Raw genomic sequence first — 72,089 nt, 5'->3', positions numbered from 1 at the left:
GGAACAATTGACAGGAATGGAGGAAAGAAATACAGTAGAAGAAGAATGGGTAGCTTTGAGGGATGAAGTAGTGAAGGCAGCAGAGGATCAAGTAGGTAAAAAGACGAGGGCTAGTAGAAATCCGTGGGTAACAGAAGAACTATTGAATTTAATTGATGAAAGGAGAAAATATAAAAATTCAGTAAATGAAGCAGGCAAAAAGGAATACAAATGTCTCAAAAATGAGATCGACAGGAAGTGCAAAATGGCTAAGCAGGGATGGCTAGAGGACAAATGTAGAGATGTATATCACTAGGCGTAAGGTAGATACTGCCTACAGGAAAATTAAAGAGACCTTTGGAGATAAGAGAACCACTTGTATGTAATAATTCCAATCCCAAAGAAAGCAGGTATTGACAGATGTGAAAATTACCGAACTATCAGTTTAATAAGTCACAGCTGCAAAATACTAACACGAATTCTTTACAGATGAATGGAAAAACTAGTAGAAGCCGACCTCAGGGAAGATCAGTTTGGATTCCGTAGAAATGTTGGAACACATGAGGCAATACTGATCCTACGACTTATCTTAGAAGCTAGATTAAGGAAGGGCATACCTATGTTTCTGGCATTTGTAGACTTAGAGAAAGCTTTTGACAATGTTGACTGGAATACTCTCTTTCAAATTCTGAAGGTGGCAGGGGTAAAATACAGGGAGCAAAAGGCTATTTACAATTTGTACAGAAACCAGATGGCAGTTATAAGAGTCGAAGGACATGAAAGGGAAGCAGTGGTCGGGAAGGGAGTAAGACAGGGTTGTAGTCTCTCCCCGATGTTATTCAATCCATATATTGAGCAAGCAGTGAAGGAAACAAAAGAAAAATTCGGAGTAGGCATTAAAATCCATGGAGAAGAAATAAAAACTTTGAGGTTCGCTGATGACATTGTAATTCTGTCAGAGACAGCAAAGGACTTGGAAGAGCAGTTGAACGGAATGGATAGTGTCTTGAAAGGAGATTATAAGATGAACATCAACAAAAGCAAAACGAGGATAATGGAATGTAGTCAAATTAAATTGGGTGATGCTGAGGGAATTAGATTAGGAAATGAGACACTGAAAGTAGTAAAGGAGTTTTGCTATTTGGGGAGCGAAATAACTGATGATGGTCGAAGTAGAGAGGATATAAAATGTAGACTGGCAATGGCAAGGAAAGAATTTCTGAAGAAGAGAAGTTTGTTAACATCGAGTAAAGATTTAAGTGTCAGGAAGTCATTTCTGAAAGTATTTGTATGGAGTGTAGCCATGTATACAAGTGAAACATGGACTATAAATAGTTTGGACAAGAAGAGAATAGAAGTTTTTGAAATGTGGTGCTACAGAAGAATGCTGAAGATTAGATGGGTAGATCACATAACTAATGAGAAAGTATTGAATAGGATTGGGGAGAAGAGAAGTTTGTGGCACAACTTGACCAGAAGAAAGGATCGGTTGGTAGGACATGTTCTGAGGCGTCAAGGGATCACCAATTTAGTATTTGAGGGCAGCGTGGAGGGTAAAAATCGTAGAGGGAGACCAAGAGATGAATACACTAAGCAGATTCAGAAGGATGTAGGTTGCAGTAGGTACTGGGAGATGAAGAAGCTTGCACAGGATAGAGTAGCATGGAGAGCTGCATCAAACCAGTCTCAGGACTGAAGACCACAACAACAACATCTTTCTGTACCTTCATGTTGGGATGTCATGAGTTCAGATGGTCCAAAGGTTTTTACCAAACCTGGGGCCAGATGACAAACATGTCATCCACATAACTGAAGAAACTCAATGGCTGGTTGATAGCAGTTGCAAGGGCCTCATTCTCAAACTTCTCCATAAAGAGAGTGGCCATTACCAGAGGCAAGCAACTACCCATTGCCACTCCTCCAGTCTCCTTATAGAATTGGCCTCCACATGGAAAGCTTTGCTGGATCATTTCAGCATCTTTTAAATAAGGATGAAAAGATCCAGCAAACCTATCACTGATCAAAAAGTTTGTCCTGGAGTGGTAACCTGGTGAACAGACACCATGTACTAACTGACCCTGATGTCTGCATCTGAGGTACACAAGTTTTTTGAGAAGTGTCATGTGTCTGGGTTGCAGATGTGGTGCATGCACTTTGCCACATGTGGTGCTAACGTCCCCACAAGGTAAGTGGCTGTTGGGTAGGTGGCTGCACCAATGTTGCTCATGATGGGACACATTGGTACACTTTCTATGTGGGACATTGGTAACCCATATATTCTGGGTGATGCTGGTTGGTTTTTCTGTGCACCCTATTGGTGAAGTTACATTCTAGTGGATTATAAGCAGGGTCCTCTAGAAGTAGTTTGTTGGGAAGATGGGCGGACTATTGACAGAATACCCAGTCTCAATGAGATAATGAAACACCAGGAAAGTTGGAGAGATTACATGTGACAATTTGGTTGAGAGTCGGCAAAGCCTTCAGATCTCTATGTGGAAAAATAATATCCTAAATTAATGTTTAGTGTGGTGTCACCGCTAGACACCACACTTGCTAGGTGGTAGATTTAAATCGGCCGCGGTCCATTAGTACATGTCGGACCCGCGTGTCGCCACTGTCAGTGATCGCAGACCAAGCGCCACCACACGGCAGGTCTCGAGAGACTTACTAGCACTCGCCCCAGTTGTACGGACGACGTAGCTAGCGATGCACACTGACGAAGCCTCGCTCATTTGCAGAGCAGATAGTTAGAATAGCCTTCAGCTAAGTCAATGGCTACGACCTAGCAAGGCGCCAGTAGCCTTGCATAGCTTGTATCTAAAGAGTCTCACTTGTCTCATCAAGAGCGATGTACCACAAGGATGGATTAAAGTTAAGTATTCCAGAAGCTACGTACTTTTCTTTATAGCATTCATTACGTATCATGTTTCAGACCTCACTCCATCCTTCGTGATGTTATAGCGTGCATTGCGGTCCCCTCAAACCATACTGTGTCGGCACTTCTGTCGACACATCATTTAGTGTAGCCTGAGATACAAATTTTTGTCAATGCAGTAACCTACATACAGGTGTTGTTTCTTATTTTCCTGAAAATTCTGTTGATGTGGTTAAAGTCTAACTTAATAGAACAAAATACCAGCTGATCTTATTTACAAACCATACAAAATTACACATGAACGTTTTGATTAGGTACCAACAACTGACTTAAACTTCATCATGTTCACTTTCCATCATTCATCATGCCAACAGTTAGCCACAGTAGTATGCAGCTGTGATTCACCACACCACACACGTTCCAAAGGATAATACTTTTCAACACTACTTAGAAATGAAATTAGCAGTTCTACAAACTAATTGTGCTAGAGTGACTGAGCACTGTGAGCTGGAAGTGAGTCCATATGTTAGTGTTGCTGTCTTGTAGTTGGAAATCTATATTCAGTGGGCAGATCACAATATTTCATTTGACTCACAACTGATATTTATAAACTCTGCAATATATTAGTCGTGCCATATACACAGATCACAAACATTCTTTTTTTAATAGCTTGTGAATCTGAATGTTTTGCTTCTTCTGAGATCTTGGTTGGACAAATGAAATTCCTTAGTCCTTAAAATTAATACAATGTGAGTATGCCTATTTACTTTGCATCCAGCCATGAATTTTCTCAATTCCTTTGACAAGGGTAGTGTTGAGCATTCTTCTGCTTTTTGCTGGCTGTATTCAGCTTCCAGTTTGTGTGACAGGAGGAGGTCTGTTGATGTGTGTGACTTCATTACTTATCTAAAATTCTCAGTATTCTGAACTGCAGCTGTACTTGGACTGAGAAGTTTGTTTTGTAGGGTGATGCTCCAGCAGACCACCTACATCATTGCTAAGCATCTTCTTGTGCTGAATAACACAATATACCCATTTTACTGGCACGGGTGACCATGAATTCAAACAGTTGAAAGAAGTTTGAGTAAGGGCACCATCAGAAATAATGAGCTGTTAATGCAGGTATAGAAATTTTTTGTGTATGACTGACAATTCATCTTCTGAGTCACATCCTCTGTCATTCCCTTGTACTTCTTGTGGTAGTCGCAGACCAGTTCTCAGCAAAATCACCGTGAAGTTGTTCAACTTCTGCATGGCCTTTCACTTCTGTAATATGTTGTTGTAGTTTCTTCAGATGTTGGTGTTAATGCATTCACTGTCCTTTTGCCAAGTTTGTCAATGAAGGTATCAATAGTGAAAGTTTTATGAAGACTTTATTCTCCTTCAGTGTTCAAATGTTCAAATGGCTCTGAGCACTGTGGGACTCAACTGCGGAGGTCATTAGTCCCCTAGAACTTAGAACTAGTTAAACCTAACTAACCTAAGGACATCACAAACATCCATGCCCGAGGCAGGATTCGAACCTGCGACCGTAGCGGTCTTGCGGTTCCAGACTGCAGCGCCCTTAACCGCACGGCCACTCAGTGTTCCATATGCAACTTCAGAAGACTCATTTATGTGTTATATTTGTCTCACGGACTGTGAATAAGATTAGTCACCTGTTCCTAGGGCATTTATCACATTCCTTAAATGAACTAGATTCACTCCACATGACATCGTACTAATTACTTGATAATCCAACAAAGGCACCGTATGTCTCGGCTTAAAGGAACTTGTTGTTCTTAAAAGTTACCATGCATAATTTACGCAATATATATAATTGACTAAAGGTGTCCTTTAGCTTTCCCTTTGCATTTCTTTCTTGGGCTAAGGTGTTATGTAGGGGGTCCATGTTCACACAATTTGAAGTCACAGTGCAGCTATGTAATTTTAAAGTGTCACAGATGTTACAAGAAATTAGTTTGAGGAATGAGACAAGTTCACACATTAATGTAGAACCAGGAGCTAACAAAAAATGGAGAAGGGCGGAGGAATGATAAAAATGCAAATAATGAAGAATGGAGCTGGACAGGGAGAGGAAAAGGATAAGAAATGCCAATAGATAACATACCCCATTGTCCACATTATATGGTACTGCCTGGACCTTAACAGCAGAATCACAATTCAACTCCATGCTCTTGCACCCTGAATTGTGGAGTGGTCTTCCCAAAATGAGTGTAATTAAAAGCACATCTGACCTACAAAATCCCATGTCTGTCCTTATGCCAGAACTTTAATTCCTCAACTTTACACATAGTTTCATATTCTTTTGAAAGATTCAGCTTAAAGCTTGTTTTAGGCATCTACTTACAAACTGGTCTTGTCCTGACTCTTGCATCTTCTATCCAACTAGAGATAGGCCTTCTCTATGGTTAAAAAGCTTTTATAAATTGACTTTTCTGTAACTAGTACTCTTTATGTATCTACAAAACAACTGTTAACTCATATGAATGGCCTCAGCGAAACTTTTGTGGCATGACAACTAAGCCACCAAGCTGCAGAGCATGTTATTCAGCACAATGTGGGAAACTGCACACCTACTTCACTGCTCCTGCCACATGTGTCTCCATCCCTAACACTAGCTTTCATGAATTATTCACATGTTCCTCTAATATACCCTTTGGTTGAACAAACCTCTGGGTTAGAATCTTTGCTAGTTCCTGCCCTCCAACAGCCACAGACTCTTGTCATTCCCTTGCTTATGTTTATCACCACCACTTGTCGTCCAACAGCTTGGGCTAGCTTTAGACATTTAAAATCCATATCAATCCCCCATGACAGCAGAAATAAAATGAATTCAAAGTGTGGGGCTGTAACATGTCTGTACGGTCTGTATGAAAGTGTTCATAGATGATCAGGAAACTGAAATTGGGCTCATTGGAATAAAATGTGGTAAGAGATTACACCAAGCACAGAAACGTATAGATGGCCAGTCTTCATTCACTCCATAAGTGAAAATGGAATAAGACAGAAAATAACTAGTATCGTATTCATGCATTGGCTTCTTCCCCATCTTGCATCCCTCTGGGGTTTCTCAACTCCTTTTTTGTTTAAGTGCGTGGTGACCATGGGCCCCCAGTTATTGCAGCACTTACTTCCTCTCCTGTAAGCAACCTCGCATCCTCCTGGTTTTACTCCTTTTCTTGTATTGGTAGCCTTTGATAATGATTCAGCTATTCCCTAGTTGTGCTTTCCTTTCTCGGAATATTCATTCATTTACTTTATGTTTGGTCCTTTCCTGGGTTTGACCTTCATTTTCCGAACTGTAGTGTGGACTTCATGGGGAAGAACATTTTAAATAGAGGTTTATGCATGCAAATCTTAAAGATCACCTGTGCACAATACCTAAATAGACTCTTTTATGCACTTCAAAGCCAACGTAGTAGTCAATCTGACATAATGGGGTCATCGTGTACCCTTTCAGTCGAGCCCCCTGAAAACACTAGGTCTCCTCTCAGGGGACACTGTCTTACTATAGGCACTTATAGCACCAGGTGGGTAGATGAGTTTGCATGCCTCAATAACACTGACAGCTTTGGTGGTAGTAAAGCTACTGGCAGTCTCACCCAAGCTGGACAGGCCTTAGTGAAGGGGCCTGATGACATGTATCCCACAACTTAGGGAAGGGTGGACTGTGTTTTTGCCAGGAAGCCCCAAAAGCAGTGGTTGGATACGATTATGTCGACAATAGGTTTACCAAGCTGGGGTCTGGCCAGCACCGCCAGGCCTATTCTGTTGTAAACTCAGAGCATACTTCAAAAACTATCGTTAAGCGTGGCAGTGGAACATTGTGTATTTCGGAGAATGGGGGCCTTAGCTTCACTGCCTGGAATGTGAGGAAGGTACACACCTGTATAACAAACACCTCAACCTCAATGTGTGCTATGTGCTGATAAGGTGAAAGGCTGTTAAGATAAAAAACCTAGTGGGCAACCTCTGTGGTTCTGTCCTTGACAACCTAATTCTCCTGGAAATTCCTCCTTATGCCAAAACCACTTGGTGTGTTTTTTGACATTGAAAAAGTATATGACACCACTTGGAGCTACAATACCCTTCACCAATTTTATGAATGAGAATTACATGGACATCTGCCATCTCTTATCCAATCATTTCTTGAGGATCAATGCTTTCAATATTTTTGGTGATGACTTGGGCGATTGCGGGTTCCCTCAAGGCAGTGTACTCAGTGTCACATTGTTTGAACTGCTATTAGTGGCATCTCCTCTGCAGTCAGGACCCCTATTAAATGCTCTTTGTTTGTGGATGATTTAGGAGTCTTCTACTCTTCCCCCCAGGTCTCACAATGACAATAAGGCAACTACAGCTGACCATGAGGAGGCTGGAAGCTTAGGCCTATAACACTGGCTTTAGTTTCTCACCAGTGAAGACCAAGTGTGTCAGTTTTAACTGTACTCATTGAAGTTTAACCAACCACAATGGGGAACAATATTTTAAATTTTAAAGATACCGTGCATTTTTTGAGCCTACTGTTGGACTCCAAATTAACCTGTCTGCCACACCTGAAAGACTTGTGGACAAATTTCTGTCTTCCAGCAGTTTTACAGGGCAGTTGTAAGATCATGGTTAGGTTACGGCAGTGTGATTTATGGATCACCCTGTATTTCGTATCTTATGATATACGCTGTCCACCATGAGGGTATTCAGATATCGACTGGAGGATTTCAGAGCCTGGTGAACCACTACTCTGGAGTCAATGGCTCCTCCTCCTCAGCAGGCCCTGAAAAACTTGAGTGTTGCCTCAGCCTTTGGCATTTAGTGTGGTAGTTCACTTCAACTTTGAGTGGTTGTTCAGGAATAGGCCTCAGGTGATGCAGTTATTTGCTACTGACTGTCTCAAGATTCTGGCTATATATTACCTCTGAAAACAGCCTGAGATGGAACAAACTGCTGCCTTGGTGTCTTCAGAAAACTAAAGTGATTTTAAGCTTGACTGAGAACAAGAAAACTTTTACTCCAGACAACGTTTTTATAATTCTATTTTCTTCAATTTTCAGTACTTACCACATTTCTGCCCGCAACTCGTGGTCTTGCGGTAGCGTTCTCGCTTACTGCGCACAGGGTCCCAGGTTCGATTCCCGGCGGAGCAAGGAATTTTTCCTGCCTCGAGATGACTGGGTGATGTTGTGAGGAAGGCAATGGAAAACCACCTCCACTAGGATCTTGCCTAGTACAGCAGTGCGCGGGTCTCCCGCATCGTCCCCCTACGCTCCTCAGAGTATGGGACCTCATCATCATCATCATCATCATCATCATCATCACCACATTTCTATCACTGCTCATACAGCCCTCTGTATTTCAGTTGCTGTTCCTGATAGGGTTTACAATGTGCACTTTCTGGAACAGTTTACAAATTATGATGTGGAGTTGTGGGGACAGCTTTCATAATCCCTTCCCCTGTAAGAATGACATGTTGACTTTTCATTAGGGTGCTGGTGACCAAGCTGTTGAGTGCTCTACATCCAAACTCATAATAGTAATCATCAATAACACAGGCATCACATTGCCGACGCCTTAGCGGCGTGCTCCCCACACGTACCAAAGACTAAATGACTCTCACTGGAGCACAAGGGCTCTTGGCAATGGCCATCATACCCGGTCGCTTTTGCTGTGGCTAGGTAGCACCCATGGGGAGAGCCCTTGATTAGAGTTGATGGACGTTTTTCAACATGAAACACACATGATTCGGCCCTCTCGTAAGACAGGTCTAGACATTTCAATGTGAACTCATAATCCTACTATTTTCACTACCCTGGCCACCCCACAGAGAGAGGGACAAGCCAGATGTCTGGGAACAAAATAATTTATTCAATATTGGTACTTAATTGAATTGATGGGGAGGATACTTTTACTGTGACAATAACCATTACTTTTTATGGAAGATACTGAAGATAGATTTGGAGAAATTGACTTTGGGAAAAATGCTCAATGTATTGCTACTGATTACATCATCCTCTGCTCCACAAACTATAAATCTTCAGGCCATGATTGTCAAGGTGTCATACCAGTGACCCTTGTCCCACACAAAACTTTGAATATGGTCCAAGGAATCAACTTCCACAGGGATTGTACATTCCCGATAAGGAACTATGGATTAATTTTGAATGGCAAGGCACACATTTGTCTGACACATCCAAAAAGGTCCCAAGGATAATTGAACAGGCACAGGCACATTTATCTTAGCCTTAGGAAGAAGTGTGCTCCCGGAAAAATTTAGAGTTATGGTGTACATGTGTGTCTTGAATCCATACATCCCATCACCAATGAGGTGCTTCTGATGCTTAAGTTTGCCATCTTACTGCATAGCGGACCAAAAATGTGGCATAACACCAAACTCAATGTTCACCAGTTTGCTCAGTCTTCAAGAAAGAAAAGACAATACAGAAGTATAAACGTATAAGCACATAATGTTTATTTACAGTATATATGATGACTAATTTACACAAAACTCAGTCGTCATTCCACTACCTCAGTTTCTTCCAGACTAGTTCTCCCCCCGCACTTGTCTCTTGTGGATCTTGTTGCATAATTTTCAGGAATCACTTCCCACACCCGACCAGAGAAGCAACTTCCTTCCCCAACACCTACTGGTGATAGGGCTCTCTCTTAGCACCGTCTCCCCGGAATCCCACAGATCATAGGCCTGATGCTAGCCAGCAGTTGAAGGACCCAAGCTGCCCACTCTTCACTTGTTCCATGCACATCACGGATAGGCCCATGGAAGCAGACTATGAGGAATCAACTGTTGCTTTACTGTGGATTGCATTGAAATTAAAAGATATTTTGCTATGTTCTTAATAAGTGTGTGTGAAGGAGAGAAAAAAAAGAATTCAACAGAATTGGTCAAAGAGTGCTGTTCTAGAAACTCTCATATTTAGAAAGGCAGACAAATTGAGCAAAATAAGACCTGGTTCTTAATTTTTCTGTGAACTGGGTAGCTCTTCCAGAACACATTGTCAAATATTATATTTAATATATGTAGTTCCATGTTATTTACTGGTACCTGATGTAAGGTTGCTTCTTTTATGCCAGTAGTCATTATGTAGGTCTATATATTTGGACTATTTCTTTGCAAATCCGGGGCTGTAGTAGTTAATCTTTGTCAGCGATATCATCCTCAGTAACTGATCACCTGTATTTTGTTGTAAAATGTCACACTACTGTCACTGTCTGTAGCAGAAGTTTTTAAAACATTTTGTGGGGATATGTCCGTAATATTTAAGAACATTTCAGTGTGTGGATGTGACCAAGAATAACTTGTAACTGAGTGTGGTACAAAGAGATAATAAGAATCAGTCACGAGCCTGGCCTGTGCTGTGTGTGGTCGGATATATCACAAGTTGCGGTTGTTGTACCATGGGGCAGTACAGTGAAGTTTACGTTTTGCCTGGCTGAAGTACCATGAGCCGAGCCTGTGCAGCTTACATTTCACCTGACCAACGTACTGTGGGCAAGACCCATGAAATTTACATTTTCCCCACCTGACATACCACAGGTCAGGCTTGTGACAATCACATGTGGTCTGGATGCCAGACACGAGTCTCACATGTGGTTGTAGGTTAAGGGGTTAAATTGTATTTGGCTCAGTGGTGTCTCCCCTTCGCAGTGGTGAAACAATACCAGTGTTCCATTCCTTAAACTGTGCAAAACCCCAGCATCCATTGACAATTACTGGGTGACTGGCCTCACCAAACTGCTTGAAAGGACAATTGTCTGCTAATTATGCTGGGTTCCTGAATCTTTGCACCTTTTGTCCCTCTGTCACTGATTTCAGGGAGGGGCACTCCACAACAGACCATCTGATTAGGTTGGAAATGGCAGTCTGTGACAGGCTTTTTCCAAACACGGGTACCTCATTAGAGGTTGTTGATACAATACAGCCTGGCACCATCATTTTTATTCACTCTCCATGACAGGCCTGACAAGGCTACCTTCAATTTTTATTAGTCCATTTTTTTTTTTTAATCAAACTTCTTGTTCTGGGTTCAAGTTGTGCTTCACTCAGCTCTCCATGGGTCCAAGAGAATGGCATCAACAGGCTGGTTAGACCTGCACTGTATGAATAAGATTTTCGCATTTGGTACTGCTCCCACTCTGTAGCTTCGGCTGAATGCCACCTCCAAGGTGCCATCCAGCAGGCTTCTGTGTGGATCCTGTCCCATCGTTTCCAATTCTCTAGTGCAAAAACTTTGTTCTCGCATCATAGTCCAGCTTTTCACATGGGTACATACCGCTTGGATGGTGCTGCATTCCTTATTTTGGAACCCATCTTCACTGCCCCCTATTCAACAACTAAAGACTAACTGCATGCAAAATCCAAACACACTCTGCTTCCTTTCCCCCCACCTCTTGGGATGCAGATTGCACGACCCTCCTTTGTATCTGTGGCCCAGTTCCACTTGGACAGTGTTTGCCAGTTCTGGTTTGGTTAGGCCTAGTCCATCATTATGGAGTTCAACTGGCCACTGGCACCTTCTAGACTAGTCTTGTGGACAGTCTCCTTGACTAAGTGGGGATCTTCCCTCTTCAGTTCCAATGGTACAAACTCTTGCTCACCTATGCATTCCCCATTCTACACATTTTTCAGCCCAGGTTGCAAAAAGATGTGGCACCATCAGATTGTTTAAAAGTACGTGGATGTAAAACCGATCCACCACTAGTCTTGCAGAATGAGATATGGGCATTAATCACACCAGCAAAGTTCACCATGGCAGCACAGAATAGGACTATCCTTAAAGAAGTATAAATGTATCAGCTGTGCTTGGCACAAAAGGTCCATTTTGTATTCACAAAGATAAGACTATGATTGTCATATCTGTGCGAACACTAAATGGACATTTTGTTTCAAGCATAGTCGATACTGCTTTTATACAGTTATTGGCATTGATACAATTAACTGTCAGTAGTACAGTCAAAAAGAGACTCATCACATGTTGAGTTAAAGTATCCGTATGTTTCAAAACTTGATAAGGCTTCTCTTACATTGCCCCATGGACATGCAGACCGAGAGCAGATATTCCATTTCAAAGCACCATATTAGGATAAGACAAGGCAGCTATGACGGAAAGATTTTTTAAAGGATTTTGACTGTAGGGATGCTTTGGGACAATACTTCCATTTCCTTTCTGTGCCCATTGACTCCCAGTTCATTAGGTATGTTTGAGAGTCCACAACTCTTCAGAGTAGAAGAGACTTGTGGTTTTATACTGACCTTTTTGGTATGGTAGTACAGAAAAGGGAAACAATTCATATGCCACCATGGCAGGAGTATCAGGATTTTATTGTTTTTTGGGGACTTTTTTGGTATTAACAATTAAATTGTTCAATTGAAATTCTTACAATTACTTTATTCAAATTCTGAACTCTTAACTTGAGCAAAATCTTGGATAGTCTTATAAAAGCGCCATTCATCTTCTCCAACAACTGTGAGATTTGTCAAGCCCTGTACCTTCTTCAAGCAGACAGCACAAATAATGCACAAGTTGTTGAATTATGGATTGATCTTGTGCTGATATGGTACTCTATAGGAACATAATAAAAGAGCGAAAGGAACAAGCACTAGAACCCTTTCACAGTCTTGCTGATTGGAGATTCAAAGGGAGAAGATTAACTGCAGAAAACAGGCTAGTAGAGATGCATCCAGAAAGAATTGCATGAGATAGTTTTCCTGCCAAAATGCTTAGTCAAAGGCTGAAGGAACTGTGACCCATGGGTACCAGGGCTGCCTGCTCATTGCAGATAGGCCTCACAAGAACACCCGCCACCGGAAGCTTTGTATGAGGAGGAGAATAGGGACAAGACTACTCTGGTGGCCCAGAACCAGCACTCACTGGAATGTCTATGATGACAGGTAGCGATCCTGGGGAATGACTAACCCTATACCATGATCATTCAGTGGAACTGTAATGCGCATTAACATGGACCACCACCTTATTTCATCTTCTTGTGCAATTTGCATTGCTCTACAACAAACACACTTCACTGATAGCCATTCCTCAATGCTCTGTGGTTAGTGTGCATTGTGTTGGCTGTGACAGGGCATATGGAGGGGTCTGTACATTGGTTTGCACGTATGTGGTCAGCGAGTTGATCCCCCATCATAACACACTCGAAGCAGTAACGGTAAGAGTGCAAGCGATCTCAGCGATGTTTTCATACCTCCATAGGCCGCTAACTAATCCTACAAGTCCATCCTCCTCCCCCTCATTTCTCCTAGTTGCGGATACCACTGCACACCACCATCTGTGGGGGAGTACCACTTCCTGTTGTAGCCTCCTTGTACTTGTCTGCTCATGGCACCTTTTCAGCTGTTTAGATAATATTCTCTTATTACATTCTCACGGCTTCACTGCATTAGTGACAATATTCAGTACAGTGGCCTTGTGTGTTCTTTGCCATTGGCAAATGAGTCAATTACCACACTGAGTGCTTCAAAGAGCCAGCTGGTAGTTGTGTGTCTCTGCTGTTACATCCTCTTACCTCCCCTCCCTCCCTCCCTCCCCCCCCCCCCCCCCAATCAGATTGCATTCACATGGTCGTGCAACACACCTCAAATGTGATCACCAACACCTCCAGAACTTTTATTCCCCTTTCTAGAGGTCCCCTCTACTGCCATTCAGTGCCATGGTGGACCAAAATCTTTGTAATAGCTGTTCAGAATTGCCAAAGAGCCCTACAGTGTTTCAACTAACAGCCTTTGCGGACCAATGTTACCACAGCCAGTGAGCTCGCTCCTGCTGGGATAAGCAGCAGCCAGCAGCATGTCGTACTTTTAACTCACTTATTTGTTTCATAGTTTAATTCACAAATTTTGGGCTTAGTATAGTATTTGAGAGTTGTAGCAACGCGTTTTAGTACCTGTATAGTGTAAATTTGCATAGTCCTGAGTCATCTGTCTGTTTTGAACGGATTCTGTGGGAATTGGCCACCATTCGTCAACAGCTGGAAGCTGTGTGGACCGTGGTATACAGGCTCCAGGCTGTTGCCCTGGGACACCCAAGGCGAGTGTTTTGACACATCTGGAACCTGTAGATCGCCTGAGATCTCTGCGCCCTCAGCTTCAGATGTCCCTGCCAATCGACACTTGCCTGAGTGATTGGCGAACCGTAGTGGGGTCGCGAATCCCTGGGCGGAAGGTGAAAGTTGGCACTGGACACAAGGCTGTACCCTTACGCCTCCGTAACAGGTTTGAGGTACTGCCCACTGCTAAAAGTACTGAGCCAGAATGGGTGGTCCCACCTGTTGTGGCAGTGGCCGGACAAGTGCAGAGGGTGGGATTGCGTGTCATTGGAAGCTCCAATGTTAGGCAGGTGATGGAGCCCCTTAGGGATATGGCAGCTGAGGATGGGAAGAAAGCCAATGTGCACTCTGTGTGCATACCAAGGGAAGTCATCCAAGATGTGGAAAGGGACCTTGCTGTGGATCGGAAGAGATTATCTCTGGTTTCTGGTGGCTATCTGAGTTGATGAAGGCAGAGCTCACCATCTGCAGCATTGTCGACAGGACCGATTGCGGACCTTCGCTACAGAGCCGAGTGGAGGGTCTGAAGCAGAGGCTCAGATAGTTCTGCAACCGTGTAGGCTGCAGATTCCTCGACTTGTGCCATAGGGTGGTGGCGCTTCAGGTTCCGCTAAATAGGTCAGGTGTCCACTACCCACGGGTAGCAGAAGCTGTGTGGCATGGACTGGGCTTTTTTTTTTTAGGTTAGACAGTCTCAGTCTCAGGAAATATCAAAAAGGGCTCAGGGCAAAAAAATCACAAGAATCGACCAAGCAACAGTCTGTATTGTAGTTGTAGATTGTTGTAGCTGTGTTGGAAAAGTACCAGAGCTTCAAGCGCTGAAGCTGAAATCAATATAGGAACAGAAAGCTGGCTAAAGCCTGAGATAAATAAAGTAGATGGTGGTGGGTTTCTGTCTGTTGGTAGTAGTTTATCTTGTAGTGAAGTTCAAATAGATAGTTCCTGTGGGTAGAGGTTATACTCAACAGCCATACGAAAATAATAATTGGCTCCTATCGACCACCCGACTCAGATGATATAATAGCTGAACGGTTCAAAGACAACTTGAATCTCATTACACATAAGTACCCCTCTCATTCAGTTGGTTGAGACTTCAGTCTACCTTCGATTTCTCGGCGAAAATACATGTTCAAAGCCAGAGGTAGACAGAAAACATCTTCAGAAATTGTACTAAACGCTTTCTCTGAGAATTACTTCAAACAATTAGCCCACACGAATTGTAAATGGTTGCGAAAACAAACTTGACCTCTTAGCCCCAACTAATCCTGATCTAATATGTGTCATGACGGATACAGGGGTTGGTGAACAGTTGGTCATTGTAGCAAGGCTCAAAATCCTATCACCCAAAACCACTAAAAATAAACACAAAATATAGCTATTTAAAACAGCAGATAAAAAATTCACTTGATGCCTTCCTAAGGGTGAGTCTCCATTCCTTCCAAGCTAATTATGAAAGTGTAGACCCAATAGGTAGCTTCATACCTCAATAAGAGACAGGACTGATCCACCATGGTACACAAAACATGTCAGAACACTGTTGCAGAAGCAATGAAAAAAGCATGCCAAATTCAGAAGAACGCAAAATCCCCATGGAAGCTTGAAATTTAGTGTGGACGTGAATGCAAGATGCTTTTAATAGTTTACACAATGAAACATTGTCTCAAAATATAGTAGAAAACCCAAAGAGATTCTGGTCGTATGTAAAGTACACCAGTGGCAAGAAACAGTCAACACTGTTACTGCGCAGTAGCGATGGAAATGTTACCGATGATGGTGCCACTAAAGCAGAGCTACTAAATACAGTTTTCCGTAATTCCTTCGCAAAAGATGAAGTAATTATTCCAGAATTCGAAACCAGAACAACTGTTAGCATGAGTGACATAAAAGAAGGTATCTTAGGTGTTGCAAAAAAAACTAAAATCACTTAAGAAAGGCAAGGTCCAGATGGTATACCAATCAGGTTCCTTTCAGAGTATGCAGACACAATAGCATCTTTCTTAGCAATCATATACAACCACTCACTTGACGAAAGGTCTGTTCCTAAAGACTGGGAAGTAGCACAAGTCACACCAATGTTCAAGAAATAGGAGTAACTCATATCACTGACCTCAATTTGCAGTAGGATTTTGGAGCATATACTGTACTCTAACATTATGAATCACCCTGAAGAAAATGACTTATTGATACATAACCAATACGGATTCAGAAAATATTGTTCTTGTGCAACACAGCTAGCTCTTTATTCCCATGAAGTAATGAGTGCTGTCAACAAGGGATCTCAGATCAATTGCATATTCCTAGATTTCCAAAAGGCTTTTTGATTCCGTACCTCACAAGCGACTATTAATCAAATTGATGATATGAATATAATAGAGGGAAACATTCCACGTGGGAAAAATATATCTAAAAACACAGATGATGTGACTTACCGAACGAAAGTGCTGGCAGGTCGATAGATCGACCTGCCAGCACTTTCGTTCGGTAAGTCACATCATCTGTGTTTTTAGGTATATTAATCAAATTGTGCGCATATGGAATATCGACTCAGTTGTGTGACTGAATTCGTGATTTCCTCTCAGAGAGGTCACAGTTCGTAGTGATAGCACTTCGTTCTACATGATGACTTACCGTCTACCTGGCATTCTGCAAGGTGTCATATGCCCTCTGCTGTTCCTGATTTACATAAATGATCTAGGTGATAATCTGAGCAGCACCCTTAGATTGTTTACAGATGAGGCTGTAATTTACCGTCTAGTAAAATCATCAGACAATGAAATCCAATTACAAAATGATCTAGAGAATTTTTGTATGGTTCGAAAAGTGGCAATTGAAACTAAACAAAGAAAAGTGCATTGTCATCCACATGGGCACTACAAGAAATCCGATTAATTTCGGGTATACGATAAATCGCACAAATCTAAGGGCTGTCAATTCGACTAAATACCTAGGAATTAGAATTACGATCAACTTAAATTGGAAAGACCACATAGATAATATTGTGGGGAAGGCAAAACAAAGACTGCGTTTTGTTGGCAGAACACTTAGAAGATGCAATAAACCCACTAAAGACACAGCCTACATTACACTTGCCCATCCTCTGCTGGAATATTGCTGCACGGTGTGGGATCCTTACCAAGTAGGAGTGACGGAGAACATTGAAAAAGTGTAAAGAAGGGCAGCTAGTTTCGTGTTATCGCACAGTAAGGGTGAGAGTGTCAATGATACAATACTTCAGTTGGGATGACAGTCACTGAAACAAAGGCAGTTTTCTTTGTGGCAAGATCTATTTACAAAATTTTGATCACCAACTTTCCCTTCCGAATGCGAAAATGGTAGAGTAGTAGTATGAAAATGGTTCAATGAACCCTGTGCCAGGCACGTAAGTGTGAATTGCAGAGTAACCACGGAGCTGTAGATGTTTAACTGAACACTGCAAGAAGGAAAGCTGGGAGTGCTGTCTCACATCTCTGGGAACATATGCCTCTTCATCTCAAGTATGTGCCCAGTCCATAGTATTCTTGCCATCAGCAATCAAAACTGTTCTGGGTCTTGTCCTTTGGGGGTGGACTTTATCGATGTGTCAGTTCTTGCTGACACTGACATCCTCTTCTCCTTTGTTACATAAATGACAAGTTGACGATGTCCCCGTAAGTTCACCCACCCCCCCCCCCCAGCCAAGCCGAATCATATAAGGAACCTTTCACTGACAGAATGTCTGCCCCTGGTAGCTGAGTGGTCAGTGTGATGGAATGTCAATCCTAAGGGCCCGGGTTCGATTTCCAGCTGGTCAAGTCGCCGAAGTGGTGTCAAATCGAAAGACTTGCACCAGGCAAACGGTCTACCTGACGGGAGGCCCTAGTCACACGACTGACAGAATAACCTGTAAGCCAGGCAGAAACAGTGTGTCTCTCTACAGCTACCAACCAATTAGCCTCATCAGCTTTATCTGGAAACTGTATGAAATTATGCTGGGTTCTCATCTTGGCGCCCCTTGTTCTGTCGCCATGGTTTGTGGGAGGGATGAGCCACAACCAGAGCATTTCGTCTGGTTGGAAACAGCAATCCTACAGGCATTTTTCTAAATGCCAGCACCTCATCACAGTAGTTGACCTACAGAACACACGACAAGGCTTGATGTCACCACATTTTTTCTTATCTTCCATGAGTGCGGCTTTCAAGGCTCTACCCATTTTTGTATCACTGGTTGTTTAAGAGTTCACTCAGCTCTCCATGGTCCAAGAGAATGGTGTCCCATGGGGTTCTGTCCTAAGTATCACACTCTTCCTTAGAGACATCAGTGTGCTAGTGCCCTCTGTTGGACCACTTGTCACCCCTGCACTGTTTGTCTCTGCTGAATGGCAGCTCCAAGTCACAATCCAATGGATCTCTGCCTGGACAGTTTCCCATAGTTTCCATTTCTCTCCTGCCAAAAGACAGATGCATTTCTGTCATACTATGGTCCAGCCTGACCCAGAATTTTTTTTTTGCCTCACTTTTGATAAAAAAAAGCTGTGTTGGGTGCCCCTATTCAACTGAAGACTAGTTGTATGTGCAAGCTTAACACATTACTTCCTTGCCCACATCTCTTGGTGTGTGTGTTTTGTGCTAATCTTCTCTGTATATACGGGGCCCTGACTGGACTATGGTTTTTAGGTTCATGGCTTTGAAATTTAGATCCAGTCCATGATCATGGAGTTTATTTGGCCACTGATGACTTCCTGACTACTCCCATAGTGTGTTCTAGTGGTACCAGCTCTTTGTGTCCCTAAGCAATTGCCTGTCAATTCCCTTACATGCTGTGTCTCCCACGCTTTTCACATGAGGACTGTCGACCTCCTGATACCTGCCCTCTAGTGGGATTACCAGTTGGACTGTGTCTTGCAGTGATCCTGATATACAGCTGCATCTCCTCCTTGCAATGTGCACTTTGGTTTAGTCACCCTGTAAAGAATCACTACAAATGATGGTGTAACTCTCAAAGATTTTATTCAAAGTGTGCACATTTTAGTTCATATGTTGTAACTGACAAGTGAGATATATTACCAGTAAGTATCTGAATAAATGTAATGGATATTTGTGTAACTCACTTAAGTGGAGACACATGAAGTTATAGCTCTCATTTGCCTTTTGTGGACTGTTGCAGCTGCAGCTGAACAGCAAACTGCTCAGAATCAGAACATAAATAAGTCTACGTACCTGAAAGATCCTGAACATTTACCTGATGTTGGAAGTTTGTCTGAGCCTGGAGATACATGCTCCAGTAGTCTTGCTGACCATGGTGAGGTACAATAATTTTCCTTGTATTTCAATTGTGGCTTATGACCATCTTTTTTGTTCTTAATATTTATAATATTTGCAGACGATGATGAGGATGAAGAGACACACAGAAGAGAACGGATAAGGAGAGGCAACAGTTCTTCTACAGATAGTGCCAATGGAAACAGTAACAATGACACATCACCATGCACGTCTGATACAGGATGATTTATGCTATATGTTGCAAGAAATATTTTTCTAATGGTTTCAATCTGTTAACGAGAACATCTACATTTTTTGGATTGAGTCACATATTAAATGTATATTCTGTGTTACTGGAGCTATGAAGAACAAAAGGGCATTACATTCTAGTCAATTTTTATTGTACATACTAAGTAATAAGATAATAAAATGTGAAGTTTTTCTGCCATTCCAAAATAATAAAATATAATGCAACTCCACAAAGCAAACATATGTGAAGTAAGATGTATTAACACCTGCAAGCACTATATAACACTTGTTCTGACAGATGAAAATGAGTACCCAACAAAATTGAAGTCTGTTGTGTGTGAGGAGCAAGTTAGACTAAAACTGGAGAGCTGAACAGTGCCATGTTGAAAGGACTATGTAAGTAAAATGAATGATATTGTACCCGTGCCACAACACACACAATAGTTCTTTAGATAAATTTATGCGAAGAGTGAAAACCAAATTATTTCTAACTTCCTTTGTGTGTTTATTCATATAGTTCACTACAAAAACATTGGCAAAACTGCTTATTTGTGAAAGAAACTGAAAAAAAAGGCTAACAGGTACAAGGAACAAATATTTTTGGAATTTTATGAGCAATTTCTTCATTGGAATAAATCTGTATTGGACAGTAAGGAAAGATGGGGCTGTGATATCAGAGATTTACATTCCAGAACAATAATATCATTGTTACTAGCCTGGTACAAGCCTTCCAAACTGACTACTTCTGTGATTTGTAAGTCAATTTTCCTACTGTTTCATTCAAGGAACAGCTCATTTGGCCACACACATTTCAGCAGATGTATCCCTCAAAAAAATCTGAGATGGCTGCTGGGACATTCATCACTGGCCAATAATGCTAGTCATTTAAAATGCATAGGTGGCCAGTACAATGTGTCAAAACAGGTAGGGAAGCAAAATATACATACAAAACATAAGAGGATTGAGTTTGGGAAACCAAGGTGACAGAACATGGAGAAAAGGACTTACTTACATGATACCAGTCATTTGCATGCTGCATTCTTATATTTTGGATCAGTTCCCATTCTTTAAGCCTTTGTAATGAGACTCAAAAACTTTAATCAAGCTTATTGCCAGTATTTCACTACTTTCCAATCCTCCTCCTCGCAAGAGGAAACAGCAACCCAATTATGGAAGCCATGGGCTGAAATTTCTCATCCACTACTTGTAGGTAAGCTTTTAAAGTATTATAATGCATCTCTTGAGAGAAATATGAGGAATGTTTGGCAAGAACAGATTTTCTGGACTTGTAGCCTAGCTGTTACCTATACAAGTAATGCCCTCACTAGCTGTGCCTGGGTCGAATCTAGCTGGAAAGTTGGTGGTAGGGACAATATACTAATAATGTTACCCACATCAGATATTTGCAATTGAAACACTTAACTTGCACTAATGTGTACTACTGATTAAGGCCAGTTCATATATCTGCTTAAACTATATGCAGATTAACAGTTACCCATATACTACACTCGGCTGATGTCCTATAATGTAAGTGTTAAAAGTGCTGTAACTTAACACATTAAGTAGTAAATGATTAACACAGTCACTGTATAAAGTTCTCCAATCATTGTCCTTTAAGGGTAATTGTCATCTATACAGAAACGAAGTGCATAGCAAGTAAGTCAGAAGCAGCACTGTTTGTATTTTGGTCTTGTCACAGCAGTAGGCAGTACTTCCAAATGCGAGATTTAGATAAAACATCCATTTTCCAACTTATCACATACGATGTAGTACAAATTACATTCTGTATTTCTGGACGTATGTGTTACTCCATTCAAACTTAACACAGAATGGCCTAAAATGGCTTCCAGCAGGGTTCTTTTATAAAAATACAATAATTAGAGCTAAAGTTAGCTGTTGTATATTGGATTTTCATAAATTACAATTCCAGATTCATGTTTGAGTAAATGAATAGTAGAGGCAGAATCATTTTAAAAAGGGCTTTGAGATACAATGATAATTTCTAATGGATTATGCTGGTGAGTTTGCCTGAACATAGGATTCTATTACAGTAAATGTTTTTACTCAAACTAAAGTGCGAGAGTTGCTAACATTTTCACATTAGCTGTATAAACTCTGTAGTTTTCTAAATGTCTCATCTACTCTCTCAGGAACATAGTAATTACGTATATATTCACAAATGAACAATGAAATTTGAGATCACTGATGTTTTTGAATCAGCACAGTTTTCAGGCAAACTAACTAGCTCATTAACTCCAGGTAACCAAGGATGTCTATGATAGTAAAGTTAAATTGGATAAGACTTGAGTCAATATTAAGAGATTTTTATGTACTAAGCACATGCTGTATAGATGACCATAACAAAGAGATGAGAAATTTGTAAAAATTAGTATTAATTTTGGGATGAAGGAAAACATAACAGCTGGAAAAGATCTACCTGCTTTGCTACAGGCTGAGTGGCCTGTAAGAATGATACATCAGATTGATTAAAAAGTGTTAGGTTTAATTAACATTTTCACACATCAGTCCTAAAGTTATTATTCAATTATACACATTCATTTCAGAATCGTAAGGCATTTGTGGAAACAGAGGGGTCACAGGATTGAATTTATCAGCATCAGTTGCTGTCTCAGATCTTTTTGCTGATTAACTTATCAAAATATGGCAAAGAGGAGCCTATACACACTTAAATGAAATAATCTAGAAACTATTGTCATTGGTTGGACTTCAGTGGACCTCTATTAGGAAACTTCATATACATTGCCGCCAAACGCCAACAGATACTAGTTTTATGAACCATCTACATGGTCCTGCATACAGTCCCAAATCTTGAGCAGTAACTGCAGTTTAGTTGAGTGTGTCACTCCGCAAAAATAATGGAATACATTGGCACATGGCATTTTTAATCCTAGCAGAGTATATTACTATATGTTTGGAAAACACATGAATGAAAACAAAGCAAATACATCCATGGAGTTTATATTGCTAGGTGACCAGACCTCTGCTTTGATGCTTGACAGACTGTACATTTTTCATATTCCAGGAGACATGAAACAAACTCATTTAAATTTAGCTTAAAGAAAAACTCAAAGTTGCCTCATTAAATTTGTTACTTTTTCTAACATTATCACTGTACTGTACTTGGTGCACATACATCATCTGTCCACAAATTTCGGAGACTGATTTTATTCCTGGCACAAAAGTGAGGACAGTGCAATAATTACAGTGGCACCTTGAACTAACAACTATAAACAAGATATGTGCAATTGACCAGTCATTTGTGGGCAAGGCAGAGTAAAGTAGTTGACCTGTGGCCATAATGCCACAAATTGCAGTGGAGGAATGTGTGTGAATCAACTGCTCAGAATTCTCCGGAAAAGAAAAGTTTGTGCACCTTTAATCTCAGTCAATTGTTTTCTGGAAAAGTTTAAGCCAATGTGACACACGAATTGAACATTATCACAGCAAACTTTTCGGACAGTTTCACACAGTTTTATGAATGTCCTATATGGTGTACTTAGGTGGGGAAGACTGGGTAGAACACCAGAAGCTTAATTACCATCTTAACTTTTAAGTGTTTTGTTTAATCTCAAAACTTTTTGGACTGATAGGGTATTTAGTTAATTAAATTTATTGTGAAAATTAAGCACTAACCTTAACATATATGGTACAGCTGAAGCAAAATAGTGCTGAAAAGCAAGAAAGTGCACGTCCACTGCAGCAATACAAACTTTTACGACAACAGCTTCCACAGTAATTTGGAAGTTAATTACAAAGGCAAGAAAATTGGAGGAATTTTTCAGCATCACTAAAGTGACAGTTTAACTTATCGTCAATTTTGCTGAACAATGTTTTAAGTTTTATGGAAGACTGAAACCACAAAGCTCTTCCAGCTGCTAGCATTTAATGAACAGAAAGTAACTTTTCAAATGATTGTCACCCCCCCCCCCCCCCAATAAGACCTTTCATGATAGGCCATTGAAGAGTATTCCCACACTATGAGACAGAACAACTTTTAAGCTGTACAGTAACATTGTTCCTTCCTTTTATTTCATCATTTTATGCACTGTGTTGTGAGTGAAATTTTGTTATCTTTATGGAAATGATAAATTCAAGTCATACAATGAAATAAAATAACACGTAATAGGGCAATGACAAAATTCAATTAAAAAAGTGTGTTTGCAGGGGGGGGGGGGGGGGGTGTGGAGTTGCAGAACATTATGTAAGCTGTTTGGGTTACCTGGTATGAGAATAATTTTTACAGACCACGTCATTTTTGCTACATAACATAAATTCTATATTTCATTTGAAAAGTAATGATAGGTAATAATTACTGTCAGTTTCAAGCCTGGATCCAAAAGAATAATAGGAAATATGTGAAGTGCTAGGTGCAACACCTTGTCATGTCGTGTGTGTTGCAGACATTTTCATGTACCACAGATCTCACTTATGTGGGGATCTGTACCCCCATGAGACCACACCATCACGCTATAACTAGAGTTAATGACAGATCAGTTGGCGATAAAACACAGTCATCTCAAATACAGTGATTTGTGTGAGTTAAGGGCACTCAACAGTGAAATAACTAAATAACTTTATGCAGTATTACAAGCTAGCAATAAGGTAGGTGTGTGTGTGTGTGTGTGTGTGTGTGTGTGTGTGTGTGTGTGTGTGTGTGAGAGAGAGAGAGAGAGAGAGAGAGAGAGAGAGAGAGAGATTGTTGGGGGGATTTGCAGAACATGATGGTGTCGGGGTTACTTGGTACCTTAGAATATTTTCTCACAGACCAGAAAATACATCATGGATTGTACCTAAACAGAGAAGGCCAGTAGCTGAATGACACGACCAGTAAAGAATGTAGTCAGGCATTTTTTCGTCTGCCACTTATGGAAGCAATAAAGACAGTATAATGAAATCTTGCAGTGTCCAAGGCTTTTGGTAAATATCTACATGTCCAAATGCAAAACAAAGTTCAAACAACTGTGTATGGTAGTGGGCACACAAAGTGGTCTTTGTTAGTTGTAAATTTCTGAACGACTGATAGATGCACATTTCAATGGTGGTGCAATTACCAGGACAACAGCTTTCACAGCCATAGATGATCAGGAAACTGCCAAAGCAGAATGATTTGCTGAAGCTCTGACCCCTTCATATCTTAATGTCAACAGAACTTACACAGGTGTGTAAATGATTTAGAATTGCAATTCTCTGTGAAAGGTACAATGGTCACCAAACTGCATTAGTGTTGTTACCAGGCCTGGTAGGACATGCAAGAGGCGTGAACAGTGACAGATACTGAGTGATCACGGAAAGACGTGGAAATAATGCATATTTGTGTGAAACAGTGTAATTTGCATCTAACAGTCTGAAAGGCTATTCATGGGTTGCCATTTGGCCAGCTGGTTGGATTGTGCTGTTACCTAGATTTTTAGGGCACTGAGATGACCGTGGCCTTATGTTGGACTGCATGTGAACATGAAGGTAGGCATACTCATTGTCAGTGTTCCAGTCGAGGGAGGGTACCATATTGTGCACGAAGCACATTGTAAACCCTTGACATCTGTGCCTGCATAGGACAGCAATTAATGGTTTACATCCAACATTCTGTGTCATCCCACACCCTAGATCAGATACCAGCAGCAGCTGGACTAGGAAATTACCATCCCATAAATAGGCTGCCATTAAAATCTCAACACAAATTACTGCATTTGGAGTGGTGACTTGACCAGGAAGCATTGTGTTCAGTGATGAATTGCAATTCTGCACTACCACAAATGATCATCAGCAAGTATGGTGGCAGCTTGGGGAATGGCCCCATTCTTCCTAAATTTTGAAGAAACACAGTGGTGTTACTCCTTGTGTCATGGTGTGGGGATCGATCAGGTACGACTTCAGGTCACAGATGGTAATGACTGAAAGAACTCTGGCAGCCCAAGTGTACATTACAGAAATCCTCGTGTATTACCTCTTGCGCGCACGCACGCACGCACCTCGATTACGTAACTTTATTTATTCAAAATTATAATGTCTATGAGCTTCGTGACTGTCCCCCATAATATACTGCTCTACCGAATGTAATTTTTTGTTTGCAAATAAATAAACAAACAAACACTGCAACTTGCAGAGTTTCATGGACAATCAGCAACATACTGTCAAAATACGTGTGAAAATGTTCCCTGTTCGCATCAAGGTACCCTTAAGACAATTTACCCCAACTATGGTTGTTTCTTTAACCCACAAGGTGTTTGTCTAAATTTAGGTAACTTTATATGTCTGTATCCCACTTCTGTTAGCTTTTTTTCAGTTCCTTTACAGTTACACTAAAGTGTATTAACACTGGCGACAGCAGTTTTGCCGCACTTAAGTCAGGTAAAGGGATATATCACTGGGTGCCAAAAGGTTTTATACAGTTTCTTTTGCAGATGTGGCCACTGTTTTTTTCAGAAAATGTCTAGTATTAAGTGTTCCTGTGGTTCTCTGACAGTGAGTGGATTTTCATTATTCATCACTGGGGATCTCATACACACACACACACACACACACACACACACACACACACACACACACACCTCAGGAGAATTCTAGTGGGAACATACCACAGGCAGAGTGCCCAGAACTGGCCATCCAGTCACAGCTGACCAGAAATGAAATGCCAGCTCATGGCAAGGCTTGCAGGACCAAACACTGAAAATCTCAGAATGTTTCTAATTTAAATGGACCACAGATGGAGTGCCTGGAATCAACCATTATGGAGAAGGTCACAGGTATAAACAATGGACCCATTTCATTCAGGTAGCAGTATCACATAGCTCTTCTTCATCAGATGCTATGTTTTCAAAATATTGTGCATGGACAACACTGATATCAAGTAGAACACCCAACACACCAAAATGTCAACAGATTACCTGAAAACCCTGAATAATTGCATCATTAATAAAATTGCTCATTAGGAGAAGGAACTGAGAGGAAATCTATTTGCACACTAATGGGGGAAGAACAGGTTTCGAATATAAAGTTTTGTGTTGTCTTCACTTTGTTGTGGTTACTTGTTGCTTTCATTCTAAGCTTGGTATTTCTGAGTAAAGACATAAGCAAAGAAAGTATATGATGTAAACTGCGAACAGCTCTTAATGAAAAGAGAGTCCACATTACTGTTTGTATTTATTTCTGTAATATGAACTATCCTATTAAATTAAATGTTTCATTGCAGTTTATTTTCTAAGACGTGAAGTAGTCTAGGACAATTTTCTCTTGGTAGTGTGCACTACAAATAACTGTTCATTAAAAAATGTAACTACTAACTTTTTACAAGATTTAGATATTATGTCCCTTCAAATGGTGAATTATTCACTATCGCACATTTACCAACTTACTGTGAATACAGTCTGTCTTCTCTTTAACTCCCCAAGCAGTCTTAACAGAAAGAGACAACTAGGAGTGTGATACAGCCGATATTTTAATATCCAATCCTACCTCCTGATGTAAACACAAATATAAATTGAGGTACCTGGAATGAAATAATGATGAACTACAGTTTCTATCCCACAATGTGTGTAATCATTGTAAACCAACACTAAAACTTGTATTTACGAAATATATAAACAGAAACCTGATATTATTGTTTATATATGTAAAGATCTACGATTCATGTTAGCATCAAAATCAGACTTTTATTTTAAAGTGAAATATTTTAAAATGAAAAATTACTGTAAACATGCATTTCATGTATCTGCACGTTTATTGTTCTGAAATGTTTGTATCAGAATTCTCTAATTTGTTTTCAAAAATAAATAACTTCCAACTGCAAACTTAAAAATTACTGTTTTAAACAATAAATATATGCACATCTTAATTTTTGAAAGCTATATTAATATACGCAACAGCCCATCAGGGAAGTGCTAAGTCGGTCAACTTTGTGATGTGATTAAATAAGTTATTCAGAACATTTTTCATTTCAGGAACATCAATTTGTAGAGTTTATTAACCAATGCGCAAATCTTCAAATTAAAGAGCGCCTAAAACTTGCTTACAGACGGAGATATTTGCAGCAGAGAGAGAGAGAGAGAGAGAGAGAGAGACCCAGATTGTGAACATCAAGAATCTGTAAGTTAAGTATTAATTTTTGTTCCCAAGTGTGGTTCTATTTTGGAGTCACAACTTTTTATTCCAGCAATCAACATATCCTTGATATGTAGTTGTATTTTGTTGAGTTCCAATGAAGCACAATTCGTAACAAACATATCTTTGACATTCTTTCCTTGGTTAACCACTGTAATAAAAGTCATTTTTGTCTCCACCCTCAAAACAATATGAGAAAGAGCTTACGTTTTGTAATTGTCAGAAACCCAGAGGACCTGTATTGCTTATGGGATATTTATTAGCAGACCATCTGAGAATGTGTACAATATGCAGAAATGCCAGTAAGTGCATGTTCTACCATACAATGCAAGTCACTGCCTGTCATAATTATGCAAAGACATTTCCATGCTGGCTACACTGTTCCTTTTGTGGCCAATTCTTGTAGCAAACAAAGAATAAGATTACTGCAATGAGTTCATATCGGCCTTGATCCGCATTTAACTGTTCACAATTTTGTCTTCATTATATGTAGTATTTTTTGGCTTTCTGCAATGAAAACATTGTTGCCACGATATACTCCACATCTTTACCACTGCTTCACTATAAAACAGTTTGTTTTAATTCTTCTCTTGATACCTACTAAATTCACTTTAGGTCACAGTTAAAACTCAATTTTCATACTAGTCAACAGAAAAGACAGCCAGTGAAATATAAAAACTAATGCCTAAAGTTTTAATTTGCATTTGAGTCCCGCTGCATGTTCTTTTAAAACTTACCATATACATAATGGAAAGATCTATTAGCATCACTACAACTGTATCCATCCATATGCCAATACAACCATTCAATTTGGTCCGGATCTCACCCCCAACAATTTGGACAGTTTTCACTATCCTTTTCATGGGCTGCACTGTCAAATTTCAAGTTTTTCCCTTCACTTAAATACCATTTTTTTATGATCTCCGCTATGTACATCTCTTTCTCTTGCAGATATCTAGATTTTCTCCTACTAGACAAAATTATCTACAGAAATTCTAAAATTTTTCTTTGTTTCAATAAAAACAGTGCTCATAACGTATGTTTACTGGCAATAGCATTAGAAAATTGTCGCAAACATTTTCTTAAATTTGTATTTGCCAAGAAAAACAATTTCATTTGGTCAATGAAAGCTACAGATGATGATAAATTTTAAGAGAAACTGACTTTAATTTTACAAACTTAGAACAGTAAAATGGGAAGGATGTACTAGTATGCTATAAACCACAACATACGAAATTATTAAAATATGTATAAATAAATGAATATAAAAGATAAAGCAAGAACAGTTTAAAATAAATATCACAATATCAATCAGTGAAATTGTCCTTGTGCTTCACACGTGTCACGTTGCACATGTAGTTCCCATCAGCAACATCCTCTTCCTATGACCTGCAAACATTGTTGATTTACAACTGAACCAAAAATTAACAATGCTGAATTACAAAAATCGATTTTTATCTTGTCAAACTAACTGGCAGTAAAGCAAGATTTCTGAGATCTCTCAACAAAGACAGAAAAGAATATGAAAGTACTTACATATTAATCCCCTATCATTCTCAATGTCCCTTTCGTTGTTTTTGGTATTCACTATGCAGATGACGTTTGTATTCAACTTTATTTGACCACAAGGCTGCTGCCTGGACATTCAATGGAGATTCGTTGTTTGGTTCTTTGGGCAGAAAAATGAAAGAATTACACATCTAAAATTAACAATACATGAAACTAACAACTTTTCAAGTATACATACCACCAAGCAGAGACTGAATGGAGAGTAGAATTGTGCGCACATCATACAGAGCTGACCATTTTTCCTTCAAAATATCCAAACAGATATTTCCTGCCTGATCGACATTTGGATGATAACATGGGGTAGCAAATCGCACTAGTGGGGCTGAATATGGGTAGCTATGGGGAAATTCCAGGCTTAATTTGTACACCAGACCTTCATACACCTGTATAACAAGTTATTGATAAGTATTACAAACTGCTACATTACATATGTTGTTTCTACATATATGAAGCAGCAGAAAAAAGTGGGGGGAGGATAGGGGGTGATAAGAATAAAGGCACATTGATTCTGGGATGATTAGACAGGAAACAAAAAATATTTTAGTTGCAAGCATTTTCCATACACAAACTAGAAAATGCAATTCTAAAAAGGCCAAATTGTGGATCTATGATAACTACAAACAACACCTTTTTTTTCCAGGGATAAAAATTTCAACACTAGATATAGCGCTCAACAGCATCCCATTTTTTACACAACCATAGTTGTGCAGTTCAAGCAAATAACAAATGAGGGAAAAAACAGGGCAAACAATATTGAAAATTTAACTTTGCCACTGACACAGACACTTTGCTAGCAGGCTGTTGCCTGAATCTACAAATAAGCCACAGGACATACATATTACACTTTGCTGGAGAAGTTGAGTATATACTTTAGTTTTCAGAGCTTTTTATTTAACATCTCACGAAAATTATTTTTTTCTTCAGCTACTAGATTCTACGTAAAATCATGCCTAAAATTATTCTGGATCTTAATGTGTGCCTCCAGTCTATATATTCCAATAATGGAAATTTGATTACAAATGTCCTGCTCAACTCGGTAATTTACCTTCCAATTTGGATGGTAGTGTGTTCCTGCGTAAAAAAGAACCTTTTCTGCTGTCCTGGCACGCGTTTAAATCCCCACATCACAGTACCATAGCATGCCACTCGATGAGTCAAATCAAAATGGTGCAGCCCATTGATAAATTATAGGGGACAATGCTGCAAAAGACTGACTAGCTGTTTTACATGTACAGCAGCAATGCATCATCATATGATACAGTGAAGTGACACACACGATTCTTGTGTGGTCACACAAGTATGAATGACTAAATGTCAGACCATATCTCTGAAGAACTGGGGATCTCAATACGCAGATGCCCTGGTTTTGTAACAGGTATCACAACTTGGATGATAGTAGGAAAGTGACAATCACACTCCAGTTTTTAACACTTTTTTCCCCATATTTTGAACATGACAAATGTGATTCTTGAAATTTTTGCAGCTTGCTGTGTATTCCATCATGTTCCAGAATTGCAACCAAATGTTGACATCTCGCTATAATATTCTGACTGACAAACATTCAGCCATCTTCACGTGAGTTATTACTATGTATAAAAATCAGTGTGGTGGTACATCTGTCTAAATATTAGGTGAAGAGGACGACGACTGAAACAATCACTTGACTGAATATTCTCTAGAAAAAGCTTACTTGATCACATTCTCCCACTCAGCAACAGAATAATATCGCTGCAAGGAAGTATTTCAATAAAACTTTAAACCATAGGTGCGAAACTTGCAGATTGGTCCTCTACTCCCTGTGCAACATAACTACACTATGAGCCTGTCAATCCCTCATTCGTAGAACAAGTCCGTGAAGAACAAAGTTGCTGATTAAAAGTAGACAAGAGATATCTCTAAAGTTATGGGCAATTACAAATGTCCTGCTCAACTCGGTAATTTACCTTGCACTAAAAATCACATAGTAAACAACAAGCGAAAATAGGTCAGAGACAATGAGAACATTAATAATTGAAGCAGTTAAAAGCAATTATTGGAGATATGTATGAAATAATAAAACAATCAATGTATGAAATAATATAACAACTCCATTCAAAAGTTAAAGAGGAGGCCAATGTGCAAAGTGTGGAGGGAGATCTGAGTGTAGCAAACATCAGAAGAAGACTTTGAAATATGAAAGCAAAACAAAATGAAATGCCATGCCAGTGATTGTGGTCTTCCAGTGCCTGTCTTGATTCCATGATCCACAGGGAACAGCTGCAGGGGTCCATCTGCTCTTATCTTGTCAAGCTACACTTCTGGTCTTGCAATTCTCTGTACGATATTCATTACTTTGTTTTCTTCCTAATGTTCTCTGAATCCTATCCCTGAGGCTTACTCTTAGCACATGTTGCTGCAAGGCTCGTGTGTGCTGTATTTTATGAGCACTTGCTTTAGTCATAGTCATAGTTTCCAGACTACATGTTTTAACTGGCAGTATGCACATATTATAGACAGCCTCCATGATATTTAGAACATCCTTAGTGATCAGGATGACTCAGTTTCCAGAACACTGCCCAGCTCAGCATTATTCCGCTAGGGATTTCTGGATTCTGATTGTTTTCATCCGTAATTTAATCCTGTGGTCAAGGCACATTTATTCATTAATAGCTTCGTTACACTGGTTTCTGACTAAATGGCTGACTGTCTGGACTTAGTACTTTTGTTTCACTGATGTCTCTTATCTCAAATTCTCAAACAAATGAATTGGTTGGTTGATTGGGGTTGAAGGGACGAAACAGCAAGGTCATCAGTCCCTTGTTTCAAATGTGGTCCATTCAGACAGATTGACATCGCAGAAAAGTCAAAATGATAAAAGGTAAAAGACTAAAAAACAAAATTGCAGTCTTGTAGTCAATGGTGAAAACAAAATGAGGACAGTCAGCAAGTGAGCGACTCTAAGGTTGTACTAGACATAGGAAATATACCACCTCTGATGCAGTACATGCAAGACCACCTACTATTCAAAAGCATTCAACCACTATAATGTGGAAGTGCTTATTGTGAAAGGAGACTAACCAATTCTAAAAAGTGATAAAAACAGAGTGAAAGGGAAAGAAAAGAGGATCTTTGCCAGTGAGGGGAGTCAGAAATCCAAACACAGCTTACAGTGGGAGGAAGGATGAGTGGGAGAGGAAAGGACTGATTGCATAAGAAACCAGAAGCTGGGACCGCCGAACAGAAAGGCGGTGAGGGATCGGGGGGGGGGGGGGGGGGGGGGGATAACAGCTTCAACCAGGAGACTATCAACAGGGCTAGTAGGGAAGGCACTGGTGGCCAAATGGACACCACAACAGTGGACCGGATCCAGGAGGCACAATGTGGTGGCAGCAGCAGCTGAACCATAAACTTGACAATCACAGTCCAAGCGAGACAGCACTAAAGCCCTTTACGTGGAAAAGGATGGAGTGGTCCGCACCCCAAGAGATGTGGCCAAGGAAGCGAAGGACATCAAGTTTACGGACACATCCTACCTTCAGAAGTCTGAAGTGAGCTTGTAGTCGAAAAGAAGACACAGGAAACAAAACGGTGGGACCATAGGTAATCGTCGTGCATCGAGGTAGAGCTCCGGGTAGGGGTGGACCATAGCAACAGAAGTGGACCACCCACGTTTTTAAAGGAGGGAACTGAAACCCGTGAGAGAGGGTCCATGCAGAGGCACGCCGTATAGCTCCCTGGAGCTGCCGTTCTGCAGAGGCCATCGAAGAGGAACTAACCCAAATGCAGAAATCATCCACATACAGAGCAGGGGTGACCAAAGGACCTACGGACGCCCCAAGTCCATCTATAGCAATGAGGAAAAGTAGTACACTCAATACGGAACCCTATGGGATGCCATTCTCCTGGGTCCATGGAGAACTAAAAAGTACCAACCCTAACCCTGAATGACCCATGGAGCAGGAACTGGCGGATAAAAATCAGGTGTGTGCCCCGAAGACCCCACTGATGAAGGGTAAGTAAGATGTGATGGCACCAAGCCATGTCATAGGTCTTGCAAAGGTCGAAAAACACTGCAACCAAATGGCGGTGCTGGGAAAAAGCCTGCCAAACTGCGGATTCCAAGCTAAGTAAATTATCAATCTGAGACCATCCCTCTCTGAAGCCACACTGGCAAGGGGACAATATATCCCGAGATTCGAGGACCCAATTGAGCCGACAGGCTACCATCCATTCAAGTAACTTGCAAACAACGTTTGTCAGACTAATTGGCCGACAGCTTTTGACAAACAGGCTTAAGGACAGGAACCACGATGCTATAACTCCATTGAGGAGGGAAGTCACCCTGGAGCCAAATACGGTTAAACACCTGAAGGTGGTGTTGCTGTTGTGGAGCACCGAGATGTTAACGCAGTTGGTTATGAATGGAGACTGGGCCAGGGGCCGTATCATGAGAAGAAGAAAATGCGGAAAGAAGTTCCCATTCAGTAAAAGGTTTGTTTTAAGATTCTGACTGACAAGGGGTAAAAAAATAAGGCGGAAGCTGCGGCCCACTGTTTCTGGTGAAGAAAAGCAGCCGGACAGGAGGCTAATGCTGTTGCAAAATGGGTCGCAATATGTTCCGTGAGAATCAACAGGTCTGTGCAAAGGCCATCCGGGAGGTGAAGGCCCAGGAAGGTAGACTGCCGATGGCAACCTTGGAGAGAGCGAAGTGTATCCCAAACCTACAACATAGGGGCAGTAGAACTGAGGGAAGAAACAAATTGTTCCCAACACATCCGTTTGCTCTGTTTGATTAAGTAACAGGCTTTAGTGCAAAGGCATTTAAAGGTAAGAAGATTGGCAACAGATGGGTGCCTCTTAAGGCGTTGTGAAGCTCAACGGTGATCACGGATGGCAATGGAAATGGGCATACTCCAACACAGGACTTGCCGGTTGCGAAATGGTCCAGATAAGCACGGGATAGCAAGGCTAGCAGTGCGAACATTCGCATCAGACACATCACGTAGGACATAATCAATACAATCCGACAAAGAGGGAGAAAAACGAGTTGTGCAGTATATAGAGGCCGTTGGAAAGACCAACAAGGTAACCTGTCCATCAGGGAGCGGTAAGGGAGCAAGAGAATCAACGGGAAATGGTCACTATCACAAAAGTTGTGTGGCGACCATTGTAATGAAGGAAGGACGGAGGGAGGAGAGAGAGAGAGAGAGAGAGAGAGAGAGAGAGAGAGAGAGAGAGAGAGAGAGAGAAATGGCAGAAAGGGTACCCTGACCGGCACTGAAATGAGTAGGGGAGCCATCATTAAGAAGGCACAAGTCGTGGTCTGCAAGAAACTTGCCTATGAGAAGACCCCGACTAGATGGAAATGCACTGTCCCACAAGGGATGATGAGCATTAAAATCCCCGAGAAGGAGGAAGGGAAGAGGGAGTTGCTGAAGAAGGGCAGTGAAGGCAGCAGGTGTAAGAGTCCTGTCAGGAGGGAGATAAAGATCGCAAACCATGACCTCAGAGTCCAGGTAGACCCTAACAGCAGCTGCTTCCAATGTTGTTTGAAGAGGAATCGACGTGCTAGCAACGTCTGTATGGACCAACATACAAATGCCACCAGAGGCCATACCCAATTTCGATAGAAAATACGGAACCCATGGAGGTTCGGTGAGTGATAGTCAGTAAAATGAGATTCCTGTAGAACCACACAAGCTGCAGAGTAAAACGAAATAAGGGATTTCAACTCCGGAAGGTGATGGTAATATCCATTACACTTCCATTGGATAACCACACTACGACAATTCAAATGGGGGGTGAAAAGGCTAAAGTCAGTCATACCACCGAGTCTCCACCCGTCACCGACAAGGAAGGGTTGGTTGGTTTAAAAGAGAGAGAAAGGAACAAACTACGAGGTCATGAGTCCCTTGTTCCCAATAAAACAATGCCACAAGATTGAGAATAAAACAGACGAAGCATATAATACAAAACGGAAAGAAAGGAAAAGCCACAAGAACGAAGGGATGGCAACTAATACTAAAAGGAACAAAAGAGGACAAGAAAACAGGAGAGAGACTCTAGACACAGAAGGGAGTAAAACATAAAAGCAGATTACAGTGGCTGGCCAACCACGAGAATAAAAAGGGAAAGCCAGCCACTCTGCAACATATTAAAACCTCTATCCTAAAAGCACTAGGGTGGAGGACACGGAGGGGCAAAAGACATGTGCTAAAAAACCTACATAGAAGTATAAAACCCACTCTCACAGATAAAACATAAAGCAAAAGCTGCTGCAGAGGCATTGTCGCCCAACACCGAAGGCAGGGTGCTGGGAAAGTTAAAAGTCTGCCGCAGAGTGGCTAAAAGTGGGCAGTCCAGCAAGAGGTGGACGACTCATTTGGGAGCCACAGCAACACTCAGGTGGGTCCTCGCGACAGAGTAGGTAACCATGCGTTAGTCACATATGGTCAATGCGGAGCCGGCAGAGGACAACTGATTCCCTGCGAGAGGCCTGCATGGAAGACTTCCACACATTCATAGTCTTCTTAATGATACACAGTTTGTTGTGCGTGCTGTTACGCCATTCCGTCTCCCAAAGCCTGAAGACGTAACTAAAGCATAGCTAGACGTCATGGACGCAGGATGAAGACGTGCATATTTCTTACGAGCCTCAGTGTAGGATAGACAATCAAGGGACTTCTACTCTTGTATCTTCTTTTCCTTCCCTAAACTGGGTTGTTTGGTTGGTTGGGGTTTAAGGGACCAAACAGCAAGGTCATCAGTCCCGTGTTTCAAATGTGGTCCATTCCGATAGTGTGACATCTCAGAAAAGTCAGAACAATAAAAGGGAAAAGGCTAAAAAATGTAAAAGGGCAGTCATGTTGTCAATGATAAAAACAAAATGAGGTAAGTCAGCAAGAGAGCGAACCCAACGCTATGCTAGAGGCAGGAAATATCCCACTTCTGAAGCAGCAGAGGCAAGAGCACCTGCGACTTAAAAGGTGCAACCGCTAGAATGTAGAAGTACGTATGGGAAAAATGAGACCAACCAATCCTAAAAAAAGATAAAAACAGAGTACAGGGGGAAGAAAAGAGGATATCGGTCAGGGAGGGGGAGTCGGGAATCTCCAAACATGGTTTACAGTGGGAGATACCCCAACACTCACTGCCCTGCCCCAACACCATAGAGATATTAAAAAACCTTAAAACTGGGAATAAAAACCACTTTCCTAGAGGAAACCGAGAACCAGGGTGACCATCCGGGAATCGTCAGCCAACATCAAAGGTAAAATGCGGGAGTCTGTACTTAGCACACAGAGCCAAAAGAAGGGGGCATTCAACCAAAATGTGGGCTACTGACTGGAAGGCTCCACAACCATAAAGTGGGGGTGGCTCATCACACAAAAGAAAACCATGGCTCAGCCTGGTACAGCCAATGCGGAGACAACACAGTGTGGTAGAGTCCTTTCGAGAGAGGCGAAAGGAAGAACACCACGGGCCTGGTGTCACCTTAATCGCACGAAGTTTATTAGACAGGGAGGTAGCCACCCAAGAGTTGGCCCACGATTGTGCGAAGTGGGATTCGATGTGAAGCTGTAAATCCTCTGCAGAAGCTGTACAGAAAATGAGGGGTAAGTGACCGCTCCCCCAGCCAAACGATCAGCAAGCTCACTACCCGGGACACCCACATGGCCAGGGACCAAAGGAAGTCAACGGAACAAGCAGCACGGTGAATATCAGCGAGATGGTCAAGGATGGCAGATACCAAGCGATGTTGCGAAAAACACCGGTCAACAGCCAGAAGGCCACTGAGTCCGTACATAACAAAACACAGTTGTGTTGGGACTGTTTAATAAAGTTAAGGGCCTGGGAAATAGCCATCAATTCCACAGTAAACACCCCAGATGTAGGTGGCAGCAGATGATTTTCCGTTCCAACAGAGGACGAGAAGGCATACCCCACATTATCAGCAGATTTGGAGCCATCAGCGTAAAAAACAGCATCCTGAAATTCCCATAAAATTCGGAGGAAAAAGGAACGGAACACCATCGGGGGGATGGAATCTTTCGGACCTCGACGGAGATCCATCTGAATTTGAGGCCGAAGAACTAACCAAGGGGGGGTGGAGGGGAGGGAGCGTGGAAGACAGGACAAAGAAGGAAGCTGAAAATCAAGGCAAAGAGACACAAGGCAGAGCCCAACCGGTAAACAAACCTGAGGGTGGGAATCAGTGGGCGATGTCCATGGTCTTGGAACAGGATAGAATAGGAAGGATGAGTGGGAGAAGAACGGATAGTAAGGGCATAAGACACCAGAAGCTGGGACCACCGAACAGAAAGGGGGGAGGGGGGGTATCACAGCTTCAACCAGGAGACTATCAACAGGGCTAGTAGGGAAGGCACTGGTGGCCAAATGGACACCACAACAGTGGACCGGATCCAGGAGGCACAATGTGGTGGCAGCAGCAGCTGAACCATAAACTTGACAATCACAGTCCAAGCGAGACAGCACTAAAGCCCTTTACGTGGAAAAGGATGGAGTGGTCCGCACCCCAAGAGATGTGGGCAAGGAAGCGAAGGACATCAAGTTTACGGACACATCCTACCTTCAGAAGTCTGAAGTGAGCTTGTTGTCGAAAAGAAGACACAGGAAACAAAACGGTGGGACCATAGGTAATCGTCGTGCATCGAGGTAGAGCTCCGGGTAGGGGTGGACCATAGCAACAGAAGTGGACCACCCACGTTTTTAAAGGAGGGAACTGAAACCCGTGTGAGAGGGTCCATGCAGAGGCACGCCGTATAGCTCCCTGGAGCTGCCGTTCTGCAGAGGCCATCGAAGAGGAACTAACCCAAATGCAGAAATCATCCACATACAGAGCAGGGGTGACCAAAGGACCGACAGAGGCCACAGTCTATCGATAGCAATGAGGAAAAGAAGTACACTCAAGACAGAACCCTGTGGGATGCCCGTCTCCTGGGTCCATGGAGAACTAAAAACAGTATCCACCCGAACCCTGAATGAACGATGGAACAGGAACTGGCGGATAAAAATTGGGAGTGGGCCCCGAAGACCCCACTGATGAAGGGTAAGTAAGATGTGATGGCGCCAGGGCGTGTCATAGGCCTTGCGTAGGTCAAAAAATACTGCAACCAAATGGCAGTGCTGGGAAAAAGCCTGCCGTACTGTGGATTTCAAGCTAAGTAAATGATCAATCAGAGACCGTCCCTCTCGGAAGCCACACTGGTAAGGAGACAATAGATCCTGAGATTTGAGGACCCAATTGAGCCGACGGGCTACCAACCGTTCAAGTAACTTGCAAACAACATTGGTCAGACTAATTGGCCGATAGCTGTCAACAAATAGGGGGTTCTTACCAGGCTTGTGGACAGGAACGACTATGCTATCCCTTCACTGAGAAGGGAAGTCACCCTGGAGCCAGATACGGTTAAACACCCGGAGAAGATGTTGCCGTTGTGGAGCACTGAGATGCTGAAGCAGTTGCTTATGAATGGAGTCTGGGCCAGGGACCGTATCATGAAAAGAAGAAAGTGCGGAAAGAAGTTCCCATTCAGTAAAATGTTCGTTGTAAGATTCTGACTGACAAGGGTGGAAGCTTCGGCCCGCTGTTTCCAGTGAAGGAAAGCAGCCGGATAGGAGGCTGATGCTGATGCCATTGCAAAATGGGTCGCAAGATGTTCCGCAAGAATCAACGGGTCCGTACAAAAGCTATCTGGGAGGTGAAGGCCTGGGAGGGTGGACTGCCGATGGCAACCTTGGAGAGAGCGAAGTGTAGTCCATACCCGTGTCATAGGGACAGTAGAGCCAAGGGAACATGTTCCCAACATATGGTTTGCTCTGTTTGATTAAATAACGGGCTTTAGGGCGAAGGCGCTTAAAGGTAATAAGGCTGGCAACAGATGGGTGCCTCTTAAGGTGTTGCAAAGCTCGAGGGCGATCACGGACGGCAATGGCAATGGCCGTATTCCACCACGGGACTTACCGGCTATGAAGTAGTCCAGATGAGCGCAGCACAGCAAGGCTAGCAGTGCGAACAATCGCGTCAGACACGTCACATAGGATGTCATCAATACAACCTGACAAAGGGGGAGAAAACACGACCTGTGCAGTGTATAGAGGCCAATCGGCGCACCGGAAAGACCAACGAGGTAATCTGTCCATCGGGGAGCGGGAAGGGAGGGAGGGAGAGAGAGAGAGAGAGAGAGAGAGAGAGAGAGAGAGAGAGAGAAAATCAATGGGAAATGGTCAGTATAACAAAGGTCATCGTGTGGCGACCAGTGTAGTGAAGGGAGAAGAGAGGGAGAAGAAAGAGAAAGATGAATGGCAGAAAAGGTACAATGACCGGCACTGAAGTGAGTAGGGGAGCCATTAAGAAGGCACAAGTCTTGGTCTGTAATAAACTGATCTAAGAGATGACCTCGTCTAGATGGAAATGCACTGCCCCACAAAGGATGATGAGCAGGAAAATCGCCGAGAAGGAGGAAGGGAGGAGGAAGTTGCTGAAGAAGGGCAGTTAAGGCAGCAGGTGTACGAGTCCTGTCAGGAGGGAGATAAAGATTGCAAACTGTGACCTCAGAGTCCAGGTGGACCCTAACAGCAGCTGCTTCCAATGTAGTTTGAAGAGGAATCCACATGCTAGCAATGTCTGTATGGACCGACGTACAAACGCCACCAGAAGCCCGCAGAGGTCGGACCCGATTTCGACAGAAAACACAGAACCCACAGAGGGTCGGTGAGTGATCGTCAGTAAAATGAGATTCCTGTAGAACCACACAAGCTGCAGAGTAAGAAGAACTAAGGGATTTCAATTCCGGAAGGTGACGGTAGTATCCATTACAACTTCATTGGATAACCACAGAACGATGATTTAAATGGGGATTGAACAGGCTAAAGCCAGTCATACAGCCGGGTCACCACCCGTCACCGACAAGGAGGGGGTGACATCCATGAATGACACGTCAGAATCTGGTTGTGATGCCGGGGATGGGACCTCTGGTGACACCAGAGGCTCTTTGTCCCAAGACTTATGTTTCTTCTTCTTTTCTGGTTGAGATCAAGGAGGGCTGTGTGGCATAAAGGAGCTAGCTGCACCAAGATCGGGAACAGAAAGAGATCGGGTGACCTGGGGGCTGACAGACCGCAGTTCTTGCGGTTGTCGCGTGGCAGCAGACCTTTGGCCTGGAAGGTGCCAGGAAGGGTCATCCCGGGAGGGGTGCCCTTGACTGGCAGACGCCGAAGGAGTGGGACACTTCTCCGGCTGGGGAGGGGGAGCAGTGCCCAGAGAAGAAGGTGTGGGAGCTGCAGGGGAGGGGGGGGGGGGGGAGGAGAGGGGTCTGGGATTGGGGTAAGGAAGTGGGAGGAAGGGGTGAAGATGTAACTAAAGCATAACTAGACGTCAAGGACACAGGGTGAAGACGTGCATACGTCTTACATACTTCTTATGAGCCTATGTGTAGGTAAGGGACTTATACTCCTGTATCTTCTTTTCCTCCTCATATAATGGGCAATCTGGTGAACGTGAAGAATGATTGCCATGACAAGTAACACAGACAGGAGGGGGAACACAGGGACTCCCCTCATGGAGTGGACATCCACAGTCACCACACAGGGGGGCCTGCGAACAGCAGGAAGACATGTGTCCAAAACGTAAGCACTCAAAACACCTCATAGGAGATGGGACGTTCGGCTTCACATCACATCGATAAACCATAATCTTTACTTTCTCAGGGAGGGTATCCCCTTCAAAGACCAGGATAAAGGCACCAGTATCAACGCGATTGTCTTTAGGACCCTTCTGATCACACCGAACAAAGTTAACACCCCGCCATCCGAGATTGTCCCAAAGTTCCTCATCAGTTTGAAGGATGAGGTCCCAGTGAAAAATCACACCTTGAACCATATTGAGAGACTGGTGGGGGGTAATGGACACAGGAATTGTGCCAAGATGGGTACAGGCACGAAGGGCCGCAGACTGGGCAGCCGAAGCAGTTTTGATCAGCAACGAACCCGACCGCATCTTGCTCAGGGAGTCCACTTCGCCAAACTTGTCTTCAATGTGTTCCACAAAGAAAAGTTTGGTATTGGTGAAAGTTTCATTTGCATAGCGTTTGCTCTGATACCACCCACTCCAATCAGGGGCTCTCCTCACAGGCGCCACCCAGCCACAGCAAGGGCCGTCTGGCACGGCAGCCATTGCCACGAGTTCCGATGCTCCAGGGTGACGAGCACCCACTCCAAGGCTTGCATGAGGTGGTCACAGCTCAGGTATCAGAAGTGTGATCCCTGTGTGTCCAGGGGGCTCAACCAAAAGGGTACATAGCAACCTCACCACACAGGCTGGCTACCGTGCTGGCTATGCACCCTAGCATCAGACAACAACGTGAAAAAAAAAGGTGGAACGAACTAGGAGGGCATACATCGGAGACACTAGGTAAGGTGCCCTTTCCCAAATGGCTCACACTACAGAAGAGAAATTTAGTAATGGAGGTCAAACCCCAGAGGGGGACCAGAGAATGCCGAAAGGATGAGGTAATTACGCAACAAAACAAAACTGCAAAGCCAATATTACCAGTAGGATAGTGGGGCCAACATAAACAAGGACACCAAGAGAGGGGGAGGAGAGGGCAAAGGGGAAGGAGCAAGGACAGGAAAGGAGGGAAAGGGCAAGGAAATGCAGCCCGGGAAACAATTAAGGCTGCAATAGCTCGGGGCCCATGCTGACCACACACGTACACAAAAGGACCATGAGGCCCCTGGAGGGAATAAATTAATTGATGGTGCTATTACTGTGAGGCCAATCGCATAATACGAAGGTTCTTTAAGAGGTATGGCCACACGTTTGAAGCAGCAAGTTATTTTCATTTGGAGTCTGCACTTTTATGAAAATATATCTGTATTTATGCTGGGCGTTGGTTTTAACAACACCGTGCTTTGCCATGAATGGCCATATTGGAGATGGTATGCCTTTCTCTTCACAAAATCCTCTAACCTTTGAATTTATTTCCCTACACAGCAATATATGGGATTTAAGATGGACTCCAAACCTCAGAGGAAGTAGTGACAGCAAATTGTAAGACTATTTGAGGACAATCTAAAACTTGAATTATTGTCTACCACTTACACTCTGAATCATCAAATCTAAAAAGTTTTACTACGCTTATCAAAATAGTTACAACATAACTTTACACTCCTGATGAAACCTTTGAAGCATCAGCAAGCCTCTATCCTACAAGTCTGCAATATAAATAAGTAATGAATACAAACCGTTCCCACAGGACCTGTTATAGTCCCAATCCACTTGAACAAGTTTTCACCATCAGGGAATGCCGACACAGTTTTATCAGGACTCATCTGTAATAAATTTTAATTTTAATTTGATGGACATCATAACATGAACATCCCAACACTATTATAAAAGGCTGTCAGAATAATATAAACACACTTTGATTTAATATACTACAGTAGAACCTTGATTATCCAACCTCCAATTAACCTACTTCTCGGATTATCCAGCCACGTGTCCGACTGTGTGCTCCATGCTGAAGAACATCACAGCTGGTGTCCGTTATCGGTCCACCTTCTAAGTTTATTACTCATCCCTTTTAACATTAAAGCAGCAGTGCGAGTCTATTCCAAGTTCACATTAACAGGTGTAAGTGAATCTGAAGTACTAAAAATAGCTACAAATCAGAAAAGAAAATGTGTTTCGTTATCAATCAAACAGAAAGAGTTCTGTTATTACTTGACAAAGGTGAGTCAGTTACTACATTAGTCTCAAATGGGTTCTAGAGTGACAACCATTAAAAACTGAAAGAGGAGCCAGATGAAGGAATAGCAGAAAATGAAAATATCAGCCACTCTGCAATAAAGGATGCATCTGAGACTACCTTCAAATATTTGAAACAATCAACCGCTACAGATGTGGAAATACTGTGGGCAAAGTGCAGCCAGAAACCTACAAAAACTGAAACAAAAACAGTTTACACTTTTTAAGTAGATTTTCAGGTAGCAAACTGTTTTCCTTCCTATTTATTAAAAATGCAAGTGTTTTTTCTTAATTCTGACTACACCGTTTTCAGCTCTGTAAATGACGTATTTTATTCTCCTCTGATCATCTGACCTTTTTAGCATTCTAACCACCCTGAGCCCAAATCTGAAAGTTGAACAAGGTTCTATTGTACCTACAGAGCAGTGTGGAGTACTCTATAACACATTTAAAACTCTTCTTTTTTTCACTGCACTCTACAGGCAAGAAATCAACGTGTCACAACACTCAAAAGAACAATGAATTTAATTACAATACAGAGCTATATTTAATGTAGAGCTCAAACAATCCCTCACTCTTAATTAAAAAGTATTGGTACCAAAAGTTCACTTCAGTGAGGTGCAACCATTGCAATACTAGAATAAATATATTACACGAAATAAGCTCATTTTGGCCTCAATATATAAAAACTTCAGAGTCTTGACATTTTAAGTTTGCTTTTAACAGGTAACCAGTTTCAGCTTTACATCTATCATTAGATTTTATAACAGAGGACACCTAATTGTCAAAAGAATTAATCAAAACCATTTAGTTGTTCAAATATAATAAAATTTAACAAAAACTAAATTCTAATTTGAATGTGTTACATTAGTGAATAAACAAATTTAACTCCTCTTGATTCTGCCAACAGTGACAACTTGAGACATTTGCCCCACAAGGCAATGAAAACATTGTTGAACCATGCAAATCCATTCACAAAAGCTGCTGACAATACTGTGACTAATGTACTTCACCTGTGGCATGATGCAGAAACTATCATATTACAGATGTTCTCTACATACAGGCAAAACTGAAATCATGCAAGTGTTCTCATATACTAAGAGCTCAGCACTTTCTTGTTGAAGCTTGACGATTCACTAAGGTACCAAAGCAAACAAATGCTAATGATCTTTAACTGTGTCCAAACATCATTGATATGCGAGAGCACTTTTACTTAATTACTGGCATGAACCACTCAGTGCAGTGACTCCTATATACGGCAAGTATTTCTGCAATCCTGAAATCATCCAATTGTGGTACTTCTGTGCCAATTTCTGTACTTTGAAATTGTATCATATGCATTTAGCTAGGGAAGCCACCCAGTGAAGCAATTATACACCAATAAGCCAAAATATTATGAGCACTGCGCACCACGAGGTTGGATGCCAACCAGTGCCGTTGTGGGCAAGTGGCATGCTATGAAAAATATATAAGCACAGCTGAGACAGATTTGGGATCACACCACCAAAGATATGGGTTGCACATTGGGTAATCCACTGAGATAAGAGACTTTGTCAAAGAACAGATTATTATTAAACAAAGCCTGTGAACGAGTATCTCAAAAACGGCAAAGATGGTCAAATTTTCATGTGCTACTGTCGTTAGCATCTAAAAAGAGGTAGAAAGACCGTGAAACTACCACTAGGCGCTAAATGGTTGGACATCCATGACTCTTCACAGAATCTGGTGTAGGAGGCTTTTCTGCTCCGTAAAGTAATATAGGTGGTGATATGTGCATCTCTGCCAAAACAGCACAATGCTGGTGCACAGACAAGTATTTTGGAGCTCGCCATTCATTGAGGAGCATAGAGCTCCGCAGCACACCACCCTAACGTATTCACATGTTGACCCAATTACAACTACAAAGGACACAGGACCACCGGGATTTGACAGTCTGTCAATGGAAAAGTGTCAGGTTTTCAGGTGAATCACAGTTTTGCTACATTAGGTTGACAGTCGTCACCACAAATGCCATCATCAAGGCGAACGGTGGCTCAAAACGCACAGTGCACCACAGGCAGAGGCTGGTGGGAGTAGTATTATGCTACAGGAGACATTCTCCTGCTCTTGCATGGGGCTACTTTTAGTTCGTTGGCTGGTTAAAGGGACCAAACTACTATGCCATCAGTCACTTTTCTCTTGAACACAGATCTACATGACTATAGATCAGAGATAGCCTACTGTGTGAAACCCAGCGGAAGAAAACCCCACGGTTTACCAAGGTCAGTAAAGCTGAGATAAGGGACAAAAAGAAGACAGGAAAAAAGGCAGGCAAGGTACCCCATTTTGGGATGGTTGGTTGGTTGTTTGAGGTTAAAGGGACCAAACAGCAAGGTCATCAGTCCCTTGATTCAAATAGACTCCATTCTGCTAACGGGACATCTCAGAAAAATCAGAACAATAATACGGAAAAAGGGGAAACGTAAAAGGGCAGTCACGTTGTCAATAGTAAAAACAAATGAGGGAAGTTGGCAGGAGAACGAACCCAACACTATGCTGAAGCAGCATAGGCAAGACCACCTGTGACTTAAAAGGTACAACTGCTATAATGCAGAAAGTACGTATGGGAATAGAAAAACTAACCAAGCCTTAAAAAGAAGGGGGAAAAACAGAGTAAAAGGGAAAGAAAAGAGGATTCCGGTCAGGGAGGTGAATCGGGAATCTCTGAACACTGCCTACAGTGGGAGACACCCAAACACTCACCGCCCTGCCCCAACACCAGAGGGAGATTAAAAACTTTAAAACTGAGAATAAAAACCACTCTCCCGGAGGAAACCTAGAACCAGAGAGACCATCGGGGAATCGTCAGCCAACATCAAAGGTAAAGTGTGGGGGAGTCTGTACTTAGCACGCAGAGCCAAAAGAAGGGGGCATTCAACCAAAATGTGGGCCACTGACTGGAAGGCTCCACAACCACATAGCCGGGGTGGCTCATCACGCAAAAGGAAACCATGGGTCAGCCTGGTATGGCCAATGCAGAGACGACACAGTGTGGTCGAGTCCTTGCGGGAGAGGCGAAAGGAAGAACGCCATGGGCCTGGATTCACCTTAATGGCACGAAGTTTATTAGACAGTGGAGTAGCCTCCCAAGAATTGGCCCATGACTGTGCAAAGTGGGATTTGATGTGAAGCCGTAAATCCGCTGCAGGAGGGGTTACAGAAAACGGGGGGTAAGTAACTGCTCCCCCAGCCAAACGATCAGCGAGCTCATTACCCGGGATACCCACATGGCCCGGGACCCATAAGAAGTCAATGGAACAAGCAGCACGGTAAAGATCAGCGAGATGGTCATGGATGGCAGAGACCAAGGGATGGCGCGAAAAACACCGGTCAATAGCAAGAAGGCCACTCATCGAGTCCGTACATAACAAAACGCGGTTGTGTTGTGATTGTTTAATAAAGGTAAGGGCCCGGGAAATTGCCATCAATTCCGCAGTAAACACCCCACATGAGGGTGGCAGTAGATGATTTTCCGTTCCAACAAAGGACGTGAAGGCATACCCAACATGATCAGCAGATTTAGAGCCATCAGTGTAAAAAACAACAGCATCCCGAAACTCCCACAAAATTTGGCGGAAAAAGGAACGGAACACCACCGGGGGGATGGAATCTTTCGGACCGCGGCGGAGATCCATCCGAATTCGAGGCCGAGGAACTAACCAAGGAGGGGTGGAGGGGAGGGAGCGAGGAAGACAGGACAAAGAAGGAAGCCGAAAATCACAGTTAAGAGACGCAAGGCGCAGTCCAACCGGTAAACCCGCCCGAGGGCGGGAGTCAGGCGGGCGACGTCCATGGTCTGGGAATAGGATAGAATAGGAAGGATGAGCGGGAGAAGAACGGATAGTAAGGGCATAAGACACCAGAAGCTGGGACCGCCGAACAGAAAGGGGGGGGGATCCCAGCTTCAACCAGGAGACTATCAACAGGGCTAGTAGGGAAGGCACCGGTGGCCAAACGGATACCACGATGGTGGACCGGATCCAGCACGTGCAGCGTGGAAGGAGCAGCTGAACCATAAACTTGACAACCTTAGTCCAAACGTGACAGAACTAGAGCACGATAAAGACGGAGGAGGAGGGAACGGTCCGCACCCCAAGAGGAGTGGGCAAGGAAGCGAAGGACATTGAGTTTACGGAAACATCCTACCTTCAGGAGTCTAATATGGGGCAGCCAAGTGAGCTTGTTGTCGAAAAGAAGACCACAGGCAATCTTTGTGCAGCGAGATAGAGCTCTGGATCAGGGTGGACCGTAGTACGGCGACAGAAGTGGACCACCCGCGATTTTAAAGGAGAGAATTGAAACCCGTGTGAGAGGGTCCATGCAGAGGCACGCCGTATAGCCACCTGGAGCTGCCGTTCTGCAGATGGCATCGAGGAGGAACTAACCCAAATGCAGAAATCATCCACATACAGGGCAGGGGCGACCAAGGGACCGACCAAGGCCACAAGTCCATCGATAGCAATGAGGAAAAGAAGGACACTCAAGACAGAACCCTGTGGGATGCCCGTCTCCTGGGTCCGTGGAGAACTAAAAGCAGTACCAACTCGAACTCTGAATGACCGATGGATCAGGAACTGGCGGATAAAAATCGGGAGTGGGCCCCGAAGACCCCACTGATGAAGGGTTAGTAAGATGTGATGGCGCCAGGCCGTGTCATAGGCCTTGCGAAGGTCAAAAAACACTGCAACCAAATGGCGGCGCTGGGAAAAAGCCTGCCGAACTGCGGATTCCAAGCGAAGTAAATGATCGATTGGAGATCGTCCCTCTCGAAAGCCACACTGGTAAGGGGACAATAGATCCCGAGATTCGAGGACCCAAGTGAGCCGACGGGCTACCAGCCGTTCAAGTAACTTACAACCAACATTGGTCAAACTAATTGGCCGATAGCTGTCAACAGATAGGGAGTTCTGACCAGGCTTAAGGACAGGAACCACAATGCTATCCCTCCACTGAGAAGGGAAGTCACCCTGGAGCCAGATACGGTTAAACACCCGAAGAAGATGGTGCCGTTGTGGAGCACTGAGATGTTGGAGCAGCTGGTTATGAATGGAATCTGGGCCAGGGGCCGTATCGTGAGAAGAAGATAGAGCAGAAAGAAATTCCCATTCAGTGAAAGGTTCGTTGTAAGATTCTGACTCACACGTGGTGAAACATAAGGTGACAGCTTCAGCCTGCTGTTTTTGATGAAGGAAAGCAGCTGGATAGGAGGCCGACGCTGATGCCACTGCAAAATGGGTCGCAAGATGTTCTGCGAGAACTAATGGGTCCGTACAAATGCCATCTGGGAGGTGAAGGCCTGGGAGGGTGGACTGCCGATGGCAACCTTGGAGAGAGCGAAGTGTAGCCCATACCCGTGACAGAGGGACAGTGGAACCAAGGGAAGAAACGAATCGTTCCCAACATATCCGCTTGCTCTGTTTGATTAAATAACGGGCTTTAGCGCGAAGGCGCTTAAAGGTAGAAAGGCTGGCTACAGATGGGTGCCTCTTAAAGTGTTGCAAAGCTCGACGGCGATCACGGATGGCAATGGCAATGGCCGTACTCCACCACGGGCTTGCCGACGACGAAATTGTCCAGATGAGCGCGGGACAGCAAGGTTAGCAGCGCGAACAATCGCGTCAGACACATCACGTAGGACGTCATCAATACAACCCGACAAAGAGGGAGAAAACTCGACCTGTGCAGTATATAGAGGCCAATCGGCGCGGTGGAAAGACCAACGAGGTAACCTCTCCATCGGGGAGCGGGAAGGGAGTGTGATAATCAACGGGAAATGGTCACTATCACAAAGGTCGTCGTGTGGCGACCAGTGTAAGCAAGGGAGGAGAGAGGGAGAAGAAAGAGAAAGATCAATGGCAGAAAAGGTACCATGACCAGCACTGAAATGAGTAGGGGAGCCATCATTAAGAAGGCACAGGTCGTGGTCTGCAATAAATTGGTCTATAAGAAGACCTCGTCTAGATGGAAAGGCACTGCCCCACAAAGGATGATGAGCATTAAAATCCCCAAGGAGGAGGAAGGGAGGAGGAAGTTGCTGAAGAAGGGTGGTTAAGGCAGCAGGTGTAAGAGTCCTGTCAGGAGGGAGATAAAGATTGCATACTGTGACTGCAGAGTCTAAGTGGACCCTAACAGCAACCGCTTCCAATGTAGTTTGGAGAGGAATCCACGTGCTAGCAATGTCTGTACGGACCAACGTACAAACGCCACCAGAAGCCCGCAAGGGTCCGACCCGATTTCGACAGAAAACATGGAACCCACGGAGGGTCGGTGAGTGAGCATCAGTAAAATGAGATTCCTGGAGAACCACACAAACTGCTGAGTAGGACGAAAGAAGGGATTTCAATTCCGGAAGGTGACGATAGTAGCCATTACAATTCCATTGGAGAACCACAGAACGATGGTTTAAATGAGGGCTGAACACGCTAAATCCAGTCATACCGCCGGGTCCCCACCCGTCACCGACAAGGAGGGGGCGACATCCATAAACGACTGGTCAGAATCCGGTTGTGAAGTCGGGGAAGGGACCTCCGGTGACACCAGAGGCTCTTTGTCCCAGGACTTATGTTTCTTCTTCTTTTCAGGCTGAGATCAAGGAGGGCTGTGTGGCATAATGGAGCCAGCTGCAGCAAGATCAGGAACAGAAAGAGACCGGGCGACCTGGGGGCCGATAGACCGCGGCTCTCGCGGCCGCCGCGCTGCAGCAGACCTTTGACCTGGAAGGTGCCGGGAAGGGGCATCCCGGGAGAGGCGCCCTTGACCGGCAGACGCCGAAGGAGTGGGACACTTCTCCGGCTGGGGAGGGGGAGCAGCGCCCAGAGGAGAGGGTGTGGGAGCCGCAGGGGAGGGGGGAAGGAGAGGGGTCCGGGATGGGGGTAAGGAAGGGGGAGGAAGGGATGAAGATGTTACCAAGGCGTAACTAGATGTCATGGACACAGGGTGCAATCGTGCATATTTCTTACGAGCCTCTGTGTAGCTTAAACGATCAAGGGACTTATACTCCTGTATCTTTTTTTCTTTCTTATAGACTGGGCAATCTGCTGAACGTGGAGAATGACTACCATGACAATTTACACATACAGCAGGGGGAACACAGGGACTCCCCTCATGGAGTGGACGTCCACAGTCACCACAGAGAGGGTCCTGGGAACAGCGAGAAGACATGTGGCCAAAACGCAAGCACTTAAAACACCGCATAGGAGGTGGGATGTACGGCTTCACATCACAGCGATAGACCATAATCTTAACTTTCTCAGGAAGGGTATCCCCTTCAAAGGCCAGGATAAAGGCACCAGTATCAATACGATTATCTTTAGGACCCTTCTGAACACGCCGAACAAAGTGAACACCCCGCCGTCCGAGATTGTCCCGAAGTTCCTCACCAGTTTGAAGGATGAGGTCTCTGTGAAAAAATCACACCTTGTACCACATTTAGAGACTGGTGAGGGGTAATGGACACCGGAATTGTGCCAAGATGGGTACAGGCACGAAGGGCCGCAGATTGGGCAGCCGAAGCAGTTTTTATCAGCAACGAACCCGACCGCATCTTGCTCAGGGAGTCCACTTCGCCGAACTTGTCTTCAATGTGTTCCACAAAGAATAAAGGTTTGACACTGGTGAAAGTATCTCCATCAGTCCTGGTGCAAACTAGATAACGGGGGAAAGGTTTTGCCCCTAGACGACGGGCCTGAGCCTCCTCCCAGGGGGTAGCCACGGAAGGGAAGGCCGAAGGGGCAAGAGAAGCAGCACTTGAGGAATCAGTACCACGCAGAGAGACAGCCGCAGAAGAGCGGCCAGAGTTTTGGACCCGTATGCGTTTCATCTGCATAGCGTCCGCCCTGATACCACCCACTCCGATCAGGGGCTCTCCTCACGGGCGCCACCCAGCCACAGCAAGGGCCGTCTGGCACGGCGGCCATTGCCGGGAGTTCCGATGCTCCAGGATGACGAGCAACCACTCCAAGGCATGCATGAGGAGGTCACAGCTCAGGTATCAGGAGTGTGATCCCTGTGTGTTCAGGGGGCTCAACCAAAAGGGTACATAGCGACCCCACCACATGGGCTGGCTACCGCGCTGGCTATGCACCCTAGCATCAGACAACGACGTAAAAGAAAAGGTGGAATGTACTAGGAGGGCACACGTCGGAGACACTAGGTAAGGTGCTCTTCCCCAAATGGCTCACACTACGGAAGAGAAATTTTGGAATGGAGGTCAAACCCAAGAGGGGGACCAAGGAATGCCAAAAGGAGGAGATGATTACGCAACAAAGCCGGAGTGTAAAACCAACAGAACCAGGAGGATAGCGGGGGCCAACATAAGCAAGGACACCAATAGAGGGAGAGGAGAGGGCGAGGGGAAAGGGGTATGGAGGGGAAAGGAGGGGAAGGGAAAGGAAATGCAGCCCGGGAGAGAAAGAAGGCTGCAATGGCTCGGGGCCCCGTGCTCGCCACGCACGTATCCACAAAAGAGTTGTGGACCCCCTGGGGGGCCCATTTTGGGAGCAATACCTGAAAGAGTGCAATGAGGGGACAGACATCCTCCAGCAACTGCCACTTACCAGAGGAACTCCACTCAGAGATTGCCCTGGAAAGACTGGCAACACAGACAGGGCAAGAGAAGCACAAAGACACAAAAGTTGAACAAGTCTAAACAGACCATACGAGGGGGGGGGGGGGGGGGGAGAGAGATTTGGGGGGGGGGGGAGAAGAGCAGGTAAGCTGAGGACCATGTGGACCAACAAGCCCACACAACTGCAGCCCAGTCTGGGTAGAGGCAGCAACAGTGTGTTCTGACAAACCCTCAATGGGCCAGTAGGATTAAGTGGCCCTCCCTTAAAGAGAGCCTGCTTCACAAATGAAACATTAAACTAAATCAGTCACTGAGGCACCATGTAACACCAGGGGTAACGAGTCAGTGAGATTAATGCATGGGGTGGGTCTTTGCTGTGGAGGAGATGATCAGCCAAGTATGGCTGATTCGGAGTTGGCAGAGGACAGTAGGTTTCTTGTGAGCCCGGCATAGAGGACCTCCACTGAGTCATAATCTCCTTTATCACATGTAGTTAGTTTTGTTTTGTTTTAGGGTACAAAAACAACTAAGATTATATGCACCCCATGTCAGAACCGTAGAACACGAAGACTACACGCTAAGTCCAATTGACAGAAGGAAAGGCAGTTAAAAACAGGGACTCTCTTGGACCCCAATGATATCCATTATTTACATGATTAACAATGAACAATACAAGATTAAAAATTCAATTAACAATTATGTTTATACACCATAGAAACATGGAGGACCTGAACTAAAGGTTAAATGTCCTTCACCATATTGCTATGAGGGATAAAAAGTAGAACGCCGTCAACAGACCACGCATCATTCGCTAAAATGGCTTGAAACTCAGACGGCACACACAAATTAGAATGTACATGGTTAAAAGAAGGGCATTCCATCAGGAAAAGGCAAACCATTAAATGTTGATGAGAATGAGCATTAAGTGAGGGGAGATCATCACTTAACAAATGGGGATGACTAGAACGGGAAGGCCAAGAGGAGGTTGGCCAAGCCGCTAGGAGAGGTTTAATTCCCTGGATCTTGTTCCCATGAAGGGGAGACCAGTGGTGATGTCAAAGTGACACCACCTGCTGACAGGCAGTGAGCAAGTGAAAGCTTTCCTGGACCCACTGCACTAATGGATGCATGGTGTACAGCTCAAAGAGGCTCTGTAGGGCAAAAAGCCTGAGACAATGACACTATTGAGAAGCCCATGTTGCCGAATAAACTGTGTCCTGATACAGGGTGAAGAGCTCCACTGTAAATACTGAGCAGTGTTTCAGAAGACGATACTGAAAATCGGCGGTACCAATGATGAGGTCACACGTGACACCGTGGTCAGCCCGAGAGCCATCAGTGCACATAAACTACTACCGCAAAGTTCTGTGCGAAGGTCCAGAAACTTACAATGACAGAGCGAGTCTGTGGTAGTGTCCTTAGGAAGCAAATCAAGTCCAAGGTGAATATGGGCTGCTGCCACAAAACCAAGGTCAGGAAAGTGGCACATAGCATGAAGTTAAACTGCTGCAGCAATAGCCGAAAGTGAACTCCATGGGGTAGCAGAGAAGTGTGAAGTGCCCCATACTGGCAGTCACAGAAGTCATCAAAGAAGGAGGCATAGAATGGTGGCCAGGCATGGCAGAGAAACTGCATGCATATCTGCTGAGAAGAGTATCACATCAGTATGACAGCGGTAGTTCGGCAGCCTCTCCTTAAAGACTCAACTGGGCTAGTGTAAAAGGCGCCAATGACCAAACGGATGCCATGATGGTGGATCTTATTGAGACAGCATAAGGTGGATGGGCATGCAGACGCATAAACAAAACACCCATAGTCTAGTTTCGAACAGACAAGGGGTTCAGCACAAACAGAGGAGGGCGATCTGATCTGCTCCCGAGGAAGTACCGCTCAGGACCTCTTCGACACAGTAACAGGGTACAGCGCACGGGCAGCCAGGTAAGACACGTGGGAGTACCAAGAAAGTTTCTTATGGAGCATGAGCCCTAGGAATTTCGTAGTTTCAGCGAACAGAAAAGCATCAGGTCCAAAATGCAAACATGTTCGAAGAAACCAACTGCACTGCCAGTAATTCATACAAACAGTGTTTTCAGTCAAAAGGCAAAAGCCATCACTGATGCTCCATGAGTAAAGATGATCGAGACATCACTGAAGACTCTGCTCAAGGAGACAAGTCCATAGAGAACTGCAAAAGATCACAAAATTGTCAATGAAAACAGAGCTGGAAATGCCCAGTGGGAGACAGACAAGAATAGGGTTAATGGCAATAAAAAGAGGATGACACTCAGGACGTAAGCCTGAAGCACATCGTTTTTCTGGATAAAGTCGTCTGACAAAGCAGAACCCACACCTATCTTGTAAGCTCTGTCTTAAAAATTCTTGAAGGAACAGAGCATGAGGCCTCGGAAGCTCCACATGTAGGGAGTCCTCCACAGGTAGCTGTTTCCAAATCAAAAAACACAGCCATAGTCTGGTATTTCTGCGACAAACCATTCATGACATGGGTTGACAAAGTAACAAGATGGTCAACTGCAGAACAGCGTGCTGAAAATCCACATTGTGCAGTGGTTAGTAATTGCGAGACTTGAGCCACCATACCACGGGCATGAATCATATGTTCCATCACTTTGCAAACACAGCTGGTGGGAGAAATGGGGCAGTAGCTAGAAGGAAGGTTTTGTCCTTACCAGGCTTAGGTATTGGTATGACAGTGTCGTCATAGCAGCATCTGGGAAACTTGTCCTCTGCCCAGATGTGATTGTATGTATAAAGTGCTTGAGAGCAAGAGGAAGGTGCTGCAACATCTGAATGTTTACATTGTCCAGCCCTGGAGTGGTGGAGATCAGGATGAAGTGAGAGCATGAGCCAGCTCCCTCATAGTGAAAGAAGCATTGTAGCACTCACAGTTCTGAGAAGAGAACTGTTGTCCAAGCCTCCTCCACTCATTTCCAATGCAGGAAAGCAAGGTGATAGTGGGTTGAGCTCGAAATCACAAAATCGCAGCCCAAGGTGTTGGAAATACCGATAAGGTCCACTATCACCTGCTACACTCAGGCCAGAAATTGGGTTGGCTGGTTAAAAAGAGGGTAGAAGGGACCAAACTACAAGGTCATCAGTCCCTTGTTCCTAATAAAACAATGCCACAAGTGTGAGAATAAAACAGACGAGACATACCACACAAAATGGAAAGAAAGGAAAAACCACAAGAACGAACACTAAAAGGAACAAGAAACAAAGACACACTAGAAACAGAAGAGAGTAAAACGAGAAAGCAGATTACAGTGGCTGACCAACCACGAGAATAAAACGGAAAAGCCAGCCACTCTGCAACACACTAAAACCTCAACCCTAAATGCACTTGGGTGGAGGACACAAAGGTACAAAGGACACGCGCTGAAACTTAGATCAAATGATAAAACCCACCCTCACGAATAAAATGCAAAACTAAATCAGCCAATGAGGCGTTGTCAGATAAAATGGGTGGCAATGAGTCCAGTAATCCAAGATTTTGTTGCTGTGCAATCAAAGTGGGACAGTGCACCAGAATATGGGCCACTGTCACAACTGGGCGCCGCACCGACACTGAGGTCGGTCGTCACGGAGCAGGAGGTAACCGTGGGTCACCCAAGTGTGGTCAATTCGGAGCCGGCAGAGGACAGCTGATTCCCTGTGAGAGGCCCGCATGGAAGACTTCCACACATTCGTAGTCTCCTTAATGGCTCTGAGCACTACGGGACTTAACTTCTGAGGTCATCAGTCCCAGTCTCCTTAATGACATCTAGTTTGTTGTGCGTACTGTTATGTCATTACATCTCCCAAAGCCGAAAAACACTGCGGGGTAAGTCAGAATGCAGGTCAGGTTCAGCAATGCCCATCTGCAGAAGTGGTTTCCGCATAGCCTGTTTGGCCAGCCCATCAGCAAGTTCATTGCCTGGGATGCCGACATGTCCTGGGTTCCACACAAACGCCACTCAACAACAGGACCGGTCCAGGGCATAGATGGACTCCTGGATGGACACCACCAGGATGGCGAGGGTAGCACTGGTCGATAGCTTGTAGGCTACTTAAGGAGTCAGAACACAGAAGAAACGATTCCTCAGGGCATGAACGGATATACTGAAGTGCACAAGATATGGCCACCAGCTCTGCAGTGAATACACTGCAGCCATCTGGCAAGGAATACTGTTCAATATGGCCTCTGTGAACAAAGGCATAGCCAACATTACCCTCGGCCATCAAGCCATTGGTGTAAACCACTTCAGAGCCCCAGAACACTTCAAGAATCAAGAGGAAGTGACAGCGGAAAGCCGCAGGGTTAACGGAGTCCTTAGGGCCACACAAAAGGTCCAGGCAAAGCTTCGGCCTACAGCTGCACCACGGAGGTGTACGTGAATGGACCTCGAGGAGTGGTGGTACAGGCAAGGACTCCAGTTCAGACAGTATCGATAGCATGCAAACTGCAATCGTTAGCCCTGATCTGGGCCGCCTACGCGGGAGGTGAATCGTCATGGTTGGGAATAGAAGACAGTAATTAGGATGTTCAGGAGAGCTATGAATGTGTGTGCAACACAACTGGCGAACAGTTAAGCACATCTGACCTGCAATGGAGGGACTCCAGCCTCCACCAGTACGCTGGTTACCGGACTTGTCCTAAAAGCTCCTGTTGCTAGTTGAACTCCGCAATGGTGGAATGGGTCAAGCAAACGCAATGCTGAGGGTGCCGCCAAACCATAAATCACACGCAAAGTCAAGGCAGGATTCAACAAGGGCTCTGTACATCTGCAGCAGCATGGTGTGATCTGCACCCCAGTTGGTGTTAATCAGGCAGTGGAGGGCATTGAGGTGCTGCCAACACTTCCATTTAAGCTGACAAAGATGAGGAAGCCAACTCACACTAGCGTCGAAAACCAGACCTAAGAATCGATATGTCTCTGCTACTGTGAGTGGATCATCATTAAGGTAAAGTGCTGGGTCCAGATGAATGGTACGACGCTGACAGAAATGCACGAGACACGTCTTCATGGCGGAAAACTGGAAGCCATGGGCTAGAGCCCATTACTGCGCCTTGTGAATAGCTCCCTGTAGGTGACACTCAGCAACACCAGTACTGGAGCAACCGTACGAAATGCATAACTCTTCTGAATACAGAGAAGGTGAGATGGAGGGGCTGACAGCTGCTGCTAGACCATTAATGACCACTAAAAATAGAGAGACACTCAAAGAGCCCTGTGGGACTCCATTCTTCTGGATATCGATGGAAGTATGGGCGGCACCAACTTTGACACGGAAAGCAGGGAGCGACAGGAAGTTTTGGATAAAAATCTGGAGCAGGCCCTGGAGACCCCACTCACAATGTGGCAAGGATATGATGTCGCCAGGTCGTGTCATACGCTTTTCGTAAGTCAAAAAAGACGGCAACCAGGTGTTGGCATCTGGAAAAGGATGTTCCAATGGCAGACTCGAGGGACACAAAATTATCAGTGGTAGAGCGACCCTAGCAGAAACTGCCCTGACATGGAGCCAGTAGGCCACGTGACTCCAGGACCCAACCCAACCGCCGACACACCATACGTTCCAGCAGCTTACAAAGAACATTGGTGAGGCTGATGGGCCGATAGCTATCCACATCCAGCGGTTTTTTTCCGGGTTTGAGCACCTAAATAATGGTGCTCTCCCACCATTGCGATAGAAAGATGCCATCGCAACAAGATCCAGTTGAAGACTACGAGGATATGTCGCTTGTAGTCAGATGAGAGATGTTTAATCATCTGGCTGTGGATCCAATCAGGCCCAGGAGCTGTGTTGGGGCAATGTGCAAGGGCACTGAGGAGCTCCCACTTTGTAAATGGGGTGTTACAGGATTCATTGTGGCACGTAGTGAATGAGAGGACTTTCCCTTCCAGCGACCGTTTGAGAGGGCGGAAGGCTGGTGGTAATTCTCCGACGCAGAGGCTCAAGGAAAGTGCTTGGCAATCACGTTTGCGTCGGCAGAGAACACACCATTTATGGTAACACTGGGAACACCTGTTGGGATATGGCACCCAAAAATACGTTTGACCTTTGCCCAGACTTGGGAAGGTGACATAGCACACAAGGGTAGAGCCATATCTCGACCAACACTCCTGCTTCAGACATATCTCTACCAACAATCCTGCTTCCGTCATTTGATAAGTTGCTGAACACGAGCCCAGAGCCGTTTAAAGGCTACGAGGTGCTGCAGGGAAGGGTGCCGCAGTAGAGCTCGCTGACACTTCTTAATTGCTTCAGCAGCTTCTGGCAACCACTAAGGGACCGTCTTACGCCAGGGCACCCTAAAGAGCGAGGGATCGCTTTTTCTGCCACAGAAACAGTTGTGCTAGTCTCCTGCTTAACCATCACATCGACGTTACCATGTGGGGGAGGTTCAACGGTGGCAGCAGAGGTGAAAACCCCCCAGTCCACCCTGTTTAAAGCCCATCTGGGCAGGCAGCTGTGGGCTTCACAGGGGGGCAGTGACAGCAAGATGAGGAAGCGATCACTACCACACAGGTAGTCATGTGCTCTCCAGTGGGTAGATGAGAGAAGTCCTTGGCTGCAAAGTGATAAATCAATGGCCGAGTAACTACCATGAGCCACACTGAAATGTATGGCGGCCCCAGTATTTAAGAGGCAGAGGTCGTATTGCGCCATTAAAGTTTTGACATCTCTGCCTCAGCCAGTAAGCATGGTACCACCCCACAAGGGGTTATGGGCATTAAAATCTTCCAGAAGTAAGAAGTGCAGCTAATACATTCAGGGGTACTGCACCATCTCGAGGAAGATATACATTGCTGACAATTTCCTGTGTTGTCCTTATCCTGACAGCACACCTTCAAGAGGGGTTTGAAGGTGGGCACAGTGTCACTACAGACTGAGTTTAGGACATAAATGCAAACTCCACTTGACACTCAATTATAGTCGCCACGATTCCTGTAATATCCCTTTTAGCCACGGAGGAGGGCAGGGGTCAACATTGCTGGGAACCAGGTTTCCTGGGGGGCAATGCAGATAACAGGTGTAAAGCTTAACAGTTGCCATAGCTCAGCCAGGCAGTGGAAAAAACCGCCGCAATTCCACTGGAGAATGACCTAGTGAGACTGGGAAGGCAAGGAACATTCAACGAAGCAGTTTACGCTTCAGGTTCATCTGCTGCCACCGACTTTTTGCTTGAGCAGTGTATATCCATTGTGTCCGAGGGTGTGGCAAGATATAGGTCCTCAGTGGATGCCAGAATCTCCACCCCATCCTCAGACGCAGAGGTTATAAATAGCAGTGGTGTGGGTGCCACCACAATTTCCTTGGTCTTATGGGTCTTATTTCTCTCGCTGCTCCTTGGGTTTCCCTGGCTGGGAGGACTTCACTGGCTCAGTCGCCGGGAATGAGGAGTAACGTGAATCCCTATGACCAGCTGCTTTTGAGCTCTTCAGCCACTCTTATGTGTCATTTTTCCCACTAGCCAAAACCTGGGAAGGGAGTGACCCAAGGGGGGCCTTCCTAGTGAGAGAAGCCGAAGAAGACATGCTTCCTTGGCTTAGAAATGGGGATGGACTCAATGGTTGGGGGGGGGGGGGTGTTGCTCCCGAAGTAGGTGGTGTGGGAGCAACATGGAGGGACGTGCCCCCCCAACATCAGGGGGGCAGATGTAGTCTTCCAGCTCTGAGAGGTGACTGGGGTTGGCGGAGCTGATTGTGCCAGAACTGTTGTAGTGGCAGCAAAGACAATGTCATACGTACAGGATGCAGGCATTCAAATTTTCTCTTAGCCTCAGTGTAGGTCAGTCTGTCCATGGTCTTGTACTCCATGATTTTCCTTTCTTTCTGGAGAACCATGCAGTCAGGCGAGCAAGGTGAATGGTGCTCTCCACAGTTGACACAGATGGGAGGCGGGGCACATGGAGTATTTGGGATGTGATGGGCATCCGCAATCTTGGCATGTAACGCTGGAAGTACAGCAGGAAGACATACGACCGAACTTCCAGCACTTAAAGCACCGCATTGGGGGAGGGATATAGGGCTTTACACCACACCGGTAGACCATCACCTTGACCTTCTTAGGCAATGTATCACCCTCAAAGGCCAAGATGAAGGCACCAGAGGCAACCTGATTATCCCTCTGACTCCGGTGGACACAGCGAACTGAATGTACACCTCGCTGCTCTAAACTGGCACTGCTCGTTAGACTGCAAAAGAAGGTCCCTGTGAAATATGATACCCTGGACCATATTTAAGCTCTTATGGGGCGTGATGGTTACAGAAACATCCCCAGCTTGTCACAAGCGAGTAATGTCTGTGACTGGGCAGAGGATGCTGTTTTGATCAAGACTGACCCAGATCTCATTTAGGACAAGCCTTCCACCTCCCCAAACTTGTCCTCTAAATGCTCAACAAAAAACTGAGGCTTCATCATCATGAAAGATTCTCTACCAGCTCTCGAACATACAAGGTACCAGGGCAAATAAGATCAGCTGCCATCCCTTAGCCTGACATTCCTCCAAGGTGTGGCCAGGCAGGGGAACAACTTGGGGTCGTACTTCTGGGCATTTAATTGAGCTTGTGATTCGCTTAGAGACTGCTGGTGTTTCACCACTGGCAAGAGATGGACTATGCTTCATCACATGTCATACGTCCCGATGCCACCCATTCCGACCATGGGCCCTCCTCATAGGTGCCACCCAGCCACAGCAAAGGCCACTTGGCAAGATTGCCATTGCCGGGAGTCCTGATGCCCCAAGGGGATGGGGATCTACCCATTGACACACGTAGGGAGTTAACAGTGCAGGCATCAGCAGAGCAATCCCAGTGTGGTCAGGGGGCTACAACCAACAGGGTACATGGCGGCCCCATCACAACGGACTGGCTACCGTACTGGATATCAGGTGCAAAGAAGTCCATGGTCATTGTCGACCCAGAAAGCGACACTGCATAGTGCTTGGTGGAAAACTCACCCAGGAAGGTTCCTTGCCCAAGAGATGGAGAATGAGCAGGACTAAAATGTGATGACTAGAAAGTGGGCAAAAGATCTCAATGCACGACAGACACGATGCACCATGTAAGGCACCCTTCCCCAATTGGCTCGCTCTTCGTGAAGATTTTGAAGAATGGAGGTCAAACCCTACAAGGGACCATCACAAAGGCCGAAACGTGTGAAACTCCTTTTAGTTGCCTCTTACAACAAGCAGGAACACCTCACGTCTATTCTCACCACCGGACCCGCAGGGGGGCAGAAATTGGGGAGTGGATAGTAAACCGCTGATGTTCAGAGAGGGTAAACAGGAAGCCGATTTTGATCACAATCCCCGATCTGGGCTCCTGTTACGGGAGATGGATTACTGTGTTTAGAAAAGTGGAGATGGTAGTTCGGATGCTTAAGGGACCTGCAAATGTGGTTAACATAATTGACAAGCAGTCATTGGCACCTGATCCGCAATGGAGGGAATCTAGCCTCTATAAGTAAGCTGTTCATAGGATTAGTTCGAAAGGCTCCTGTCGCAAGTTGAACGCCACAGTGATTTATCAGACCCAGTATCCACAATGCTGAGGGAGATACCAAACCATATGCTGCACTTATAGGGGGACTTATCAGTGCTTTGTAAAGCTGCAGAAGAGTAGTGCAATCTACACCCCAGCTGGTGTTACTCAGGCAGCGAAGTGTGACATGATGATCTACGACCACCACATTGAATAGTGGGTCATCAAGGTAAAGTTCTGGTTGGGGGTAAATGGTACGATGTCAACAGAAGTGAATGACTCAAGTCTTTACGGTGGAAAATCTAAAGCCTATGCCTGCACCTTTCGTATGGTGCCTTATAATTACATTCAGTGACACCCACACCAGAGGAGCAACAGTAGAGGCGAAAGTTGTCAGCATACAAGGGAGGTGATACTGAGGACCTCACAGCTGCTGCTAGACCATTAACAGCTGCTAGAAAGGGAGCGGCACTCAATACAGAGCCCTGCGGGACTCTAATCTCTTGGGTATGGAGGGTACTGTGGAAAGCACCAACCTAAAAACCAGAACAGAGTGAGGCAGGAAGTTCTGGATGAAAATCTGAAGCAGACTCCCAAGACTCCACTCTTGCAAGGTAGCAAGGATGTGATGTCTTAAGTCTTTTGCAGGTCAAAGAAGACAGCTATAATGTGGGTATGTCAGGCAAAACCTGTTCGGATGGCAGAATCCAAGTAAACCAGATTTATCAGTAGGCGAAACCACCATGAGACAACACCAAAAAAAAGATGGCAAGGAAATGCACTTACCATTCACCAGTAGGTGTTTTATCATGCCGTCCAGCTCTGGTGCTGCATCACGGCAATGGGCTAGGACTTTGACAAATTCCCACTCAATGAAGGGAGCATTATATGGCTCCAGGTAGCATGTAGCGAAAAATAATTTCTTTTGCTCCTCCAGCTATTTTAAAACATGAAAGGCATGTTGATAATTTGCAGGCTCTGAGACTTTAGCATAGTGCAGAGCAAAACATTCAATGACAGCATCTTCGTCAGCATAGACAGTGCAATCCTAGATAATACCAGATACGCCTGCAGGCATCTGGTACCCAAAGAGATGTCTGATCTTAGCCCAAACCTAATAAGGGGAAGAACACTGTCCGATGGTTGAAATATACAGTTCCCAACATTCTCACTTCCATCTTTTTATTACGTGGGGGACCCGGGCGTTGGAGAGCCCGCCCTACAACCTCGAACAGCCTCCAATTTCCGATGACCACCAAGGTACTGTCTTCCGTCGTGCTGGGTCTGAGGAACAAGGGACCACTAGATCATGGTAGTTGTGGTGGTAGTTGTTTCGGGACTGTCTCATCAATATCTCCAAACAGCAGGGAGCCAAGTTCGACAGCAGAGGTGAAAGCACCCCAGTCAGCACTGTGGAGAGCCCATCTGGCCAGGCACCCAGCAGAGGAACAGGAAGATCAGCACGTGGTCACCAACATACAGGTCACCATGGACCCTCCATTGGAAGGATGGGAGAAGATAGGAGCTGCAAATGGAAAGATCAATGCCCAAAAAGTTGTGTGTGCCACACTGAAGTGTTAGGGGGTACTAGTATTCAAGGGAAAAATGCCAAATTGTGCCAGTAAATGTTCAAGGACTTTATGACAGTCAGTGATCATAGTTCCACACCACAAAGGGTTATGGGCATTGAAATCACCCAAGAGTAGGAGAGGTGGAGGGAGCTGAGAAACCAATGCAAACAGTATATTCTGGGACTTCACCATTGGGAGGGAGGTAAACGTTGAAGGTGGTAATATCCTGAAATGTCCTTACACCAACAGCCACAGCCTACAAACTTGCTATACAGAGTGTCCAGAATGTACGTGCCAACTCCGCCAGACACCTTGTCATAAGTAGCGTTATTCTTACAATATCCACTGTATCCACGAAAGGCCAAGGTCTGCATTGCTGGAAACCAAGTCTCCTGAAGGGCAATGCAGAAGGTAGGACAAATGTTTAAAAGATGAATAGCTCAGCCAAGTGGTGGAAAATATTGCTACAATTCCTCTTGAGAATAATGTCGTCGATGTACTTTGAGGCTTTGAACGAACAAAGGGAGAAGGTTATGCCTTAGGGTCACCTGCTACTACTGGTTAAGGGTTATGGCATCAACACACATAGGCAAAGAGTTCCGTTGTATGTTGCGAACTGGGACCTCAGGGGCTGCCAGATTCTCCACCTCAGCCACAGGAGTGGAACAGGCAGGATCTGGCGGCATGGGGGCACTGGAATGTCATTCTTGCATACATTCTCTTGTCTTAACTCTCCTTAGAGGGTTTTGATGATTTCGAGGGCTTCTCTGAATCAGTTGCAGGTACAGAGGTTGATCGCGAAGCTCTGCGGCCAGCAGTCTGTTGTTCCTTCAGCCACTGGCTAGTGTCCGGATGTCGACCGGTGGAAATGTTGGAATGCAGTGTCCCGAATAAGCCTGAGGAAGATGATTTGTCTCTGGCTGGGAGGTGGGGACCAATGTCCCTGGTGCACAGGAAGCCACTTATCCCAAAGTATGTGTGGGAGATGCAGCAAGAGGGGAGCCCCCAACCATCAGAGGGGGCAGGCACAGGTGAGCAGCCCTGAGGACCCACAATAGGCAGGAGTACCGTCCCCAAAGAGGGCAATGTTGTTGTTGCGTGTGACGTCGTTGGACACAATAGACAGGAGTACCGTCCCCAAAGAGGGCAATGTTGTTGTTGCGTGCGACATCGTTGGACATGCTAGGTGCAAAAGCTCGTACTTCTTTCCCTCTCAGTGGGCGAGTTTTCCCAGAGAGTATTTTATTCTCTCTCTGGAAAACAGTGCAATATGGCGAGCAGGGAGAATGGTGCTTTCAACAGTTGACGCAGATGGGGGCAGGGGCACAAGGAGCATTCACATGTAGCACTCATCCACAATCTCAACATATGAGGCTAGCACTGCAATGCAAAGATGTGTATCTGAATTTCAGACACTTGCATCACCGCACTGGGGCAGGGAGAGGGAGCATACAGTTTCACAGCACATCGGTATACCATCACCCTGAAGTTTTCAAGCAATGAATCACCCTCAAAGGCCAAGATTAAGGCACATGTAGCAACCCTGTTGTCATTTGGCCCTCCTATATACTTGACAGATAAAGTGTACACTGAATTGCTCCAAGGTGGCGCGTAGCTCATCATCTGATTGTAAGTCCAGGTCTCTGTGGAAAATGATGCCCTGAACCAAATTTAGACTTATGGGGAGTGACAGTTGCCAGTATGTCACCCATCTTGTTGCAAGCGAGCAACAGCCGTGACTGGGCAGGGGCTGCCATTTTGATCAAAACTGACCCACTTTTCATTTTACAGGTGGCTGCCACTTGCCCAACATTACCTTCCAAGTTCCCAACAAAAAATAACTGCTTTATGGCAAGAAGGAATCAGCATCAATTCTCAAACAAATGAAGCATTGCTCTGCTTGCCACTAATCCTTACATTCCTCCCACGGCATAGTGAGGGAAGGAAACATTTTAGGGTTATCTCTCTCTGCATTGAAAGAGGAATGTCCTTTCATGGAGACTGCTGGAACTGTATGGCCACCAGCAGGAGATAACTTCATTCGCTTCCTCTGTGGCTCATCTGCCGGGGAGCCATTCACTCTCAATGGGGCCTCTCCCCATGAGCGCCACCCAGCTTTAGCAATGGCCACCAGGCCATAATCTGTTGCACAGACTCCCTGTGCCCCAGTCATTACAGGCACATGCCCCATGGTACACACAGAGTTTTCAAGCTCCAGCACCAACAGTGTGATCCCTGCGTGGCCTGGGGGCTACTGTGGTGGAGGTACTTGACGACCCCCCTCCCCAACAGGATGACTACTGTGTTGTGTTTTGGCTGTATTACCATATTAAAGGGAATGGTGCACAGATGGAAAGGCACAAAGGTGGAGCATACACTGCCCTGGATGACTTCTGGAGAATTTTGAAAATTGATGGTACGTCAAATCCAACAACAGGGACCATGTGTTTGTTTAATGAAAAGTTGTAGAATATGCTGGAAGTGGAAACTTGGGGTCCAGTCATAAATCAGATCTAAGCTGGGTCAGAACCATGAAAACCAACCGAGAGGCAGAGGGGGAAATGGATAGTGGAAGTAATGCTGCAAAGGCTGGAGCCCCATAGTAGCTAGTCATGTACCACAACTGCTAGAAATAATGTTGCCTGGGCCAAAGAGACTACTCCTTACACAGTCAAGTTAGAAAGGAGCCCACATCATGTAATGATATGGGCAGCAATGACATCACAACATTTGCTTCGCCCATACTTTTTTGTAGGGACTGAACGGCACAAGTTATTTACCTACACAACAAACGTGATTCATACCTCGGCTTGATGCAAAGGGCCTCACAAAAATCATACAGTTGCAGCAAGAGAGAGCCTCCTCACTATGCTCTTGCAGTGCGCAAGTTCCTAAATGAACACTTTCTAGAATGTTGGATAGGTCGTGGTTCACCAGTAACACCTGCATAAGTTATCTTCAAGTAGTCATGATACAAGACCAGCACAATACTATTCAGGATGCATTTCACACTATGGAAATGGAAATGAGCGCTTGGCGTCATTGGCCGGGAGGCCCTTATGGGGCAGATCCAGCCGCCTTGGTGCAGGTCTCATTACATTCGACGCCACATTGGGCAACCTGTGCGCCCGATGGGGATGAAATGATGAAGACAACACAACACCCAGCTCCTGAGTGGAGAAAATCCCCGACCCAACCGGGAATTGAACACGGGGCAGTAGGACGGCAATCCGTAACGTTGTCCACTCAGCTATCAGGGCAAACATTTCAGACTATGAAACCAAACATGCTCAAAAATATGCCAAGAACATGGAGACGCATGGAAATGTGTTTACAGCACAGTGGGGAACATACCAATATATTTGACACTTAAAAGCAAGTACTAGTTCTAAAACAAAACAAATCAATTAGCATTCAATACTAGGGGCACACGGACTTGTCGCCCACCCTAAGATCTTGACTCTACAATCATTTATGTCAACAAAATTGCTACAGTGAACACCACCCCCAACCCTTGCCAACCAAGAGACTAATCTGTCACATAGCCCAGTGTCCAATTTAGGTTGGAAGATTGGAATGAAGGGGTGAGGCCAACAAATATAAATACAAAATAAATGTTTTTAACATACTGTAATGCAGTGTAGCCATGTTCAACTCACTTTTCATTATAAAGATTAAACCTGCAATGTAAATTCAAAACACCTATATATAATGGTTACTTCTTGGAGAAGTATTTTGGTGTGAATTATGAACATGTATCTCACAAAAATTATAAAAAAGCAAGGGGTCCACTACTAAACTTTTAAGTAACAAATACACATGCTTTCTGATGACAAGCATTGAACAGTAATGTTTGTAACTAATGAAGCAAGTACCAAATTTCATAGAGTAGCACACAGACAGCTATGACTAAGAATCTAGCAAATTTCTTGACTGTCCCAGTTTCACTTTACCAGTGACTGTCCAGTGTTTATGCATGTTAATGCACATAACTTGGTAAAATTACATCAGCACTTTTGTATGCTGCTGTAAGTATAGAATTGTGAGCAGTGACTTTATGTAAACCTTGAATTTGTTATAAACTTCCATCACAAATCCTCTATCAGCAGCTTTGTCAAACAGATGCTAATTAAATACAAGTACAATGGGCTCAATATATACAAGGGTTGGAACTTTAATAGTGGCAACTATTTATTTACAGCTTGTACAAAATAGATGTGTGTTTCAAAATTTTACTGACCTTCAAAGTAGCCACCAGCATTGTGTATAACCCGTTGCCAGTGATGTGGAAGTCGTAGGATACTCTTAGCAGTGCCAGTTGTGTTGACAATTGGGCAACGAATTTGTAGCAGTGCTGAAGCAAATGCCGTGAAGTGTTTCCTTCAGTTTAAAAATCAAATTGAACTCACGAGGGCTTAAGTAGGGGAGTGCAGCAGGTGGTCTAGCACTTAGCCCCATCAGTAACAGCTTGCACTGTATGTGCTTCAGCATTGTCCTGCAAAATGGTCAGGCCCTGCCGAAAGTGTCATCACTTCCATCTCTGTGCTGTTCACGACCAGCTTCAAGGCAGAAGTGATGACACTTTCTGCAGGACCAGACCATCAATTAGCACGTACAGTACAAGCTATTATTTATTTGTTTGACTGACGGGGCAGCTAAGTGCCATACCACATACTGCACTCCCCTGACTTAAGCCTTCGTGACTTCAACTCCACTTCTAAACTGTAGGAAACACTTCACGGCATTCGCTTCAGAACTGCTACAAATTCGTCCGCGCCGCTTGAAATGTCAACACAACTGGCACTGCTAAAAGCATCCTACAACTTTCACATCGCTGGCAACGGTTTATGCACAATGCTGGTGACTACTTTGAAGGTCAGTAAAACTTTGAAACACGTCTCTATTTTGGACGAACTGTAAATAAATAGTTGCCACTACTGAAGTTCCAACCCTCGTATTATCTAATGCCATTTGCTACTAGCTATAGTTCAACAGACACCTAGTTAAATAGCAAATCGGTAAAACAATACTTCATGGTCATACCACGATAGCAGTTTGAAGCAATTATCCGCAGCTCCAATTTCTTTGAAAATTTATCAGTGAGATCCGGGACTCACAAAAAGATAGAACTGACAACAAAATTTACTAGGCATCTGACTTATACTCACCATTAGAGACATTAATTCTTTCTGTAGCCTGAAAAAGAGAGAAGCATCATATCATCAGTTTTCAGGTTGATCTATGAACTGAGTTAAAAATAAGCAAGCTCCTGCATTAAAATATTATCCACAACACCAACAAAATAAACAGAAATACATTACCTCTTACTAACTGCATGATTATCTCTTGAGATTGTTTGCGATTCTTCATTTGCTTTCGCAAGTGTCCTACTGTCATCTACAAGACGATTGGTCTCTTGTGCCATCCCTTAACGTACGTTGCTTTCAAAACCAATATAAATGTGGCACCACAGTTTTTAAAACTACTCACAGCCAATAAGATATCTGGAACAGAGCGCTCACTGTGTTCATAATGCAAAGTTTATCTGAGGAAGAACAAACAATCACAACGGCGGCACCAAGGAGGTTCGGCAACACAAACTGCGAGATACAGATGAATAATACTGTTTGGCTCGAACATTCTAAAGGCAATTACTATGTGGCCAAAAAATGCCAAGTACAAGTAACTTAAGAATAACATAATTCAACTCTGGGTGAAAAACAGGTTTATAAAATCTGACAAAAAGTAAAGGGGCCTGCACAAGCTCAATACTTATTGACAATACTAGTTTGTCAAACCTTCAATATATGGAAGCGACCTCACACTATCAAAAACAATGACAAAAATTGCCATTTGACAACACTAGTTTACACGGTTAAGATGTCGAAGACCCAAAAGAAAGCGTGTACTGCAATTATATTAGTTCTATCTTGCAAGCAACAGAAAACAACGAGAAAGAGGAAATGAGTGCGAGATTATTATTAGTGTTGATACGAGCTAAAATAGGGAAGCAAAATACGTTAATGAGGGAGACAGTCGCATTCGGCAAGAGATAGGCACATCTTACAGATGCTTCTGGCGACAGGTAGGTCATTCTAATACTCGAAATTTAGTTCTGTAATATCAGCAAGCACAATTAGTACAATTTTTTGGAAACTTATGAAGCAATTATATCTCCACGGCAAGGACCTGTTCAGGAAATTAACGTTAAACATTTCTTTTTTTTATGCTTTGTGGTAATTTGGTGGAACTGACACGCTCTTCAGAGATCTCTTACTAGTCACTGCAGATATATGACGTATTTTTCGAAATGCGTACGTTTTTCAAAACTGCTGTGTTACGCAACAATCCATATTATATTATGAAATTAATGAAGTAAGCGACGCCATAGGAAATCCTCCGTTTACTATCCGAAAGTGGCATATATAATTATTACCCTTGCATAGGTCTATTAAAATTCTTTTGTGTCAAAAGACTCGTTGAGAATTGAATCTAAGGTATGATATGCAATGGCGAATCGAAAAAAAAAATAAACAGTGCACACTAACACCTCGTTGCTGGTTCCTGAAGCTCTGTCACCACCTGAATGGAGAATATTGTCAAACTGTCAATAATTGGCCTCACACATTAAGTATGTATTGACAATACATGAACTGGAATCAGAATACCAGGTCACCAATTTTTTTTAAACCTAGTGCTGGTCTGGAGCAGGTGACAGAGGATTTAGGATCACTTCGCAAAGATTTCACTAAGGAAGACACCGTGGTTATAGTGGGTGGGACATGGCAAAGACTGCATCAGCATCGAAGCACACTTGTGTTGAGTTTGCATCTGTTCTTGGACGCCATGACCGACCTCATTTGAACTCTTCTGTGAAGAGAATTAATTTGGAATTGGAACGGCTGCTTATGTCAGTTGCAGGGTCACACATTGGTGTGGTTCCTGTTGATTCTCTCAATAGGGGTGATTATACTAGGCATGGCCTATACCTCTACAGGAAAGGGAATGGTAAACTGGCTGGGAAAATAGCAGGAAAGTTAAAGGGGGGAGGCACTGTCATGAGTGATAAAATATCAGTGGTTATAGGGTTCAGAAAAGACCTTTTTTTAGGGTAGGGATGACAGAAAGAAACCAAATTTTAAGAGAGGTTAGGACTGAGAACAACCTTCAGTTTGAGAAAGAAACCAATAAACATAATTCTAGCTTGTTACATCAGCATAAACAGCTATTAGTTAAGAATTTTCAACAGTCAGCAGATATTTCATCTCTGAGTTACTGAGTTAAGACTCAGTCAATGTGAAATGTCAGCTATCTTTATTGCATCAAAATATTCGAGGACTGAGAAATAAAATTAATGAATTAATTATTTGCATAGATGAATTAGTCCTCAAACCCAGCTGACATAATCTGCCTCTCTGAACATCATGTGACTACTGGTATAGAACTTTTAAGTGTTACAGGGTTTAGGTTAGCGTCTCAGTTTTGTAGAGCAGAAATTGAGAAAGAAGGAGTTGCCACATTCATCAGGAACTGTCATAAATGTAAGAACATTGACTTTCATAAACTTTGTCTAGAACAGCATATGGAAGCACGTGCAACAGAAGTAGAATTTCACAAAAAATCCTTCATGATATTAAGTGTATATCGAGCGCCTGCAGGTAACTTTAATCTGTTCATAAACCACCTTGAAGCTGCATTGGCCCATTTAACAACCAAAAACAAAGAATTAGTTGTTGCTGGTGATTTCAATGTAGATTTCCTCAAAGACTCTCCCAATAAGAACTTATTTGAGTTAGTTACACTATCATTCAATTTAATTCCTTCTGTAAAGTTCCCCACTAGGATAGCCAATTGCTCACAAACAGCCATTGATAATATCCTTATAGAAAAGTCCAATGAACAAAATTATGTTACAAAACTAATATTCAATGGCCTATCACACCATGACATGCAGTTCCTTCTGTTAAATGTTAATAGTGAACAGGATATAAAATCTGTTAAATTTGAGCTCAAGAGGTTAATCAATAAGCCAAAAATTGATTATTTTAGGACACTCCTCAGAGACGTTCACTGGACTGATGTTTACAGTGCTCATGGCATGAATGAAAAATACACACTTTGCGAATAAAGTGCTTACCTTATTTGAACACTGTTTTCCCCCAAAACTAACCAAAGTTAGAGCAAAGGCTACAAAGATGCCATGGATTACTGAAGGAATAGGGATATCTTGTAAAACAAAAAGGAAACTGTATCTGTCAATCCGAAACAGTTCTGATGTTGATGCTATGGCACATTACAAGAAATACTGCAAAACATTGAAGACTTTAATACGGACATCAAAGCAAATATATTACATGGAAAAGATAGTCATATCAGATAACAAAATAAAGACTGTATGGGATATAGTGAAGGAGACCAGTAGAACCAGACATGAACAGGGACAAATAGCATTAAGAGTAAGTGATACATTGGTGACAGGTGTGTGTAGTGTTGCAGAACTTTTTAACAAACATTTTATAGCTGTTGCTGAAAAGATGGGGTTGTCAGGCTCTGTAGATGCTGCTATGGAATACCTCAGACCAGACATTTCAAGTAACTTCCATAATATGAATTTGACCCTAACTATCCCAGCAGAAATAACGTCCACCATAAAATCTTTAAAATCAAAAACATCTAATGGGTATGACGAAATATCAACAAAGTTAATTAAAGAATGTGATTCTGAGTTAAGTAACATATGAAGCTATCCGTGAACCAGTCGTTTATTAGTGGAATATTTCCTGAATGCTGAAGTTAAGCCATTGTTTAAGAAGGGAGATAAAGAAATAGCATCAAAATCCGTCCAGTTTCACTTTTGCCAGCGTTCTCAAAATTTTTAGAAAAAGTAATGTACAATCGGCTTTATAACCATCTTATCTTAAATAACATACTGTCAAAGTCGCAGTTCGGATTTCTGAAGGGTTCTGTTATTGAGAAGGCTATCTACACTTACAGTGAAAATGTGCTTAATTCATTAGACAAAAAATTACAGGCAACTGGTATATTTTGCGATCTGTCAAAGGCAATTGACTGTGTAAATCACAATATACTTTTAAGTAAATTGGAATATTATAGTCTAACAGAAATGCTGCAAAATGGTTCAGATCTCATATCTCTGGCAGAAAACAAAGGGTGTTATTAGGAAAGAGACATGTATCATGCATCATCCAACTGGGAACTACTTACATGTGGGGTCCCACAAGGTTCCATTTTAGGGCCCTTACTTTTTCTTGTATATATCAATGACCTTTCATCAGTAACATTACCAGATGCCAAGTTCGTTTTGTTTGCTTATGATTCAAACATTGCAATAAATAGCAAATCAAGTGTAGTCTGGAAAAACGGAACACATACATTCAGCCGATACCAATCGAAAGACAGGCAACTGAACCAGTAAATCCAATGACACAACATAATAGCAGCACAGGTACTATACCGCGAACGACGAGAGTAGAAACACACGAACAACACTTTTGTTCACCAATGATACTATATGACGCGGGTATGAGTCAGGAAATTGAGAATAGGCAGACAGGCA

At 43.9% G+C, this 72,089-nt stretch overlaps 2 protein-coding genes across 4 annotated transcripts in view; one reads left to right on the top strand and one right to left on the bottom strand.

Moving 5' to 3' along the window:
• The window catches only part of LOC124619651 (kxDL motif-containing protein CG10681), a 26,289-nt gene extending 6,737 nt beyond the window's left edge, over positions 1-19,552 (top strand). The window contains exons 3-4 of one of the 2 annotated variants that reach the window (XM_047146181.1): positions 19,074-19,208; positions 19,290-19,552. In XM_047146181.1, coding sequence (XP_047002137.1) covers positions 19,074-19,208; positions 19,290-19,414 — 260 coding nt within the window. In that variant the 3' untranslated portion in view covers positions 19,415-19,552. Of the gene's footprint in view, positions 1-19,073; positions 19,214-19,289 lie in introns of both variants that reach the window. The other variant, XM_047146182.1, reaches the window with a different exon arrangement.
• Positions 19,553-26,520: 6,968 nt separating this feature from the next.
• LOC124619774 (ubiquitin-conjugating enzyme E2 C) lies at positions 26,521-68,049 on the bottom strand. Of its 2 annotated transcripts, none has more exons than XM_047146359.1 (6): positions 67,834-68,049; positions 67,681-67,708; positions 42,350-42,436; positions 29,283-29,487; positions 29,072-29,204; positions 26,521-26,924 (listed from the first exon to the last, which is right to left on the bottom strand). In XM_047146359.1, exons 1-5 carry the CDS (start codon positions 67,935-67,937, stop codon positions 29,092-29,094), a joined length of 537 nt encoding a protein of 178 aa, XP_047002315.1. In that variant the 5' UTR covers positions 67,938-68,049; the 3' UTR covers positions 26,521-26,924; positions 29,072-29,091. The 2 variants fall into 2 exon arrangements, with proteins under 2 accessions (XP_047002315.1, XP_047002314.1); XM_047146358.1 differs by lacking the exon at positions 26,521-26,924 and adding an exon at positions 27,775-28,924.
• Between the last annotated feature and the right edge of the window lie 4,040 nt (positions 68,050-72,089).

Source organism: Schistocerca americana, chromosome 6 (genome assembly GCF_021461395.2).
Source record: "Schistocerca americana isolate TAMUIC-IGC-003095 chromosome 6, iqSchAmer2.1, whole genome shotgun sequence".
Classification (NCBI taxonomy): Eukaryota; Metazoa; Arthropoda; class Insecta; order Orthoptera; family Acrididae; genus Schistocerca; species Schistocerca americana.
Note: the sequence above shows the minus strand (reverse complement) of the source record. Positions and strands in the feature narration are given on the sequence as shown.

Bases quoted from the DNA above. Each gene is read 5' to 3' on its own strand.
- LOC124619774 (XM_047146359.1), bottom strand. From the start codon at position 67,937: ATGGCACAAGAGACCAATCGTCTTGTAGATGACAGTAGGACACTTGCG. The intron at 67,709-67,833 runs GTAATGTATTTC...TCTCTTTTTCAG, and splicing joins AATCATGCAGTTAGTAAGAG to GCTACAGAAAGAATTAATGT. The intron at 29,488-42,349 runs GTTTGTATTCAT...CTTGTTATACAG, and splicing joins TAACAGGTCCTGTGGGAACG to GTGTATGAAGGTCTGGTGTA.